Source organism: Triticum urartu, chromosome 3 (assembly GCF_003073215.2).
Source record: "Triticum urartu cultivar G1812 chromosome 3, Tu2.1, whole genome shotgun sequence".
NCBI classification, from domain to species: domain Eukaryota; kingdom Viridiplantae; phylum Streptophyta; class Magnoliopsida; order Poales; family Poaceae; genus Triticum; species Triticum urartu.
Genome location: NC_053024.1, coordinates 201,375,682 through 201,447,770, shown reverse-complemented (window position 1 = coordinate 201,447,770; position 72,089 = coordinate 201,375,682). Strand labels below are relative to the sequence as shown.

The 72,089-nt window shown below is 46.5% G+C and overlaps 4 protein-coding genes across 7 annotated transcripts in view; 3 read left to right on the top strand and 1 right to left on the bottom strand.

The window, feature by feature from the left end:
- Positions 1-30,021: 30,021 nt before the first annotated feature.
- On the top strand, positions 30,022-31,351 carry LOC125543596 (heavy metal-associated isoprenylated plant protein 39-like). The gene is made up of 3 exons (XM_048706983.1): positions 30,022-30,467; positions 30,567-30,642; positions 30,711-31,351. The coding sequence occupies exons 1-3, from the start codon at positions 30,459-30,461 to the stop codon at positions 31,163-31,165; spliced, it is 540 nt and encodes a 179-aa protein (XP_048562940.1). The 5' UTR covers positions 30,022-30,458; the 3' UTR covers positions 31,166-31,351.
- A 207-nt stretch (positions 31,352-31,558) lies between these two features.
- LOC125543595 (probable transcription factor At3g04930) lies at positions 31,559-33,276 on the bottom strand. The gene has a single exon (XM_048706982.1). It carries the CDS (start codon positions 33,274-33,276, stop codon positions 31,957-31,959), a length of 1,320 nt encoding a protein of 439 aa, XP_048562939.1. The 3' UTR covers positions 31,559-31,956.
- Positions 33,277-33,653: 377 nt separating this feature from the next.
- Positions 33,654-39,324, top strand: LOC125543597. Of its 3 annotated transcripts, none has more exons than XM_048706985.1 (3): positions 33,654-33,822; positions 38,390-38,629; positions 38,865-39,324. In XM_048706985.1, the coding sequence occupies exons 2-3, from the start codon at positions 38,482-38,484 to the stop codon at positions 39,017-39,019; spliced, it is 303 nt and encodes a 100-aa protein (XP_048562942.1). In that variant the 5' UTR covers positions 33,654-33,822; positions 38,390-38,481; the 3' UTR covers positions 39,020-39,324. The 3 variants fall into 3 exon arrangements, with proteins under 3 accessions (XP_048562942.1, XP_048562941.1, XP_048562943.1); XM_048706984.1 differs by lacking the exon at positions 33,654-33,822 and adding an exon at positions 34,380-34,700; XM_048706986.1 differs by lacking the exon at positions 33,654-33,822 and adding an exon at positions 35,137-35,363.
- Positions 39,325-71,695: 32,371 nt separating this feature from the next.
- LOC125543593 (5'-nucleotidase domain-containing protein 4) overlaps positions 71,696-72,089 on the top strand; it is a 7,623-nt gene continuing 7,229 nt past the window's right edge. For both annotated transcript variants that reach the window (XM_048706977.1, XM_048706978.1), the window contains exon 1: positions 71,696-72,089. This exon is cut by the window's right edge and continues 35 nt beyond it. In XM_048706977.1, the coding sequence (XP_048562934.1) occupies positions 71,794-72,089 (296 nt within the window). In that variant the 5' untranslated portion in view covers positions 71,696-71,793.

The window sequence follows — 72,089 nt, the reverse complement described above, 5'->3', positions numbered from 1 at the left end:
CTACTATGGCTAATGGTTTAGCAATAAAGTAAAGTAATTACATGACGTTTATGTTGACATGCAGGTCATAAATAAATTAAGACAACTCATATGGCTCCTGTCGGTTGTCATACTCATCGACATGCAAGTCGTGATTCCTATTACAAGAACATGATCAATCTCATACATCACATATATCATTCATCACATCCTTTTGGCCATATCACATCACACGGCACATGCTGCAAAAACAAGTTAGACGTTCTCTAATTGTTGTTGCAAGTTTTTACGTGGCTGCTATAGGTTTCTTAGCAAGAACGCTTCTTACCCACGCCAAAACCACAACGTGATATGCCAATTTGTATTTACCCTTCATAAGGACCCTTTTCATCAAATCCGATCCGACTAAAGTGGGAGAGACAGACACCCGCTAGCCACCTTATGCAACTAGTGCATGTCAGTCGGTGGAACCAGTCTCACGTAAGCGTACGTGTAAGGTCGGTCCGGGCCGCTTCATCCCACGATGCCACCAAATCAAGATAAGACTAGTAACGGCAAGTAAATTGACAATATTGACGCCCACAACTGCTTTGTGTTCTACTCGTGCATAGAAACTACGCATAGACCTAGCTCATGATGCCACTGTTGGGGAACGTAGCAGAATTTAAAAAAAAATCTACGCATCACCAAGATCAATCTATGGAGTTATCTAGCAACGAGGGAAAGGGGAGTGCATCTACATACCCTTGTAGATCGCGTGCGGAAGCGTTCAAGAGAACGGGGTTGATGGAGTCATACTCGTCGTGATCCAAATCACCGATGACCGAGCGCCAAACGGACGGCACCTCCGCGTTCAACACACGTATGGTTGGGAAGACGTCTCCTCCTTCTTGATCCAGCAAGGGGGAAGGAGAGGTTGATGGAGATCCAGCAGCACGACGGCGTGGTGGTGGAAGCAACGGCGATCTCGGCAGGGCTTCGCCAAGCTCAGCGAGAGGGAGAGGTGTCACGGGAGGGAGAGGGAGGCGCCAGGGGCTAGGGTGCAGCTGCCCTCCCTTCCCCCCCCCACTATATATAGGGCCCCTAGGGGCACACCGGCCCTAGAGATTGAATCTCAAGGGGGGCGGCCAAGGGGGTGGCTGGCCCCCCAAGCCAAGTGGGGCGCCCCCCACCCCTAGGGTTTCCAACCCTAGGCGCAGGGGGAGGCCCAAGGGGGGGAGCACCAGCCCACCAGGGGCTGGTTCCCTTACCCACTTCAGCCCATGGGGCCCTCCGGGATAGGTGGCCCCACCCGGTGGACCCCCGGGACCCTTTCGGTGGTCCCGGTACAATACGGTGACCCCCGAAACTTTCCCGATGGCCGAAACTGGACTTCCTGTATATAATTCTTCACCTCCGGACCATTCCGGAACTCCTCCTGACATCCGGGATCTCATCCGGGACTCCGAAAAACTTTCGGGTTACCGCATACTAATATATCTACAACCCTAGCATCACCGAACCTTAAGTGTGTAGACCCTACGGGTTCGGGAGACACGCAAACATGACCGAGACGACTCTCCGGTCAATAACCAACAGCGGGATCTGGATACCCATGTTGGCTCCCACATGCTCCTCGATGATCTCATCGGATGAACCACGATGTCGAGAATTCAGTCAATCCCTTATACAATTCCCTTTGTCAATTGGTACGTTACTCGCCCGAGACTCGATCGTCGGTATCCCAATACCTCGTTCAATCTCGTTACCGGCAAGTCACTTTACTCATACCGTAATGCATGATCCCGTGATCAACCACTTGGTCACATTGAGCTCATTATGATGATGCATTACCGAGTGGGCCCAGAGATACCTCTCCGTCATACGGAGTGACAAATCCCGGTCTCGATTCGTGCCAACCCAACAGGCACTTTCGGAGATACCCGTAGTGCACCTTTATAGTCACCCAGTTATGTTGTGATGTTTGGCACACCCAAAGCACTCCTACGGTATCTAGGAGTTGCACAATCTCATGGTCTAAGGAAATGATACTTCACATTCGGAAAAGCTCTAGCAAACGAACTACACGATCTTTGAGCTATGCTTAGGATTGGGTCTTGTCCATCACATCATTCTCCTAATGATGTGATCTCATTATCAATTACATCTAATGTCCATAGTCAAGAAACCATGACTATCTTTTGATCAACGATCTAGTTAACTAGAGGCTCACTAGGGACGTGTTGTGGTCTATGTATTCACACATGTATTACGATTTCCGGATAACACAATTATAGCATGAAGAATAGACAATTATCATGAACAAGGAAATATAATAATAACCATTTTATTATTGCCTCTAGGGCATATTTCCAACAATACTTGCACCCTTGCATGCTACCTAACCCTTGTAGGTACTTGAATGAATCTAAATCCATGAGATTGCAACTCACTCATATCTTGAGCAATTTCTACATCACCAAGTCTCTACACAATGGTGGTTGAAGTCAAGGAATCACGAAACCCTTCAAACATATCCTTTGACAAATTCTACATTAAGTTTTATGATTGTCATCTTGGATATACAAGTGCTCTTCCTTGCAAAGCTAACCCATGTAGGAAGATGAACTCGAATTCCAAATGGTGCTCCCAACTCTTGATGAGCTACATCAACCTTGAGCAACCCACACAAGTTCAACTACATGATCAAGATCAACACCGCCACCCAAGGTATGTTATTCCATCTTAGAAAAGCTTTACTCCAAGACATGGATCAAAGCAACTCAACAAGATGTGAATACATCAAGATGCTTAAACGAAAAATGGTAACCCCATTTTGAGCTTAAACGATGAGTATGACCTATGATCAAGTGTCCTCACTTGACCCCTAAGTCAATATACTCTAACATACGTGACTTTGTCGCCGACCAATTCTAGATGAAGTTCTCTTGTGTTTCTCTGTGCTCTTGCATTTGTCTCGTGCATATTTACTTCCCGTTTCAAAAAAACTTCATCTAGATTTCCTTTCTGTTTATTTGTGTTATGCATTCCTTGCATCCAATTCATTGCAAATCTTTCAGCAAATTCCTTGCAAATCCTTGTGAGATTTTACCTGCCTAGTGAGCTGAGGTGACAAGTGTTTTCACTGTGATGAACTCGGTCACACCGATTTGTTTCCTTCGGTCCAACCAAATTCTTTCAGCGCCACCGAAGTATACAACTCGGTGCCACCGATTCCACTACAGGAAAGACAGCTTACCACTTGATTCTTGCATTCTTTTTGCTCCGGCTCCACTCAGTGATTCTTGTCCTCTACCAGCATCACATTCGACTTGCTGCTTTGCTTTGTGACTCAAGGACCAAACCCATTTGTAACAGAAATCCAGAAGAAAGCTTCTTGGAAATTGATGTCAAAGGGGGAGAGAGAGATCACATCAAAGCTTAATCATTTCTATAGGGGGAGAGAATACTCAGGGGAGAGTGTAAGAAACCCCAGATGCTTGGTGTTCAAGAGGAGAGAAGTCACATGTCTTTAAGAGGGGAAAGACATGTTCATATTTGATTGTTTGCATTAGCTCTGTTTCTTTTCTTTGCTCTAATTTTCCGTTCCCTATCTTCTCCCAGTATCCCATGCAAGATTCAGGGGGAGCAAGACATCTAAGGGAAGGAAATCCTTGAATTCATTGCACATATTTACCTTTGGGGACATGTCTATAACCAATAGAGTACTCAGTACTCACTCTCTACATGTCATCCCAGTCTTGGTACTCTTGTGGTTTCTTTTGTTCGCTCTGGCTAGTAGGTGTATCCGTGTTATCTAACCTTGTTTACTCAGGTTCATTCCTTCCTAAGACAACTCAAGACCACAAGGTAAGTATATGCATCACAGTCATGTGTATGAGGATTTCTTGCTGTTTTACATATTGTTTGCAAGAAGGACTCATGACCATGAAGGTACATTTCCCATATTCACATCATTTGCTCTGATGCATATAGCCAAGATACATGTAACACATTGCTTACTCTGTCATGCTTATGCATTCACATGCTCCTATATTCCATATTTACATGTTTGCATACAAGTAGGGGGAGCCTATGCATGTTACATGTCTTTCCAAAGCTTTACTTGTTATTCTCTATATCTTTATCTAAAGCTTTGATGTATGCTGTCATCAATTACCAAAAAGGGGGAGATTGAAAGCACAAGTGTTCCCTGGGTGATTTTGGTAATTAATGTCAACATATCTCTTGTTGGACTAATGCTTCTACCTAGTATGTTTCAGATAAGTTCAACAATGGAGTGGCATGGACTAGAGGATGTGGAACCCCTTCAAGATGCTGAGGACAAAGGATTGGCTCAAGCTCAAAGCTCGGGACTCTACATTTTATTTTAGTGATCCAAGATCACATTGAGTCCATAGGAAAGCCAATACTATTAAGAGGGGATGAGGTGTTGCTCAATGGCTTGCTTGCTCAAAGTGCTTAGTGATATGCTCCAAAGCCCTCAACCACTTTATCATATCCACAAATGTCCCAAACCAATAGTCAAACTCGGCCCCACCGAAACTTTCTATCTGGCGCCACCGAGTTCTCTTGACATAACCACTGCCAGAAACCCTAATCAATTCGGTCTCACCGATGGGATCTCGGTCTCACCGAGATGGGCTTGCAAACTCTCTGTTGCCTATTGCAATAATTTCGGTCCCACCGAGACATGCAATCGGTCCCACCAAGTTTGCTTGGCCAACTCTCTGTTTTGCTTCTTACCCAAATCGGTCCCATCGAGTTTGTGTAATCGGTCAAACCAAGATGAGGCTTTACCCTAACCCTAGCACATCGGTCCCACCGAGTCGATTATATCGGTCCCGCCGAAATGCCTAACTGTCACATTTTGAACTAAATCGATCCGACCGAGTTTCATGATTCGGTCCCACTGAGTTTGGTAATTTTTGTGTAACGGTTAGATTTTGTGTGGAGGCTATTTATACCCCTCCACCCACTCTTCATTCGTGGAGAGAGCCATCAGAACATGCCTACACTTCCAACATACATTTTCTGAGAGAGAACCACCTACACTTATTTTGAGGTCAAGATGTTCCATTCCAACCACATAAATCTTGATCTCTAGCCTTCCCCAAGTTGCTTTCCACTCAAATCATCTTTCCACCAAATCCAAATCCTGTGAGAGAGAGTTGAGTGTTGGGGAGACTATCATTTGAAGCACAAGAGCAAGGAGTTCATCATCAACACACCATTTGTTACCTCTTGGAGAGTGGTATCTCCTAGATTGGTTAGGTGTCACTTGGGAGCCTCCGTCAAGATTGTTGAGTTGAACCAAGGAGTTTGTAAGGGCAAGGAGGTCGCCTACTTCCTGAAGATCAACCCGAGTGGGGCAAGTCCTTCGTGGGCGACGGCCATGGTGGGATAGACAAGGTTGCTTCTTCGTGGACCCTTCGTGGGTGGAGCCCTCCGTGGACTCGCGCAACCGTTACCCTTCGTGGATTGAAGTCTCCATCAACGTGGACGTACGATAGCACCACCTATCGGAACCACGCCAAAAAAATTCGTGTCTCCAATTGTTCTTGCACACTCCAATACCATCCCCTTACATACTTGCAACTTGCATGCTTTACTTTCTGTTGCTCATATACTCTTGTCATGCTTGCTTGGTATGTATTGTGAATGTTTAAACTTGTGCCAAAACTGTACTTAAACCTAAATAAATTAAAAACTGCAACTTTTCTTACTTAGAGTCTATTCACCCCCCTCTAGACTCCACTTCTCGATCATTTCAAGAGTGAATTTTTTTCTTTTTGGTGAAGCAAAACATAAAATGAACACCTATCAGGAAATATTTACTTACGAGACAGGGGAGTTGCCTATGAAATGCTCAGGGATGCCTATTTCTAATGTCGGGATTAGAAATAAACATTGGACTGGTGTACTAGAAAAAATTGAGAAAAGGTGTGCATGTTGGCAAGTTAAACTCCTGAGTTTGATTGCTCGGACAATTACTCTTGTCCAGGTTTGTTTAATTAATATGACTCTCTTCATGACGTCATTTTATCCCATTCCTGTGGGGATTCTAAAAAAGCAAATTTCATTACAGCCAGGATGGTGTGGCAAGCGGACAAGGACAATAAAAGTACCATTTAGTTAATTGGAAAACATGTTGTAAACCTAGGGATTTGTGGGTATGAGCATTCTTAATTTGGAGATTTGGAAACTTGAAACTGAGAATGGCCTTGGCAAACTATCTTACTGAATAAATATGTCACTGATGGGATGTATCTCTAGGGTAAAACCCAAGGTTCGTGATTCTCAATTTTGGACCAACATTTTGAAAGTCAAGGATCCATTTTGCAGTTATGCAGGTGGAAGCTGGGAGATGGACATAGCGTTAGGTTTTGGGAGGAGGTTTGGGTTGATGATCAAACCTTAAAAGATGTTTGTCCTAAACTTTACCTTCTTAGCTCTGATCATGATATTATTGTGGCTGAAGCTTTGCAAAAAGGATGGGTGGATTTACTTTTAGAAGGACTTTGTATGGGGAATCCCTAGAAATGTGGAGAAACCTTAAACTGAGGTGTGAGGAGATTGAGATGAGATCAGGGAAAGACTAGATTGAGTGGTCTCTAACTAGAGATAAATTAAATTATGTCAAATCACTTTATAGGAAATTATTGAGGTGGACTATCACTTTCTATAGAAATTCTTGTGGAAAGTGAAATTTACTGCCAAAATTAAGGTGCTCCTTTGGTTGGTGGCTAGAAAAAGTATTCCTACTAAGGACACTCTCTTGAAAAGGGGTTGGAGGGGGAGCACATTATGTGTTTTGTGGTAAAGAGCATACAAATGATCATTTATTTTTTAATTTTTCTGCTACTACTTTGGTTTGGTGTCTTTTAAAATGTGCCTTTGGTTTGAATTCAGTTCCTTCTTCCGTTGATAACTTCTTCGAGAGGTGGATTAAAGCATTTTCAAACAATGAGAAAAGGTTGGTTCTAGTTGGTGTTCCTGCATTGTTTTGGACACTGTGGAAATGCAGAAACAACATCATTTTTGAAAATAAGTTATAGAATGATCCAATTATTCTCATAAAGCTAATTTTTCTTTGTGTCGTTGGTTGGTCTATTCTACAGATAAAGGTGGAAAATAAAGAGGTGTTGATGCTGGGAGAAAACCTACTAAAATGAGTAGCAAATGAAGTTTACAGATCATCTTAAGGTTAGAGGCATGGGGTATTGCGAATTGGTGCCTAAGAAGATCTCTCCAGCAACAATGTTTTTTCTACTTCGACATGTTTGTTGTCTCTTTGGTAGCTTCAACTCTCAGCTCTACTGCCTCTCCTTTTGGAAAAGTTTCATCGTTATGTTGATGTTCCTAGACCTGTTATGTTTTATGTTGTGTAAGTTTTAAAATGCTATGTAGATACTGGCAGGTGTTTGTTGTGATGCTCGCCTGTCCAGACCCTGGGTCGTTGTCATTGGAACTATGATAGCCCTATGGCTTCGCTTTTTTCTCTTATTTTGTTCCAGTAGTGGTCTGCATCAAGCTTTAAACCAAATTATTTCTCTTAATATAAATCGGAGGGGGGCCTTCTTTAATTCAAAAAACTGGGTCATCAGCCTACCAAGGGAGCACTCGCTGCGCACTACTGTATGCCCGACGCGGGCGACATGCCATATTGCTCATAGCAAGTGTTAAATAGCAGGGTTTTTATCACTTTTGCCACTAGTTATGTCACACTACTCACTTTTGCCATTAAAATGTTTCACTACTCAAAAATGCCACTCTTCCGTTAGAGACACACTCAAAAATGCCATTTTCTCACGTTACCGTCAGTCAAAGGATCATTGACCACGTGGTATGACCGTAATACCCCTGATTCCATTACATGTGGGCTCACTTGTAAAGAGCGGGAAAAAGAAAAGCAATAGGGGAGAGTGGGGATTGAACCTCGAACATTCAATTAGGGCGGCTAATACACGCACGCGTAATAACCATCCAGGAAGACTCACTTATCTGTCAATTATTGAGATGTTTAACTTGTAGTCCATTCGTGTTGACCTGACTAAGCTATCGATTATACTAATCATATCCCCAATCTACTCGTACCTTTCCCTATCCATTAGCAGCCACAAACCACCACTGCTGCTCGCCAAACTCCTCCATTCCGGTACGGCTGGTCGCCGGCGTGGCCTGCGTCGCTCCGGCGTGCCTCCACTCGCTGCCGCGCCGATGCCTCCCGCCCCACAGCTCCGAAGCCTCCCGCCCCGCGCACCTCCACTCGCCGCAGCTCCGGATTCCCTCAGGAGAAGCATCACCACATGACTCCCATCTGACTCCTCTGTTCTTCCTCCGCCTGTGATTGCTTGAATAGAGGTTGTTCCACGGCAATGGCGACAGACAACAGGGTCGAATCAGAGGCTTGCCTCGGCCACGAGATGGCGCTAAGTGTACAGGTCGCAACCTCTGATATTCTAGCAGGGTGAGTATGCTAATTACTAGGATGATGCGTGTGTATTCATAATAGTATGTAGCGGTCGAACTTGTTGTGTATAATTCATAGTGACTAACTGCACACAATTTGGTTATGTGTTCATGATGATTTAGGATGGATGAGGAAACTGCTTGTATGTGTTGGGGAACACAGTAATTTCAAAAAAAATCCTACGCACACGCAAGATCATGGTGATGCATAGCAACGAGAGGGGAGAGTAGAGTCTACGTACCCTCGTAGACCGTAAGCGGAAGCGTTATGACAACGCGGTTGATGTAGTCGTACGTCTTCACGATCGACCGATCCCTAGTACCGAATGTACGACACCTCCACGATCTGCACACGTTCAGCTCGGTGACGTCCCGCGAACTCACAATCCAGTAGAGCTTCGAGGAAGAGTTTCGTCAGCACGACGGCGTGATGATGGTGATGATGATGCTACCGGAACAGGGCTTCGCCTAAGCACTGTTGCTATATAACCGAGGTGGATTATGGTGGAGGGGGGCACCACACACGGCTAAAAGATCAACTGATCAACTTGTGTTTCCATGGGGTGCCTCCATCCCCCGTATATAAAGGAGTGGAGGAGGGGAAGGGCCGGCCCTCTCTACGATGCGCCCTGGGGGAGTCCTACTCCCTCCGGGAGTAGGATTCCCCCCTTTCCTAGTAGAAATAGGAGCCCTTCCAAGTAGGAGTAGGAGAGGGAGAGAGGGAGGAAGGAAGGAAAGGGGGGTCGGTCCCCCTCCCAATTCGGATTGGGCTTGGGGGGCGCGCCTCCCTCTTTTCCCGTCACTCTCCTCTATTCCACTAAGGCCCAATAAGGCCCATATACTCCCCGGGGTTCCGATAACCTCCTGATACTCCGGAAAAATGCTCGAACCACTCGGAACCATTCCGATATCCAAATATAGGCTTCCAATATATCGATCTTTATGTCTCGACCATTTCGAGACTCCTCGTCATGTCTGTGATCAAATCTGGGACTCCGAACTACCTTCGGTACATCAAAACACATAAAATCGTAATACCGATCGTCACCGAACGTTAAGCGTGCGGACCCTACGGGTTCGAGAACTATGTAGACATGACCAAGACTCATCTCCGGTCAATAACCAATAGCGGAACATGCATGCTCATATTGGTTCCTACATATTCTACGAAGATCTTTATCGGTCAAACCGCATAACGGTATACGTTGTTCCCTTTGTCATCGGTATGTTACTTGCCCGAGATTCGATCGTCGGTATCTCAATACCTAGTTCAATCTAATTACCGGCAAGTCTCTTTACTCGTTATGTAATGCTACATCCCGTAACTAACTCATTAGTCACATTTCTTGCAAGGATTATAGTGATGTGCATTACCGAGAAGGCCCAGAGATACCTCACCGACAATCGGAGTGACAAATACTAATCTCGATCCATGCTAACTCACGAAACACCACTGGAGACACTTGTAGAGCACCTTTATAATCACCCAGTTATGTTGTAATGTTTGGTAGCACACAAAGTGTTCCTCCGGTATTCGGGAGTTGCATGGTCTCATAGTCATAGGAACATGTATAGTTATGGAGAAAGCAAAAGCAACAAACTAAACGATCATCGTACTAAGCTAATGGATGGGTCAAGTCAATCACTTCATTCTCTAATGATGTGATCCCGTTAATCAAATGACAACTCATGTCATGGTTAGGAAACATAACCATCATTGATTCAACGAGCTAGTCAAGTAGAGGCAAACTAGTGACACTCTGTTTGTCTATGTATTCACACATGTACTAAGTTTTCGGTTAATACAATTCTAACATGAATAATAAACATTTATCATGATATAAGGAAATATAAATAACAACTTTATTATTGCCTCTAGGGCATATTTCCTTCAGTCTCCCACTTGCACTAGAGTCAATAATCTAGGTTACATTGTAATGATTCTAACACCCATGGAGTCTTGGTGTTGATCATGTTTTGCTCGTGAGAGAGGCTTAGTCATTGGGTCTGCAACATTCAGATCCGTATGTATCTTGCAAATCTCTATGTCTCCCTCCTTGACTTGATCGCGGATGGAATTGAAGCGTCTCTTGATGTGCTTGGTTCTCTTGTGACATCTAGATTCCTTTGCCAGGGCAATTGCACCAGTATTATCACAAAAGATTTTCATTGGACCCGATGCACTAGGTATGACACCTAGATCGGATATGAACTCCTTCATCCAGACTCCTTCATTTGCTACTTCCGAAGCAGCTATGTATTCTGCTTCACACGTAGATCCCGCCACGACGCTCTGCTTGGAACTGCACCAACTGACAGCTCCACCATTTAATAAAAACATGTATCCGGTTTGTGACTTAGAGTCATCCGAATCAGTGTCAAAGCTTTGCATCGACGTAACCGTTTACGACGAGCTCTTTGTCACCTCCATATACGAGAAACATATCCTTAGTCCTTTTCAGGTATTTCAGGATGTTCTTGACCGCTGTGTAGTGATCCACTCTTGGATTACTTTGGTACCTCCCTGCTAAACTTATAGCAAGGCACACATCAGGTCTGGTACACAGCATTTCATACATGATAGAGCCTATGGCTGAAGCATAGGGAACACCTTCCATTTTCTCTCTATCTTCTGCAGTGGTCGGGCATTGAGTCTGACTCAACTTCACACCTTGTAATACAGGCAAGAACCCTTTCTTTGCCTGATCCATTTTGAACTTCTTCGAAACTTTATCAAGGTATGTGCTTTGTGAAAGTTCAATTAAGCGTCTTGATCTATCTCTATAGATCTTGATGCCTAATATATAAGCAGCTTCACCGAGGTCTTTCATTGAAAAATTCTTATTCAAGTATCCTTTTATGCTATTCAGAAATTCAGTATCATTTCCGATTAACAATATGTCATCTACATATAATATCAGAAATGCTACGGATCTCCCACTCACTTTCTTGTAAATACAGGCTTCTCCAAAAGTCTGTATAAAACCATATGCTTTGATCACACTATCAAAGCGTATATTCCAACTCCGAGAGGCTTGCACTAGTCCATAAATGGATCGCTGGAGCTTGCACACTTTGTTAGCACCTTTTGGGTCGACAAAACCTTCTGGTTGCATCATATACAACTCTTCTTTAAGATATCCGTTAAGGAATGCAGTTTTGACATCCATTTGCCAAATTTCATAATCATAAAATGCGGCAATTGCTAACATGCTTCGAACGGACTTAAGCATCGCCACGGGTGAGAAGGTCTCATCGTAGTCAACTCCTTGAACTTGTCAAAAACCTTTCGCAACAAGTCGAGCTTTGTAGACAGTAGCATTACCATCAACGTCAATCTTCTTCTTGAAGATCCATTTATTCTCTATGGCCTGCCGATCATCGGGCAAGTCAACCAAAGTCCAAACTTTGTTCTCATACATGGATCTCATCTAACATTTCATGGATTCAAGCCATTTTGCGGAATCCGGGCTCATCATCACTTACTCATAGTTTGTAGGTTCGTCATGGTCAAGTAACATGACTTCTAGAATAGGATTACCGTACCACTCTGGTGCGGATCTTACTCTCGTTGACCTATGAGGTTCGGTAGTAACTTGATCAAAAGTTTCATGATCATCATCATTAGCTTCCTCACTTACTGGTGTAGGAATCACTTGAACTGATTTCAGTGTGAACTACTTTCCAATAAGGGAGAAGGTACAACTACCTCATCAAGTTCTACTTTCCTCCCACTCACTTCTTTCGAGAGAAACTCCTTCTCTAGAAAGGATCCATTCTTAGCAACGAATATCTTGCCTTCGGATCTGTGATAGAAGGTGTACCCAATAGTTTCTTTTGGGTATCCTATGAAGACACATTTATCCGATTTGGGTTCGAGCTTATCAGGTTGAAGCTCTTTCACATAAGCATCGCAGCCCCAAACTTTAAGAAACAACAACTTGGGTTTCTTGCCAAACCACAGTTCATAAGGTGTCGTCTCAATGGATTTAGATGGTGCCCTATTTAACGTGAATGCAGCTGTCTCTAAAGCGTAACCCCAAAACGATAGCGGTAAATCAGTGGGAGACATCATAGATCGCACCATATCCAGTAAAGTACGATTACGACGTTCGGACACACCATTACACTATGGGGTTCCAGGTGGCGTGAGTTGTGAAACTATTCCGCATTGTTTCAAATGAAGTCCAAACTCATAACTCAAATATTCGCCTCCACGATCAGATCGTAGAAACTTGGTTTTCTTGTTACGATGATTTTCCACTTCACTCTGAAATTCTTTGAACTTTTCAAATGTCTCAGACTTATGTTTCATTAAGTAGATATACCCATATCTGCTCAAATCATCTATGAAGGTGAGAAAATAACTATAGCCGCCGTGAGCCTCAATATTCATCGGACCACATACATCAGTATGTATGATTTCCAACAAATTTGTTGCTCGCTCCATTGTTCCGGAGAACGGCGTTTTAGTCATCTTGCCCATGAGGCATGGTTCGCAAGTACCAAGTGATTCATAATCAAGTGATTCCAGAAGTCCATCGTAATGGAGTTTCTTCATGTGCTTTACACCAATATGACCTAAACGGCAGTGCCACAAATAAGTTGCACTATCATTATCAACTCTTCATCTTTTGGCTTCAATACTATGAACATGTATATCACTACTATCAATATTTAGTAAAAATAGACCACTCATTAGGGGTGCATGACCATAAAAGATATTACTCATATAAATAGAACAACCATTATTCTCTGATTTAAATGAATAACCGTCTCGCATCAAACAAGATCCAGATATAATGTTCATGCTCAACGCTGGCACCAAATAACAATTATTTAGGTCTAATACTAATCCCAAAGGTAGATGTAGAGGTAGCGTGCCGACGACGATCACATTGACTTTGGAACCATTTCCCACACGCATCGTCACCTCGTCCTTAGCCAATCTTCGCTTAATCCGTAGCCCCTATTTCGAGTTGCAAATGTTAGCAACTGAACCAGTATCAAATACCCAGGCACTACTGCGAGCATTAGTAAGGTACACATCAATAACATGTATATCAAATATACCTTTCACTTTGCCATCCTTCTTCTCCGCCAAATACTTGGGGCAGTTCCGCTTCCAGTGACCAGTTCCTTTGAGTAGAAGCATTCAGTCTTAGGCTTAGGTCCAGACTTGGGTTTCTTCACTTGAGCAGCATCTGGCTTGCTGTTCTTCTTGAAGTTCCCCTTCTTCCCTTTACCTTTTTTCTTGAAACTGGTGGTCTTGTTGACCATCAACACTTGATGCTCCTTCTTGATTTCTACCTCCGCGGCCTTTAGCATTGCGAAGAGCTCGGGAATCGTCTTATCCATCCCTTGCATATTATAGTTCATCACGAAGCTCTTGTAGCTTGGTGGCAGTGATTGAAGAACTCTGTCAATGACACTATCATTAGGAAGATTAACTCCCAGTTGAGTCAAGTGGTTGTCGTACCCAGACATTTTGAGTATATGTTCACTGACAGAACTATTCTCCTCCATCTTACAGCTGTAGAACTTATTAGAGACTTCATATCTCTCAATCCGGGCATTTTCTTGAAATATTAACTTCAACTCCTGGAACATCTCATATGCTCCATGAAGTTCAAAACATCGTTGAAGTCCCGGTTCTAAGCCGTAAAGCATGGCACACTGAACTATCGAGTAGTCATCAGCTTTGCTCTGCCAGGTGTTCATAACATCTGGCGTTGCTCCTGTAGCGGGTTTGTCACCTAGCGGTGCTTCTAGGACGTAATTCTTCTATGCAGAAATGAGGATAATCCTCAAGTTACGGACCCAGTCTGTGTAATTTCTACCATCATCTTTCAACTTAGCTTTCTCTAGGAACGCATTAAAATTCAACGGAACAACAGCACAGGCCATCTATCTACAACAACATAGACATGCAAAATACTATCAGGTACTAAGTTCATGATAAATTAAAGTTTAATTAATCAAATTACTTAAGAACTCCCACTTAGATAGACATCTCTCTAATCATCTAAGTGATTACGTGATCCATATCAACTAAACCATGTCCGGTCATCACATGAGATGGAGTAGTTTTCAATGGTGAACATCACTATGTTGATCATATCTACTATACGATTCACGCTCGACCTTTCGGTCTCCAGTGTTCCGAGGCCATATCTGCATATGCTAGGCTCATCAAGTTTAACCCGAGTATTCCGCGTGTGCAAAACTGGCTTGCACCCATTGTATGTGAACGTAGAGCTTATCACACCCGATCATCACGCGGTGTCTCGGCACGATGAACTGTAACAACGGTGCATACTCAAGGAGAACATTTATACCTTCAAATTAGTGAGAGATCATCTTATAATGCTACCGCTGAACTAAGAAAAATAACATGCATAAAGGATAAACATCACATGCAATCAATATAAGTGATATGATATGGCCATCATCATCTTGTGCCTTTGATCTCCATCTCCAAAGCACCGTCATGATCACCATCGTCACCGGCTTGACACCTTGATCTCCATCAAAGCATCGTTGATGTCTCGCCAACTATTGCCTCTATGACTATCACTACCGCTTAGTGATAAAGTAAAGCAATTACATGGCTATTGCATTTCATATAATAAAGCGACAACCATATGGCTCCTACCAGTTGCCGATAACTGTGTTACAAAACATGATCATCTCATACAATAAAATTTAGCATCATGTATTGACCATATCACATCACAACATGCCCTGCAAAAACAAGTTAGACGTCCTCTACTTTGTTGTTGCAAGTTTTATGTGGCTGCTACGGGCTGAGCAAGAACCGTTCTTACCTATGCATCAAAAACCACAACGCGGTATAGTGATTATTTTTTGATCTTCAAAAAGAACCCTGCTCATTGAATTCGATTCAACTAAAGCTGGAGAAACAGACACCCACTAGCCACCTGTGTGCGAAGCACATCGGTAGAACCAATCTCACATAAGCGTACGCGTAATGTCGGTCTGGGTCGCTTCATCCAACAATGCCGCTGAATCAAGAATCAACTAGTGACGGCAAGCAATATATATATACCCACGCCCACAACTCCTTTGTGTTCTACTCGTGCATATAACATCTACGCATAAACCTAGCTCGGATGCCACTATTGGGGAATGCAGTAATTTCAAAAAAAAATCATACGCACACACAAGATCATGGTGATGCATAGCAACGAGAGGGGGGAGTATCGTCTACGTACCCTCATAGACTGTAAGTGGAAGCGTTATGACAACGCGGTTGGTGTAGTCGTACGTCTTCACGATCGACCAATCCCTAGTACCGAACGTACGACACCTCCGCGATCTGCACACCTTCAGCTCGATGACGTCCCGCGAACTCATGATCCAGTAGAGCTTCAAGGGAGAGTTTCGTCAGCATGACGGCGTGATGATGGTGATGATGATGCTACCAGAACAGGGCTTCTCCTAAGCACCGCTACGATATAACCAAGGTGGATTATGGTGGAGGGGGGCACCGCACATGGCTAAAAGATAAACTGATCAACTTGTGTGTCCATGGGGTGCCCCCTCCCCGTATAAAAAGGAGCGGAGGAGGGGGAGGGCCGGCCCTCTCTATGGCGTGCCCTGGGGGAGTCCTACTCCCTTTGGGAGTAGGATTCCCCCCTTTCCTAGTACAAGTAGGAGCCCTTCCAAGTAGGAGTAGGAGAGGAAGGAAGGAGGAGAGAGGGAGGAAGGAAAGGGGGGCCGGCCCCCCTCCCAATTCGGATTGGGCTTGGGGGCGCGCCTCCCTCTTTTAACTTCCCTCTCCTCTATTCCACTAAGGCCCAATAAGGCCCATATACTCCCCGGGGGGTTCCGGTAACCTCCTGGTACTCCGGAAAAATGCCCGAACCACTCGGAACCAGTCTGATGTCCAAATATAGGCTTCCAATATATCGATCTTTATGTCTTGACCATTTCGAGACTCCTCATCATTTACGTGATCAAATCCGGGACTCCAAACTACCTTCGGTACATCAAAACACATAAACTCGTAATACCGATCGTCACCGAACGTTAAGCGTGCGGACCCTACAGGTTCGAGAACTATGTAGACATGACCGAGACTCATCTCGGTCAATAACCAATAGCGGAACCTGGATGCTCATATTGGTTCCTACATATTCTACGAAGATCTTTATCGGTCAAACCGCATAACGGTATACGTTGTTCCCTTTGTCATCGGTATGTTACTTGCCCGAGATTCGATCGTCGGTATCTCAATACCTAGTTCAATCTCATTACCGGCAAGTCTCTTTACTCGTTCTTTAATTCTACATCCCGTAACTAACTCATTAGTCACATTGCTCGCAAGGCTTATAGTGATGTGCATTACCGAGAGGGCCCAGAGATACCTCTCCGACAATCGGAGTGACAAATCCTAATCTCGATCCATGCTAACTCAAGAAACACCATTGGAGACACCTGTAGAGCACCTTTATAATCACCCAGTTATGTTGTGACGTTTGGTAGCACACAAAGTATTCCTCCGGTATTCGGGAGTTGCGTGATCTCATAGTCATAGGAACGTGTATAGTTATGGAGAAAGCAAAAGCAACAAACTAAACGATCATCGTGCTAAGCTAACGGATGGGTCAAGTCAATCACTTCAATATCTAATGATGTGATCCCGTTAATCAAATGACAACTCATGTCTATGGTTAGTAAACATAACCATCATTGATTCAACGAGCTAGTCAAGTAGACGCAAACTAGTGACACCATGTTTGTCTATGTATTCACACATGTACTAAGTTTCTGGATAATACCATTCTAGCATGAATAATAACTATTTATCATGATATAAGGAAATATAAATAACAACTTTATTATTGCCTCTAGGGCATATTTCCTTCAGTATGATGTCCGTTAGGATGGAAACAAGTCGTCTTAGTAGCGATGGCCGCAAGCGATATGTTGGCGGCTTTGATTATCCTCTATTTGTCGAATCCAGTATCACGTACAAAACATTGTTGTGCAAGTTGTGTGATACCTATCCATGGGGGTGTCGTGATTCTGTGGAGTTGAAGTACTACGATAGGGAACAGAATGTGACGCCCCGAGACCGATGTGCCAGGTGTCCTCCGGTTATTTCGCTGTCGTTGCCATGTCATTCGCTTGCGTGTTGCATCTTGTCATGTCATCATGTGCATTGCATCATCATGTTTTCAAAAGTTGCATCCATCCCGGTCTCCTCGTTCTTTCTGTTTCCCGTTCTGAGCCCAGACACACTTGTACGCGCCCGCGGCACCTCCGAAATATTATTTTATATGTGGCTGGAAAATGTTCTCGGATTGGGTTGAAAGTTGGCATGCGGTCTTATTATAGTGTAGATGGACCGCCTGTCAAGTTTCATCGCATTCGGAGTTTGTTTGATAGCCCAACCGTTAAACTATAGCGGCATTATAGCCGGTCTAACGTCGGATGTTTTCGGTCTCCGGAAACCGTGCCGGGCTGCATCTCTCCCCTCTTCTCTCAGACCAATCCGCTCTCCACTTTCCTCCTAAGCCCAGCCAACCCCTCTTTGCTCAGTGCATCGACCTCTCGCCTCGTTGTCCGAAACTGTCCCGGACCCGACCCGAGCAGTCATGACCGATGGGTCCGGAACATCCCCAAACATCTGCAAAACGTCATCGTTTTCTTATTTGGACTCCCTAGCTATTTTATTCGTGTTCGTCCAATTACGATCGGAGGGACGGATTAGCCCCTAACCTTACCTACTCGCTATATATATTAGTCTAACCTGAGACCAAATCCCTAGTTTCTAGGGATCCCCTAGCTGCCGCCGCCACTCTTCATGTCTCCTCCTCATCGGGATCTCACCCAGCTAATCTCCTCTTTTCACCAACTAGCCAATCCAGAGCATAGCCCCCTCCCTGCCTTGATCTGGACCGAGAGCCCGAGCCCCTGCAGCCGCCCGAGGCCTCCGCGGCTTGCCCCTCCTGCCTCCTCGCCGGAGCCGCACCCGCGTCACCGTCGGCGACCATCTCCATCAGGCCGGACCCGCATCCCTCGGTGCTTCTCCTTCCACCGTTCCATCTGGTTCCCTCTCTCACTTGCTCTCTGTATTCGCCATGGAGACCCACGGGAACGTCGCTACCATGGTCGACCTCGGTTTTGCCTCCCCGCCTCCTTCGATGCACCACCAGGGGCCCGACCACGCCGCCCACCTCCGCTCCCGACCTGCCCCGCTCGCCTGGTTCCCCTCGCTCCTCACTCCACCTGACCCCGCCTCCGAGCACGCTGCCCCACCGTCTGCGCTCGCCGGCGACAAGCGCCACCCTTCGCCGGAGATCTTCAGCAGGCCAGGATCCCGCCGCCGGAGGTTGCCTCGCTCGCCCTGTCGTCGGACGCCGCATCGACCCCCGTCGTGACTAGATCCGTCTGGAACCGCCTGTTTCGCCTCTCGTGGGACCCTCTCCGGCCTTCTGCGTTTCCTGTCGCCGCCCCGCCGTCTGCATCATCGCCGCCGGCGACCCTTTTCGCCAGGAGTCCGCGACGCCGCCCGTTCACGCGCGCGTTGACCGTTTCGGTCAACCGCGTGGGCCCCGCAACCTCAGCCCAACGCCTCGACCGGCCCAGACACCCGCCGGCCGGCCCCCTTCCAACCTGGGACATGGCCCATGGTGAGAACCCCAGCCCCTCCAGATTTGGCCCTATACTATTTTTTTCCTGATCTGCGAATTTTGCTATTTATCCGGGAACTGCTGTTTTACAGAAAAGTCCTTCATTTTCATGCATTTAATATCTCCACAACTGTGCATCGGATTAAAACAAACTTGATATGAAAGTTGCTTAGAATTTTGTGTAATTTCATAATATGTCTTTTTCATCCATGTTTAAAATGCTTAAAATGTTGTTTGTTTAAATTTGCTTAAATAACTTGCTAAAATGATTTAATTCATAACTATTTAACCGTAACTCAGTTTGTAACAAACTTTATATGTAAATGGGGTGGGAAAATGTCTAGTTTATCATGGAGTCATCACTTTGCATGTTTAACAACTCTAAAATAGGGTCTAGGGCAGAACAGTACCAAATCTATAATATGCTCATGAGGAGTTTCCGGAATTGTTGTCCGTTGTTTCCGGCCTCATTTAAACTTGCCTAGATAGGTAGTTTTGTTGTGTTTCACCCCTTGCCATGTTAAGAACATTTAATATTGTTGGGTACATAACGAGATCGAACTAAATAATGGAACATGGTGTTTCGTCAATATGCAACGGAGTTGCATATTTAGCTCCACTTAATTTGTAGGGTTGCTTGTGCACTTTGCCATGCCATGCCTCATTAAACCGGACATGCATCATACTTGTTTGCGCATCGTTCCATGCTTATGTGATGTTTGTTCACTAAGTTGTGTGTTCCTTTCCGGTGTTGCTTCTTCGGGTTGGTTCCGATAACGTCGCGTTTGTGAGGACCCGTTCGGCTACGTCCGTTTGTCTTCTTCATGGACTCGTTCTTCTTCCTTGCGGATCTCAGGCAAGATGACAATACCCTCGAAATCACTTCTATCTTTGCTTGCTAGTTGCTCGCTCTTTTGCTATGCCTATGATGCGATACCTACCACTTGCTTACCATGCCTCCCATATTGTTAAGCCAAGCCTCTAACCCACCTTATCCTAGCAAACCGTTGTTTGGCTATGTTACCGCTTTTCTCAGCCCCTCTTATAGCGTTGCTAGTTGCAGGTGAAGATTGGAGCTTGTTCCATGTTTGGAAGATGGATATTTTGTTGGGATATCACAATATCTCTTATTTAATTAATGCATCTATATACTTGGTAAAGGGTGGAAGGCTCGGCCTTATGCCTGGTGTTTTGTTCCACTCTTGCCGCCCTAGTTTCCGTCATATCGGTGTTATGTTCCCGGATTTTGCGTTCCTTACACGGTTGGGTTATAATGGGAACCGCTTGACAGTTCGCCTTGAATAAAACTCCTCCAGCATGGCCCAACATTGGTTTTACCATTCGCCACCTAGCCTTTTCTTTCCCTTGAGTAGGCCTGCCCAAGGGTCATCTTTATTTAAACCCTCGGGCCAGTGCTCCTCTGAGTGTTGGTCCAACTTGTCAGCCGCCGGTGGCCACCAGGGGCAACTCTGGGCTGGCCTACCGGAAGTTTGGACAATCCGGTGTGCCCTGAGAACGATATATGTGCAGCTCCTATCGGGATTTGTCGGCACATTCGGGTGGCTTTGCTGGTCTTGTTTTACCATTGTCGAAATGTCTTGTAACCGGGATGCTGAGTCTGATCGGATTGTCTCGGGAGAAGGAATATCCTTCGTTGACCGTGAGAGCTTGTGATGGGCTAAGTTGGGACACCCCTGCAGGGATTTGAACTTTCGAGAGCCGTGCCCACGGTTATGGGCAGATGGGAATTTGTTAATGTCCGGTTGTAGAAAACCTGAAGTTGATCTTAATTAAAATACATCAACCGCGTGTGTAACCGTGATGGTCTCTTCTCGGTGGAGTCCGGGAAGTGAACACGGTGTTGGAGTTATGCTTGACGTAGGTTGTTCTAGGATCACTTCTTGATCATAGTTGTTTGACCGTGCTTTTGCCTTCTCTTCTCGCTCTCATTTGCGCATGTTAGCCACCATATATGCTAGTCTCTTGCTGCAGCTCCACCTCATACCTTTTGCCCTTCCTATAAGCTTAAATAGTCTTGATCGCGAGGGTGTGAGATTGCTGAGTCCCCATGACTCATAGATACTTCCAAAACCAGTTTGCAGGTGCCGATGAAACCGTGCAGGTGACGCAACCAAGCTCAAGGAGGAGCTCGATGAAGATATTGTCCTTTGTGTTGTTTCGTTCTAGTTGATCAGTAGTGGAGCCCAGTTGGGACGATCGGGCATCTGTGTAGCTTTTGGGGTAGTCTTCTTTTATTTTGGTTCCGTAGTCGGACCTTGAGTGTATCTGGATGTATGTAATGCTTTATTCATGTATTGTGTGAAGTGGCGATTGTAAGCCAACTATGTATCTCTTTTCCCTTATGTATTACATGGGTGGTGTGAAGATTACCTCACTTGCGACATTGCTTTCAATGCGGTTATGCCTCTAAGTCGTGCTTCGACACGTGGGAGATATAGCCGCATCGAGGGTGTTACACATAATATATGGGTTGATGTTGCATGTGATGATGATGCAGCTTTGATGTTTGGAAAGCATCAAGATTCAAAGAACATATCTATGCTAATTGAGGTTCTTCAGAAATCTCCAATTCCCAGTACACCGAACCGCAATCCACCTACAAAGCCCTCTTATAGTGAGAGTCAACATACTGGGAGTCAGGCAATTGATGTTGATATAGTCAACATACAGGGAGTCAGGCAGTCTACTAGTATTGATGATCCTAACAGAGACATAACCGATGATGCTATTCCTGATGATGCTATACTCTCATATAATGATGATGAGAGGGAGTATCCTAACTTAGTCAAGAAGTCTATGAAAGAAGATGATTCAACAGATATAGAAGAGGAAGATGATCCTCCAGCATATGAATCCACTGACACTGAAGAGGAAGAAGAGAATAGAGACATGGGTTTAGTAGATGAGGAGGAAGAGGAGGAGGAGGACAGACCTATTGTAGTGTATAATAAGGAGGATCCATCATTTTTATAAGGATCGGCATTCCCCTCTTTGTTGGATTGCAAGAATGCACTTTCTACTTTTGCAATTAAAAGTGAATTTGACTATACAATCCAAAAGAGTGATCCTAATAGGCTGAGAGTTTGTTGTGCATATAAGAGGTGTAAGTGGAGGATACATGGCTCTTATATGAGGAATAGCACAATATTTCAGGTATAACTTGGTAATATCTAATTGATTTGATTGGTGTGCCCTTTCTTCTGTGCAATTGGTAGCAATACAATTTGATTTTGCTGTTTTTTCAATGCAGATCAAGGTGTGTCCTTTCTCTCATACATGCCCAAGCAAGCTGAGAAGTGAGAAGTTCAAGCCGGCTAAGAGTAGGTGGGTTGCTGATGTTATCCTAGATTGGGTCAGAAAGAACCCAGACATTGGCCCTACTGCTCTTCAAGAGAAGATCGAGGGGAAGTATCACTTCACGGTGCCATACATGCGTGTATCTCGTGGTAAGGAGAAAGCAATGGGTATGATTAGTGGAAATGGAAAGATAGCTTCCATCTTCTCTATAGTTTCAAGGCTGAGGTGGAGAAGTGCCTGGTAGTGTAGTGGAAATAGACAAAGAGACTGTGAAGTACTCAATCAAAGGAAAAGTCAAGGAGAAGGAATGCTTTAGGAGAGTGTCCGTTTCATTCAAGGCATGTTGACAAGGGTTTTTAGATGGGTGTCGACCATACTTGGTCGTGGATTCAAATGCACTAAACGGGAGATTCAAAGGGCAGCTAGCTTCTACTTGTGCCATCGATGGCCGTAATTGGCTTTACCCGGTTGCCTACTGTGACACCCCCGATTTGACCGTACACTAATCATGCACGCAAATGTGTACGATCAAGATCAAGGACTCACGGGAAGATATCACAACACAACTCTACAAATAAAATAAGTCATACAAGCATCATATTACAAGCCAGGGGCCTCGAGGGCTCGAATACAAGAACTCGATCATAGACGAGTCAGCGGAAGCAACAATATCTGAGTACAGACATAAGTTAAACAAGTTTGCCTTAAGAAGGCTAGCACAAACTGGGATACAGATCGAAAGAGGCGCAGGCCTCCTGCCTGGGATCCTCCTAACTACTCCTGGTCGTCGTCAGCGGGCATCACGTAGTAGTAGGCACCTCCGGTGTAGTAGGAGTCGTCGTCGACGGTGGCGTCTGGCTCCTGGGCTCCAACAACTGGTTGCGACAACTAGGTAGAAGGGATAGGGGGGAAAGAGGGAGAAAGCAACCGTGAGTACTCATCCAAAGTACTCGCAAGCAAGGAGCTACACTACATATGTATGCATTGGTATCAACTGGAATAAGGCTATCATATGTGGACTGAACTGCAGAATGCCGGAATAAGAGGGGGATAGCTAGTCCTTTCGAAGACTACGCTTCTGGCAGCCTCCGTCTTGCAGCATGTAGAAGAGAGTAGACTGAAGACCTCCAAGTAGCATCGCATAGCATAATCCTAACCGATGATCCTCCCCTCGTCGCCCTGTGAGAGAGCGATCACCGGTTGTATCTGGCACTTGGAAGGGTGTGTTTTATTAAGTATCCGGTTCTAGTTGTCATAAGGTCAAGGTACAACTCCAAATCGTCCTGTTACCGAAGATCACGGCTATTCGAATAGATTAACTTCCCTGCAGGGGTGCACCACATTCCCCAACACGCTCGATCCCATTTGGCCGGACACACTTTCCTGGGTCATGCCCGGCCTCGGAAGATCAACACGTCGCAGCCCCACCTAGGCACAACAGAGAGGTCAGCACGCCGGTCTAAACCTATGCGCACAGGGGTCTGGGCCCATCGCCCTTAGCACACCTGCACGTTGCGTACGCGGCCAAAAGCAGACCTTGCCTAGTGGCGTTCCAGTCCAATCCGGCGCGCGCCACTCAGTCGCTGACGTCACGAAGGCTTCGGCTGATACCATGACGCCGGGATACCCATAACTACTCCCGCGTAGATGGTTAGTGCGTATAGACCAAATGGCCAGACTCAGATTAAATATCCAGATCTCGTTAAGCGTGTTAAGTATCCGCGAACGTCGACCAAGGCCAGGCCCACCTCTCTCCTAGGTGGTCGGAACCTGCCCTATCGCTCCGCCTCAAAGATCCACTCGCGGGTGCTCCTCAAGCCGACCCGTCTTTAGCCACCACATGTATCATGTATAAAGTATATAGTATATACCCGTGATCAACTCCCGAGTGATCACGGCCCGATAGTATAGCATGGCAGACGGACAAGGATGTAGGGCCACTGATGATAAACTAGCATTCTATACTAAGCATTAGGATTGCCGGTAAGGGTAACAACAGTATTAGCAAGGACAGGCTATGCATCAGTATAGGATTAACGGGAAGCAGTAACATGCTACACTACTCTAATGCAAGCAGTATAGAGAAGAGTAGGCGATATCTGGTGATCAAAGGGGGGGCTTGCCTGGTTGCTCTGGCAAGAGAGAGGGGTCGTCAACACCGTAGTCGTACTGGGTAGCAGCGGCGTCGGTCTCGGTGTCTAGCGAGAGAAGAGGGGGAAGAAATAATAAATATAATGCAAACAGATGCATAATGATGCATGACATGACAAAACGTGATGCTAGGTGTGCCCTAACGCGGTACGAGGGGGTACCGGTGAAGGGGGAAACATCCGGGAAAGTATTCCCGGTGTTTCGCGTTTTCGGACAGATGAACCGGAAGGGGGAAGTTCCGTGTTTGCTATGCTAGGGATGCGTGGCGGACGAACGGGCTGCGTATCCGAATTCGTCTCGTCGTTTTGAGAAACTTTCATGTACAAAGTTTTTCCATCCGGGCTACGGTTTATTTTATATTGATTTTCTAAAGTTTAAATCATTTTTAGAATTTATTTAATTAATTTAATTCAACATTAATCCAAACAGTGTTTGCTGACATCATCATGACGTCAGCATGACATCAGCAGTCAACAGAGGTGTTGACTGGGTCGCTGACGTGTGGGTCCCACTGGTCATTGACTGATTAGGCTAATCAGGGGTTAATTAAGTTAACTAGTAATTAGATTAATCTAATCAGGATTAATTAATTTAATTAATTCTTTAATTAATTAATTAATTAATTATCATTTTAATCAATTTTATTATTATTTATTAATTCCTTTTTTTAAATTAATTTAATTAGTATTATTATTATTATTTTGTTTTCGTTCACAGGGGGTGGGCCCCGTTTGTCTGTGGCACAGAGGCCATACAGGGCGCGGGCGACGGTTAACGGGCGCGCCCCGTTCGGGCGCATGCCCAGGGGCATGCGGGCGTGGGCGGCGGACCTGGCAGGTCGCCAGGCCGGCGTGGGCGAGGCCAGCACGGGCCGGCCGGTGAGCGAGCGGCGGCGAGCACGGCCCGTGTGGGCGGGCGCGCATGAGCGCGCGGCAGGGCTGCAGCAGGGGGGGCACGAGGCGCGGTGCAGGCGGCAGGCGCGGCGCCAAGGGCGGGCGAGCGGCGCGGAACAGCGTGCAGCGAGCGGAGTAGAGGCCGTGGGCGAGAGGCGGGGCTCACGGCGACGGGCGCGGCAGACGCGAGCCCGTCCGGAGCTCGGGCGCGGGGCGTACGGGGAAAGGGGGGGCGCGCGGCGCGAGCGCCGGCGGGGTGCGGCCAAGGAGGCGGGGCCAAGCACCGGCGAGAGGGGACGGGGTGCAGGAGGACCGGGGTCCTCACCGGGGTGCATAGGGAACGGGCAGCGTGCTCGATGGAGGTCGGGGAGGACCGTGGTGGAGGGGGACGGGGACGGCATCGACGGGGAGGAGACGAGGCCGAGGCGGCGGCGTGCGTCGACGGCGTTGGCGACGAGGAGACGAGGACGACGGGGCGGCACCGTGGCGCTGGGGAGGCGGTTAGGCGACGGAGAGGAGGGGCGAGGAGTACAGGGCGGTGACGGGAGATTGCCGGCGCCGGGGCCGAGCTGCGGGGATCGATCCCGATCCAGATCGGATCAGGAGAGGGGGAGTGGGAGCGAGTGGGGGGGGCGAGTGGGGCGTTAGGGTTTTGGTCGGGGTGGGGTGGGGTGGCCTATAGGCCACGGGGTGAAGGGGCCGCGTGGGCCGGCCTGGTCGGCCAGCTGGGCCGTTTGGCCCGGGAGGGGAGGCTCTTTCTTTTTATTAGCTTTCTGTTTTTTTTATTTATATCTTTTCTGTTTTATCTTGTTCCTCATTTTATTTTAGTTAGTTAAAATACAAGAATGATCCCTAACTTAGTACTACCACTAAACCCACTGCAATAAAAAGTCTAACACCTAAATAGAATAGTTTAACATTTTATTAATTATAAAAGGCATTTCAATAATTGTTTTGACTACTGTTTTATTCATTTTAGAGTATTTAAAGATTTTATATAAGTGTGGTTTCTCCATCATAATTATTCATGATTTATTTGAATCCACCCAAGCATTTGGTTTTAATATTTGAAAACTTTTATTGTTTGCCTTTATTTTAAATTTGAATTTTGAACTGGGTTTCGAACTACGCGGGTTTATCAACAGTAACCGAGGTGACGTGGCATCATTAGCGGAGTTTCACTGTAGCTTAATTATCCGGGCGTCACACCTACGGGGTGATAGAGATAGAATCATCAGATAGTTCGGCTTGGTTTCTTCAAAATCTATGTAATCTTATTGGGCATCCTGAAGGACTAGTCATACACACCGACGCTTGTAAAGGTTTAGAGACAGCAATAGAACAAGTGTGGCCTGGAATGGAACATAGGGAGTGTATGAGGCATCTTGTTGCAAATTTTGGAAAAAAAATTCAAGCGCAAGGTCTTTGATGATAACCTTTGGCCAGCAAGCTTCACTTACAGTTCTAGGAAGCACAATTGGCATATGAAGCAGATCCTTGCTAAGAAGAGTGTTCAAAAATATATGGCTGAACACCACACAAAAATATGGTATAGAAGCAAGTTCAATGAAATCTTCAAGGTTGACTATGTCAATAACAACCTCGCAGAGTTATTTAATAGCAAAGTCAGGAAAATTAAAGGCTCTTCTTATTGTTGACATGTTGGACAAGATTAGGCAAATGATAATGGAGAAGTTTGATTTGTGGATGAGGATAGCATTAGAAAAATGGCTTGGCCATCTCATAATACCAAGTGTGATAAAGGCACTACATGCCAAATCCAAAGGTAAACAAACATCTTCTGCTCTTTCAACCGACTAATGTCATAACGAACTAAATTAAATGTTTAATATTTGGTGTTCTTTCCAGGACTGAAGATGAAGGTAGTTAGACGCAGTGATGTCGAGGCAGAAATTACTGCAGTCGACAAAGAAAATAGGGAATGGAGGTACCCTGTTGACATAGCCAAGGAAACATGTAGCTGCAGGCAATGGCAAGTCAAGGGTTTGCCATGTATCCATGCTCTATATTTCATTACTTCACTAAGAGGTCCGGTATCAGAAATTGAACCTTATGTACATGAGTTCTACTCCGTTGCAAAATACAAGGTTGCGTATGCAGACAACATACCTGCAATGGTAGGCAAGCAACAATGGGGCATTGTTGACCCTGGCTTCAAACTACAAGCTCCAGTGTTGAGGAGGCCAAAAGGACGACTGTGGAATACTAGAATCAAATCTAGTGCTGAAGGTGCTGGCCTTGGCCCTAGGAAGGAAGTGCAAGCGTTGCGGAGGCTTCGGCCACATAGCGAGAATTTGCAAAAATCCAGTTGACCCGGCATTTGGAGAAAATAAGGCTGACCTACATGCTGGAGATGCCCCTTTTGTGGCTGGAGAAGGCGACCTTCAGCCATCCGTGGTTCCAAGTTCTGCGGGGTAACTCCAAAACCCGTGCTTTCTATATTTCAACATCCATGGCTACATTGCTACATTCATGCATTTTCAACATTCTGTCTTATAATCTGAGTCGTCAAAGACTAATTTTACTTTTCACTTCCTAAATAATTTGAATACATGTAAGCTATGACTATGTTCTGTACAAAATTGATGCTTTATATTTCCATTTTTTTGCAACATGACCAACTTCTATACAGCTCAAGGAAAAGTGTGAAGAAGAAAACAGAGAAGAACACCAATAAAAGGAAGAACAAGGAAGATGAACATTCAACCAGAACTGAAGGTTCCACAAGTGGATCTGTTGCATCTCCCATGCATACCCGAGTTGCACACAAATCGCCAGACAACCCTGCCCAAAACACAAGAAGCAAAAAGAGGCTGCACATGTGAACATTTGTGTGATTGTGACCTTATAAGATTGTGAACCTGGACCTGTTTATTTTGAACCTTATGTTGAATTTGGACCTTTTACTTCAAACTAGCAAGTGGATGTTATTCGGCCTTAATGTATGTTTGTGAACCTGAGACACTTTGTGTGCTGAAAATCCAGGAAATGAACATTATGTTTGCTTGTGTGTTGGATGTTTTCAACCTTATGTACATGTGTCATGGTAAATTTATTTTTCAGAGAAATTTGGAGAACCATTTGTTGCTGCTGTTGCATGTACAACTCGAGTTTACTTGGTTTTTTAATAGCTATGCCAAGATGTCACGTAAGGATATGTACCATATCTCCATTCATAAATTAACTGATGACCTTGGGTGTAGTGGCTAGCCCGTGCGAGCGCCTCCTAGAGGCCTGGGGTTCGAACCCCTCTACTGCCTATTTTTTACATCCGGGGTTCGAAATGGAGCCAGGGGCATTTCGGTCATCTAGCGCGGTTAACGAGCCATTGACTAACGGTAACGTGAGAAAATGACATTTTTGAGTGTGGCTCTAACGAAACAATGGCATTTTTTAGCAGTGAAACATTTTAATGGCAAAAGTGAATAGTATGGCATAACTAGTGACAAAAGTGATAAAAACCCTTAGGGGTCATTCGGTTTGGAGGATTTCATAACATAGGAATTAGGACTAGTATAGGAATTTTATAGAATGGTACTTGCCACCCTAAGGAATTGGAGCCAGGGGCATTTTTTAGCAGTGAAACATTTTAATGGCAAAAGTGAATAGTATGGCATAACTAGTGACAAAAGTGATAAAAACCCTTAGGGGTCATTCGGTTTGAAGGATTTCATAACGTAGGAATTAGGACTAGTATAGGAATTTTATAGGATGGTACTTGCCACCCTAAGGAATTGGAGCCAGGGGCATTTTTTAGCAGTGAAACATTTTAATGGCAAAAGTGAATAGTATGGCATAACTAGTGACAAAAGTGATAAAAACCCTTAGGGGTCATTCGGTTTGGAGGATTTCATAACGTAGGAATTAGGACTAGTATAGGAATTTTATAGGATGGTACTTGCCACCCTAAGGAATTGGAGCCAGGGGCATTTTTTAGCAGTGAAACATTTTAATGGCAAAAGTGAATAGTGTGGCATAACTAGTGACAAAAGTGATAAAAACCCTTAGGGGTCATTCGGTTTGGAGGATTTCATAACGTAGGAATTAGGACTAGTATAGGAATTTTATAGGATGGTACTTGCCACCCTAAGGAATTGGCTCGCCTCGTTCCTACGCGTAAAATGAGCTTTGAGTGGATGTGTAATTTCCTCCAAAAACACAGGAAATGAATAATATTCCTACGAAATTCCTATACACATTTCCTACAAACCGAACGCATCTATAGGAAATTTTCCTTCGGGATCCTTGTTCCTATGTGTTTCCTATGAAAATCCTCCACACTCAATAGGCCCTTAAGTTTTTCTTGCTAGTTATGCACTTATGAACTTATCCAAGGTTTGGTGCAGAGTAACAAGGACCAAAACTAGAACCGGGAACTATGGTGCAACAACCATATTAAGAAAACAATCTTTCAACCAGTAGAAGCACAACTATTCGCATGACCAAGTCCTGGCCAATGGTGCACTGGCATATGAGTTGATTTGATTGATTCTCATCGTTGCCACTGCACACAAGTTGCAGCATCGTCCCCTGATTTCTCCGGCTACATACACGGAATGCCTGCCCATCTTTGTGATGATTGAAACGCAAACGTGTTGGGACTTGTTAAACCAGTGACTTTGACACTTTCCAGTGTACGGATGAAGCACAAAGAAACAAAAGGCAGTGCGTTCTAGGAACCGCGGTTTAACTCCAAATTGCAACATCTTGCAATAAGAAAGGAGTTCGTTATACTTGTATTATTAGCTTAAACGCAAGTAGTAGTAGGACTGTGCTCCTACGTAGGAGTATGACCAAGCCCCGGTCCAGCCAACATGTTTGTTGCAGAGTTGACTGCCACCTTATATAAACGGCCTGGAAGCAGACAGGCTCTGCATCACAACTTCAACTCCAGGAAGCGTCTTTCTCTGCACACAGACGAGACTGCGCCCACCCCAAGTTCACGGCTAGCTCACAAATCACAATGTCCAAGGTAATTAGTGACCATGTTCTTCCGTTTTGCTTACATGTCTAAAGGTGTACACTTTGTACTAAATGCTTGTGTTTTCACTTGTGAATGAATGACCTGCAGAAGATCGTGATCAGAGCTGATCTCATCGGCGAGAAGTGCAAGAGCAAGATCATGTCAATTGTTGCCAAGCTCGAGGGTACCTATCTTCCTTCCAAGTTCCAACCCACACTATCTTCTTCTTTACCAAATGTATGAAATTTCCAGGGATCAAGTCCATGGACATTGACCAGGACAAGTGCACGCTGACGGTGGTCGGCACCGTCGACCCGGTGCGCGTCGTGCAGAAGCTCAGGAAGTCGTGCTTCGCCGCGACCGTCGTCAGCGTGGACGACGACAAGCCGAAGGAGAAGAAGACCCCCTGCCAGGAGGCCTGCGAGAAGGCCTGGAAGGAGAAGTACGAGAAGGCCTGCGAAGAGAAGTGCGAGAAGGCTTGCAAGGAGCCGTGCTGCGACGACTGCAACAAGGGGACGCCGTCGTACGGCTATGGGTACCGCTGCACGCCGGGCTGCCACTCCAGCCCCTGCGGCCTGCCCAGCTGCCACTACTACAGCAATGGCTACCACGGCTACGGCGTGCGCGCGCCGCCGGCGCCGCCACTGGGATACGCCTGCTATGAGGAGCAGTCACGCGGAGGCGGAGGAGAATGCGGCATCCAGTAAGCCGTGGATTCGTCATCGTCGTCCTGCAGGAGTGTGTATGGCCGTGTCGTTGGAGTTCTCTTTTCGTACAGTGATGATTCCTTTTCCTCTGTGACACGACGGCTTACTTCCGGTTTGATGCTTCAGTCTGCCTATATACTACTAGTGTATAAGTATAATAAAAGCTCATGTCGGCCAGCATTTCTATTTGTAGATACTGATGGTTACCTTATGAATTTATATTGGTGGTTCAAAGTTCACTCCGCCTATGCGAAAGGGCAAATCAAAAGGAACTTATTTAAAATAAAATGAGCTGAAATAAGGCAGTGTGCAGTGTGCAGACGGCTTAATCCAGACAGAATTGACCCAAACTGGATGACAGGAGAACTACCACAGAAGATGGATGCACTGGTAAAACGAAATCACATGAGTTTGAAGGATCATACTGTTTTCAATTTCATCTCTCTTCTCATTCTTTGGTCATTACAAATCTCCAGATTCAAAACCCTACACTGCATTTATCGAATTATACGACTGACCGCATCAGAGAATAAAGTGAGCTACAAGGGATGACAAACTTTGATCATCATCCCATCTACAGATCAAAGTTCATCTCTAACCTTATGATGATGACTACTACATGCAACTAAGCGACCCCAAGTGGCCGAGCCTATAAATGAGAAGCACACCACGAACTCTGTATGTATGCCTTTTCCAATGCCGCATTGACAGTAAACAAGGAGTACTCACTACTCTTTAGAGAAAAATGTTACCTCCGAATCGGAGAGTTTTACAGCACACATATGAGGTAATCAGCTTCCTAATGACCTGAGTTCTTGTAGCGCCGTCATGACCTGCTCCCGGACAAGCTCGAGCCTCTTGAGGTAGACCTCCAGCTCAAGGATCTGCTGCTGCCTCCACTTCTCATCACCGGGCGCCCGAGGGCTCAGTCCAGCCACCCCAAGACCAGCGCCAAGAATATCAGCACCCCCGAATTCCATGCCCAAGCCCAATCCTAGTCCGGTCTGCCCAGGAACAGCAACCGAGCTGATGAGCTCCTTGAGCAGCGGTGACAGGATGCTCCGGACATCAGCTTCAGTGGGGCCATTGGCTGTCACTGGATAAGGAGGCAATGGCGCTGCCGGCACCGGAGGTGGCTGTGCAATCACCGGCACGGAACTCTCGAACGCCGTGATAGCCGGCTCATGAGCCGCATCGGTCAACATCGGAGCAGGCGTTGCAGGGAAGATGGGCGCCTCAATCTCTTGCGCCGCCCTCTTCCTTCCACCACGCCGCGGGCCCCTGCCCCGAGGGGTGTGCGCAGACGCGCCTCCGCCGCCACCCTCCTCGACCGCAGCAGGCGGCTCCGTGACGGCGGCAGCCGCTGCGGCGGCTGCTGCTGCAGCGGGGTTGATGTCGTCCTCGTCCGAGGCGTCGCCCCCGGCGCCGTCGCGCTTGAAGGCCGGGCGCCAGATGTGGCGCGCGACGTCGTAGATGGCGCCCTCGTGCGCGCTCTTGAAGGCGAAGGCGGCGCCCTGCGCGGCGACGCGGGTGGCGCAGACGCGGTACTTCTTCTTGAGGCGGCGCAGCTTCTCGATGAGCTGGTTCTTGGAGAAGTCGAAGGAGAGCTTGCGGCGGATCTCCTCGTAGAAGGGCCCCGTGTCGTACTGGTGCGACGCGAAGGCGGTGCCCCGGCGCGACGTGAACTCGAGGAACCCGCGCAGGATGAGCAGCTCCTCCTCGTCCGTCCACAGCCGCTGGAACAGCCGCCGCGAGTCCTCCGCCGCACTCGCCCCCTGCGGCGGAGGCGGCGGAGCTGCACCGGCGCCGGCTGGGTCGGTGAAGGCGGGGGCTGGAGGAGGCGGGGCCGGGCTGTCGGGGAACGGTGGGGGCGGGGCCTGCTGGGCAGCGGGGGGGGGGGAGTCGTTGGAGGCGTCGCTGTCGGTGCCCTCCTCGTCTTGGTCGGCGGAGGAGGAGGAGCGGGAGCGGGAGGGCGCGGCGGAGGCCATGGTGGTGGTGGGAGGGGGATTAGGGGTTCGGGTGGAGTCGAATCGGGTGCCGGATACGGCGGATAGGACTCGGCCAGACTGCGTGCGTGGCGTAGCGCTAGCGGGCAGGAGGAGTGGCTGCATTGCTTTTGTTTTCTTTTCTCGAGCGGAGAGGCTGCCTTTTGGGGTCCGTTGCCCCGCTGACGCATGGGTCCGGGTGGAAAGACACTGGACCCAGCTGGGAGCGTGTCGCGTCCGACCCAGGATTAGCCAGAACCAGGTGACTGCTGAGGTACCTACGAAAAGGAATGAGGCAATCCTCAAAAGAAAAAGAAAAACGGAAGGGAAGCGTGACGTCGTTGGGAAGGAATAATGGAGTGCATCGGCCCGTGGGTCCGCGGTGAAATGGTCCCTCCCATGTGTTGTGAGTGGAACTCGGCCCAATAGCCCACATCAACGCGTAGAGAGCAGCAGGGCCCAGGTTCGAGCCAGTCCAGCCAGCGAGGACCGACGGGCTGAACACAAACGGAACAGAAGAAAAACTAGGTCGCTCCTCTGCTCCGCCGCGCCTCCCACCGCCTCCTCTACTCCGCCGCGTCGGGCGCCAGGCGCCGTATCCTCTACGGCCGGTAGGGGCGTCGAGCACGTCGACGCGTTCCCCGCCGTCTCGCCACTTGGCTTCGATCAACGGTAGTTTCCCCAAGAACCCCCAATCCCCATCGCGTCTTGATGGCTCACTCATTTTCCTTATCGATTTCATGCTATGGAGATCAAAGATGAGGAGATTAATATACTGTGCTGCCCTTGTACTGATGAGGAGTACTTTGCTGGTCATTAGGCATTGTATTTCAGATTATTATAGTAACAATTGTGCAGTCCAGCCATGTTTACTTTTGGGAATAGCACAAGCGCTTACTTCTTGACCCTGGTTTTTATTCCCAATTTTATTTAGCCCTTGGTTTGAGAGGCAAATTGAACCCTGCCACAGACTTGGAATCTGCGATTCTTTTTTGTTTCCAAAATCCACTCCAATGTACGAGTGTACTGCTGAAAGCTATGCTACAGTTAATTGCCCTTGTGGTCTTACTGCTTTTGTTATTTGCATATAGTCTCATTCAGTGGCGGAGCTACAGGGTGGCCAGGGTGGGCCGCGGCCCACCCTGGGATTTTGACCCGGCCTATACCTATATACATGGGCTAGAGAAGGAAAAAAACGGCCCAACAACACTTTGACCCAAAACAACCAACGCTCTCGCTCTCAGCCAAACCCCAGGCACCACGCACATACAGGCATACAGCGCGCTGGCCCTCTACCCGACACCCAGCCGCCGGCCGCCCCCGTCCCGGCCTCTGCCTGCCTCGCGGGACGCCGGTCGCCGGCCGCCCAGGAGTCTCCTCTGCTCCTGGCCTCCTGCCTCCCCATTGCGCCCTCGCCCTGCCCGGCGCTCGGCGCCAGCCTTGCCACCGCCCCCGGCCGCGACCCTGCCCTGTCCCGGCCGCCTGGCGCCCCTGCAAGCCGGCGGCGCCGCCCAGTCCGCACTACGGCACTCGGCTCGGCCTGATTTGAGGTACCGTTCATCCATTCCCAAATTCCCCAATTTTTGATTTAGGGTTTGCTTGCTGTTTGTTGTGTTGTGCATTGCCTGTGTGGTAATATAATTTTTGATCCGAGTAATTACTAGTTACAAGGTACAGGACAACATCCTAAACTGAGAAGAAAAGGCTAATTCAGACATCTTACACTGGTTCATGGTTGCATCAGAAATCTGAGACTGTTAATTTTGTTTTGTACTTTTGAGGTATTGAACTGAATGTTGAACTTACTGTCCAGGTCCAGCCATGCTTAATTAAACAGAATTCATGTTGTATTATGGGTCTTAATTGGATTGAGGGGCTGTAATAAGGTTGTGTATTTAGTTTCATGCTCACAGCATCTTCACTCAAATGGCCAGTAGCTTAAGCTACTGTTGGAAAGGCGTGTAATTTACGCATGCTTTCAAACAGAGTTGGAAAGGAGTACCAAACTACCCATCTGTTCCTTCCCTTTTCTGCCATGAGTTTAGTCAAGAGCAAGTTGAGAAATAAGATGGGCGATAGTCTTTTGGATGATTGTCTAGTCACATACATTGAGAGGGATGCTTTCTCCGAGGTGAATGAAGATGATATAATTGACACCTTCATGGCAATGCAAAAGCGTGAGCCAGAAACATAGTCTTTTTGAACTTCTCAAGGTATGTACTATGGTCCATGTAGTATGTACTATGTAGGCTTTTTAATGCAAAACAGAGATTTAATTGAGGATTTTAGTGTTTTTGCAAGTCCATATTGTGATATTGATCTATTTCTTTGTGATATTGGTAATTAGTTAGAACTTTCACATGTCATATTGCTTATCAAAAAAATAATTGGGGCGGACCACCCTGGTGTCAAATGCTAGCTCCGCCACTGGTCTCATTGCACAATTATATTAAGTTATCCATGATCCATCTCCTGTTTCGTTTGCTGTCAGCTGTCCTATAGACCAGGATCATTGCAATACGTGTTAATTGTTGATTTGTCTTTGCACTAAGAATCTCTGTACCGTTCATCACTCTTCACTAGTGCGATAAATATGGTATTTGCTGTCAGCATAACAAACATTGACATAGTTTTTGTTTGTAAGTTTGGTGCCTCACTTTAGTTACTGTATTATTTATCATATGCACACGCCTACTCATAATGCAAGAGGAGATACATCCAGGCTGTTTTCGTCTGCTATTACTGAAGCCCTAGGTAGCTTGCTTCTAGTGTTCTAAGTGTGTTTTGTTCTGTAAAGTGAACCATTGAATCCAAAATTATCCTTTTCTCTGAGATATCCTGATCGATCCATAAGTTTGCTGCAGATTGATTTGATTGCTTTTCTGATAGCAGCCTGTTCTCCTATGGCACTGGGGGGGACAACTGAAACCTCACGTCCCGCTTTAAGTCCACCCTGCTTGCCACAGGCTGTCGGCTTGTTGTGTTAGTGCATGAATGTCTCACACGGCCAATAGGATGAATATATCTGGTGGCTGTGTGGTCTTGGCATGTCGATGACATGGGGTTTGTAGGGTTGACATCTCCGTTCTTTGAGTGATCTTGGTTCACCCGCATTAGATTATGATGATAAAGGTATAAATCTCTGTTGTTTGTCTGATCGTGTTATGCAACTTCCAACATACATTGCCCAAAGGAATTCGACATCGTGAAGTACCACTAATCCTAGCCTACATGGTGTCTATCAATAGAATGGAGAATTGTGGGTTGAACATAATGACCAAAACAGTGTATGTATTACTTAGTAGTGAATATGGTAAAATAGCATGTCCAAACCCAGCAGTTGGTCCTGATGAATTCAACCCCCTAAGGTCCAACTTAGACAATAATAAGGCAGAATGTCTTTCATTATGCCAAAAAGGCAAAATGTCTTTGATTTGCATATTATTGTATTAAATATGCGTTTTGACCAGGACAAATTATGCATCATACATCTCATTTGTCAAATCTACAGTTCTACAATTTGACATTTGTTCTACTAATGCCAATCTTCCCTATCACGGTATTCATCTTTTTTCTGCTTTAACCTGTTTGCCACGCTGTGTTCTCGAATCTCTACTGGTCCTCCCTGATAACTAATGTAGTGATAGGATGTTGCTTCATATGTCCCCGTTCCTCTTCAAAATCACTTAATCACATGTAGTCATATGGATGATCACATACTTGGCAGTTTATTCTGTAGAATAGACTTCATGAACAAGTAGAACTTCCACTTCCTTTGAAGGCCAAAATGTACAACAGTGGTAACACACAATTCTAGCTCACCCTTCATTCTTCTGGAGCATGGATGTTGGATATTACTTTGTAGTGTGTTACTGTAAATCTAAATTGATTAGCTGCTGTGAAATTCTCTTAGTTTTATGTGCTAAGCAAATACTCCCTCCGTCCCATAATATAAGAACGTTTTTGACACTAGTCTAGTGTCAAAAACGTTCTTATATTATGGGACGGAGGGAGTAGATGTGTACTCATTATAATCCATGAGAAATCAAATCAGAGCATAAATCTATTTGCATTCATTATCCTATCAGGCAGCTGATTTTACATTTTAAAAAGAGAAAAGTATACCTTTTGTCCCTCAACTCTTGGTGAAGTCTAGATTTGGTCCCTCAACTTCAAAACCGGACAACTTGCACCTCTAACTACCGAAACCGGACAAGGTTCGTCCCCGGACTCGGTTTTGACCGGTTTTGGTGTTGACTCACCCCGGTTTTGACCCGTGCTCACTCATATTCCTGTAATTTTTTTATATCCGTGAACTTTTTGAAATCCACATACACTTTTCAACTCCGCATAGTTTTTTCAAGGTCACATATTTTTTTCAAAAATAAACATACTTTTTTCAAATCAGCAAACTATTCTAAAATTCACATACTTTTTTCAACATTTACGTACCTTTTCTAAATCCCCGTATTTTTCCCAAGTTTGTGTAATTTTATCAAATCCAAGTATTTTTCAAAGCCATGAACTTTTTTTGAAATTCGCATACTTATTTCAAATCCACATGCTTTTCAAAGTCCGCATTTTTTTCAAATCCGTGTTCCATTTATAATCCATGAACTTTGTTTGAAATTCACATACTTGTTTCAAGATGAAACAATTTCTGAAATCCACATATTTTTGCATAAAAGAAGTCCATATCCGCGTACTTTTTTCAAGTTCGCATAAAATTTTCAAATTCATGAACTCTTTCAATAAAATGTACTCAAATTTGAAAGTGTACATCAATTTTAAAAAATTAAATGAACTTAAAAAACTAAATGAACTTTAAAAAAATACGCATATTTGAAAAAGTACATGAACTTGTAAAAAGTACAAAAATTTTAAAAAGGTTCACGTATTGAAAAAATAACCGAATTTGAAAACATCACGTGGACTTGGAAAAGGTATCCAAATTTGAGTCGGAACGGTCAAAACCGGGGTGGGACAGTACCAAAACCGGTCAAAACCGTTACCAGGGATGAATCTTGTCCGGTTTTAGAAATTAAGGGTGCAAGTTGTCCGGTTTTGGAGTTGAGGGACCAAATCTAGACTCCGTCAAGAATTGAGGGACGAAAAATATACTTTTCTCTTTTAAAAATGATATCACATCCTCCAATATTATTTGTTACTTTTTGCTTTTTGCATTTCATTCTTGAAATTGCTTGGGAAGGAAAAGGTATTTAACTACAAATAATTTCAGGAAGCAAGTGTGCTCTGAAGTCCGAACTGCTGAACCTCTTGTCAACTCCAGCAAACTAGCAGAGCCTTCTATCACCAAATAAAAGGGCTGTGATGTCGCTACGGCAGCTACTGGGATGGTCAGATGGAGAGGTGATGCGGCCGGAGTCAAAGCCGTGTTCCCGACTGATGCGCCACACTGCTGGTATCTTCTCAGTTGGTGGTGGCCTTGCTTTCTGGGTGCTTTGCCGCCTTCACTATGGTAATCCTTCCTGGCCATCCACATATTTTCCGTTTCAATATCTGGTCTATTCATCTTGAAACATATATTTGTTAATACTACCATCAAGGATGTAAATCTCATTGCTCCCGTATCCATATAGTACTGTGATTGTAGTTTTGGCCTTGTCATTAGCAGTAGTTTTGACCTTTTGGTGTTGGTCCCTCGAAGCAATTCAAAACTGAAAGTATTTTGCTGACCCTGTTTCATTATCTAGGTCCAAGGATAACGGTTCCAAGGAGTCTCAGGTGGGCATCCTGTGGAGCGATGGGCACGAGCGCGACGGCAGCCATGCTTGTGCGGCTCTTCAGCCCGGAGTGTGAACCACAGAACATAGCAGCTTTCGACAGACCTGAATACAAGCCTGCATAGTGTCATGGAAATCCAGGGCCTGGTCTGCCAAGCCCTATGCGAGTTTGCTGATTCGGCCCTTGGTGATGCCTTACAAGATGTTTATGCATAAATGTACCTCCCCTGAAATTGGACACCTCTGTTTCCCACACTCTGGCCGCCGTCATTTTCTTCTGAAACTAGGAGCTTTTTGCATCAAATCTGGAGCTGGTACCTTTTGCATCAAATTTGGTTTCCAAAGTGGGGTAGTGATGTATTGCTGGACACATTTTGAGTGATGATAAGTTGCACTCAGTTAACCTAATGACTTTCGTGAGATACATAAACATACTCCGATTTGACCCGATGATGTGCGGTAATAATAGGCGCTGGCCTTCAGTGTTTAAGCCTTGGTTACTACTGTACAGTATCTTATTTTCCAACTGCTGAAGGCAAGCCCGTTAATAAGATCTGTTTGTTCAAAAAGAAAAAAAAGGCAAGCCCGTTTACAACTGTACGTCTAGGACAAGGATCCGAGTTGATGCTGATCTTTTGGCTGTTATTTTTGGCCTGTTTCTTTACAGTTAAATCCTGCTAATTTTTATCGACAGTTACTTGCTTCTAATTAATCCTGGATATTTTAAGAACTAGAAGTAGACTCGGTGTTGGTATCGGACTTTGTACAAGTCTACATATAGCATATTCCGTCGTCGGAACGTCGTAGTTGTTCAGAAGCTCATCAAATCTTTCCTTCGTTTCGCGTCGCAGCAACGAGAGACGCTCTCGACGTCGCAATGCAGCTGGTGCTGTGTGACTGCTGCCCGCCGTGCGCGCCGGACCCGCGGGCGCGGACGGCGGCCACTACGAGGAGCTGCCCGTGTCGGTGCCGCCGCACGTGCCGCGGGGGCTGAGCAGGGACGAGGCGCCCGGGCCCGGGCTGGACCAATGGGAGGAGGGAGCGTACGCGGAGGCCGTGGAGCAGCTGGCCGCGCCGCCGCCTGAGATCACAGAGACGGGCGCCGGAGACGCGTGGCCGTGGCTACGGGCGGCTTTCGCGTCGGTCTACGAGATGGTGGTGGCGCCCGTGTCGTCCTGCGGCCGCTCGTGACGAAAGTGAAGCCGGTCGTGCCTCGTGCGTGCGCGCGTTGGGTGCAGAGATCGCGAACTCTCGATGGGCGGCACGGGCCAGAAGCTGCTGTTTCTCCGTGAGATATTTCCGGCGGACACGATAACGATACGCCTGGCCCCGCGCTTTGCGTCGGCGTGCAGGCGTCTCGCTTACACCGCACGTGTTGCAATCGCATGTTTCAATCCGTGTCGTCTCGGAGCCGAGAAAGAAGAATCTATGCTCCAAGTCGACGAAGCATGGGCATCTCGAGCTCTCCGGGTCGAAAGGATGCTCATCTTCATACGACCTCCTGCGACGATCGTACGGGGAACAACTCCAAAGGGAGAGCGCGCTGGCCGGACTGGACTCCCGAGCACCTTGTTCGATCCAGGAGGACTTCACATCGGGAATCTGATAGCTAGGTACTCCCTCCGTTTTTTTAAGTCTGCATATAAGGTTTCGTCAAAGTTAAGCTTTGTAGAGTTTAACTAACTTTATATTAAAACATATAAACAATCACAATATGAAATCAATATTATCAGATGCACCATGAAACGTATGTTCATACTATATAGTTTTAGTATTGTAGATGTTCATATTTTTTTATATAAATTTGGTCAAACTTTGTGCAGTTTGAGTTTGATCAAATCTTATATACGGAGTAAAAAAAAGGAGGGAGTACATGTCGTTCTAATTTGCCCCTTTCTTTCTATTGTCCCTTTCGTTCAGAAATTCACGGAGGCTTAAGATACTACTCCCACCAGTGTAAAACACTATTATATTATGGGATAGAGAGAGTAGCTAACTGTATTATATGGTTTCAGACTTCGGTGAAATGGTTGCAGTGTTGTAGTATTTTTAGCGTTAGTCTAAGTCCCTCTCATCCTTGTAAAAGCTCTCCTTTTGGACAGAGATGAAGTACCTTTTTGTTACGGGCCGTGAAATTTTAACTACTACTCCCTCCTTCCCATAATATAAAAGCATTCTTTATACTAACTTTCACCGTGTACTTTTAAATTTTTATAGTAAATACAATGAAATTAAAATCTCAGAGAAGAGGACAACATTTCATAAAGTAAGGAAGGCAAGGTGTTTTGCGTAAACTAATATTGCAATTTTTTTTTGCTAAAAGCATTATGCAACACACCTAATCAGTGGCGAGCCAGGTAGAAACTGCTAAGGGGCCAAGGCTAAAACATGAGTGTTTTGACGGTGCAAAATGCCAGGTAGATCAATTAACACCCTTATATTTCTTTACAGAGGGTGTATCTCATCTAAGCCCTCCCTCAAAAAATTCCTTCACGTTCAAAGTTGAGGCAACTATTGTGGCAAATTAGGCTGGCATGGAGAGATTTCGGCCACAAGTGAACAGCTGCCAAGGTCGGTGATCCGCTTTTCATGATTTGCCAATTGTTGTACATATATAGCTACCAGGTTTAAAGGACCGACGATTCAATTTATTCACAACGACAAGTATGACATTTTCTAATGCATTTCACATACCAAAAGAAAATAAAGTTCCATCCATTTGGTGAGGTTTTGACCAGAGTAGTTGCTAGGGGGGGGGAGGGGGGTTGGTGTGCTGCTATTTCGCCTTAGTTGCGGCTCAAGGGATTTACAATGTGGAGTTTTCGTTCTTGACGAGGTGTGGAGGGGGGGCTTTATTGGAAAATCATTAAAAATTTACAAACAAACACTAGTAGAAAAAGGGGCTTTCGTTCAGGCCTGGCCAGCCCATTAGTCCCGGTTCTGTCACGAACCGGAACAAATGGATGCATTTGTCCCGGTTCGTGAGCCCAGTGGGCCGGCCGGGGCTCGTGGGCATTGGTCCCGGTTCGTATGGACCCATTTGTCCCGGTTCTAGGCACGAACCGGGACCAATGGGCCTCGCTTCTGGCCCACAAACATTGGTCATGATTCTTGGCTCGAACCGGGACAGAAGGCTGGGCTTTAGTCCCAGTTCCAGCCACGAACTGGGACAAATGAGTTGCCTATACATACTCCGTCGCCGTAGCAGAGCACTCCACGGTGCTCTGTTTTTTCTGGCCGGCGAGGAGAGGGCATTTGGGTGCTCTAGCTCACCTCCTATGCACATGAGGTGTTCGATGAAATGCCCGAGCCACGCTAGTTAAGCTTTCTTCTCTCGAAGCTCGACCTCCAAGCTCCATTTTTCCCGAGATTTGTCTAGATTTAGCGATCCGTCGCGTCCCGTCCCCGTCTTCACCACCGTCGATCGCCCGCGCCGATCTCGTCGCCTGCACCACCATGGTGAGCCTCTTGTTCTTATCTTCTTCTGAAAGAAAAAATTCTTACTTTAGATAGATACTTGTCTAATTTTCTTAATTTTATTATTGCTTGTTATTATATAGTGCGATGATTTTGGTATCCGCCCCCGTCGGCCCTCGTCCTGACTATGATTCAGATGTGGTATATATTATCTTTTATAACTATTTGGTTCATTTATTGTTTATGACAATTATGCCCATCAAGTTGACATAGATTTTATTTATGTAGGAGGTAGTTGAACCGGAAATTTCAACCAACCCTATTGTCGAGAGGTTAAATTTAGTTGAAGAAGAAAACAATTACTTGAAGGAAAAAATAAAAAATTGAGGAGGAGAAGATGATATTGGAGTTGCATGTTGCGGATGTCGTCGATGATCACAAGATCAAGATGGATGCAATGCGGTTGAAGATTGAAAGATTAGAAAATATGTCATTCATACCGAGGCTTGGTATCATTATGTCATTGAATCAATTTTTACCTTGGTTGTGATTATGATCGCATTTGTTGTTGCATTGAAAGGTTTTACATAGTTTCAATTATGGTTTAACTAGATGCTCTCAAGAGCTATATGTTGTTCAATGAGAACTATGTATGTACTTTGTTTTTAATGTGATGATGAACTTCTATTAATTTGGTCACTTATCTATTCATGAGAGCTATATGTACTAAATTTATGATGTGGCTTTGAATGGTGTATTTTTGAACACAGAAAAACTATGGAGTTCAAACAAGTTAAAAAATTAAATCCCTTTGTAACAGACGAGTTTCCATATGAAACCCTCATACTTCGAAAGAGATTGTCCGTTTTGTACACGAAGTGCATCCAGTTTTTGCCGTAACCCTCTCTATTTTCTTGCACATGCTATATGGGTGAAATGATGATACCATGCCAACTTTCAACCTTTTCAGAGTTCATTTGTAGTGTTTTTCAATTTCAGGGTCTTATAGTTGAAAAAAAATCAATAAATGCATGAAAAATAACAAATGAAGTCAAAAAGGATTGAAAATTGATGATGTGGCTTTGAATGGTGCATTTTGAACACAGAAAAACTATGGAGTTCAAATAAGTTCAAAAAATGAAATCCTTTTGTAACACACGAGTTTCCGTATGAAACCCTCATACTTCGAAAGAGATTATCCGTTTTGTACACGAAGTGCATCCAGTTTTTGCCGTAAGTCTCTCTACTTTCTTACACATGCTATGTGGGTGAAATGATGATACCATGCCAACTTTCAACCTTTTTAGAGTTCATTTGTAGTGCTTTTCAATTTCAGGCTCTTATAGCTCAAAATAATCAGTAAATGCATGAAAAATGACAAATGAAGTTAGAAAGGGTTGAAAATTGATGATGTGGCTTTGAATGGTGCATTTTGAACACAGAAAAACCATGGAGTTTAAATAAGTTCTAAAAAATGAAATCCCTTTGTAACAGACGAGTTTCCGTATGAAACCCTGATACTTCGAAAGAGATTATCCGTTTTGTACACGAAGTGCATCCAGTTTTTGCCGTAAGCCTCTCTACTTTCTTGCACATGCTATGTGGGTGAAATGATGATACCATGCTAACTTTCAACCTTTTCAGAGTTCATTTGTAGTGCTTTTCAATTTCAGGGTCTTATAGCTAACAAAAATCAGTAAATGCATGAAAAATAACAAATGAAGTCAGAAAGGGTTGAAAATTGATGATGTGGCTTTGAATGATGCATTTTGAACACATAAAAACTATGGAGTTCAAATAAGTTTGGAAAAATGAAATCCCTTTGTAACATACGAGTTTCCGTATGAAACCCTGATACTTCGAAAGAGATTGTCCGTTTTGTACACGAAGTGCATCCAGTTTTTGCCGTAAGCCTCTCTACTTTCTTGCACATGCTATGTGGGTGAAATAATGATACCATGCCAACTTTTAAACTTTTCAGAGTTCATTTGAAATGCTTTTCAATTTTAGGGTCTTATAGCTCAAAATAATCAGTAAATGCATGAAAATTAATAGCAAAAAGAATTATCATAAAATAAAATAAATAAGTAATTTAAAACAAAATAATATAAACTTTAATAAAATATATAAGTAGAAACAAAATAAAATAAACTTTAATAACATAAATAAAATTTACGAAACTAAAATTATCAAAGTATTTTCTCTTCAAAACATTATAAGCAAACTCTAAAATTTATGAAACTAAAATTATATAAAACTGATGCAACTAAAATTATCAAAGTATTTTCTGTTCAAAATCATTAAAAGCAAAAAGAATTTTCATAAAGAACTTTTTTATTAAAAACGTTAATAGCAAAAAAATTATCATAAAATAAAATAAATAAGTAATTAGAAAAAAAATAAAATAAAATAAATAAGTATTTTTTTGTAAGTAGAAACAAAACAAAAAAATAAAGCAAAAAAAACAAAAAACTAGGAAAAAATAAAAAAAATGACTAGAAACTCATCCATGGGTCAGGATTCAGGCCCGCAGAAGGCCCATCAGGCATAGCAGTCACAATTAGGCCCGTAAGCCTGCAATGAAGAGGAGCTCGAGAGGGGTGCAGCAGTGGGGCTTATAAATCACTGCGCGCCCCTCTCAACTAGCAAGGTGGGACTAAACTCCCACCATCACCCCGCTGTCTTTGGTCCCGGTTGGTGTCACGAACCGATACCAATGCACCCCCTTTAGTCCCGGTTGGTGCCACCAACCGGGACCAAAGGCCGCCGCTTCCCGCCCTTTGGGCTGCTGGGGCATTGGTCTCGGTTGGTGCCACGAACCGTGACCAATGCCCTGGGTATATAAGAAAAACACTTAGCAGTTTCGACCAAATCCATCACTTCTTCCCCCGACGCCCCTGCTCCTCCTCGCCGTCGCCGCCCGACGCCTGCTCCATCTTGCCGTCGCCGTCGCCCGCGCCCCTGCCCGCCCCCGCTGTCGCCGTCACCCGCGCCCCTGCCCCTGCCTGCCCCCGCCGTCGCCGTTGCTCGCGCCCCTGCCCCGGCCCGCCCCTGCCGTCGCCGTCGGCCGCGCCCCTGTCCCGACCCGCCCCTGCCGTTGCCGTATGTGTATGTATGTATGGATGGATGTGTAGTTATATTATTTTAGTTTATATTTAGTTTAGTTTTAAGATTAGGAAAATTTGTTATGTGTGGTTATATTTATTTAGATATATAGTTAATTTAGATGTTGTAATTTGTTCATAAAAATTGTGCACTTTTGTATAGAAACTTTATTTTTTTTCATATGTACAAAAATGTAGAATGAAAACGAAAACAAACATATAAGAAAAAACAAAGGAAAAAATGAAGAAGGAAAAGAAAACCGCCTGGCCCGCCCACCACCGCATTTTCATAAAGTGTTTCCACCGAGTCCACGTCGCATCCATCGAGCACCCGCGGCGAAGCAAGTCTTTTTTTAAGGTAGTTCTTTGTTAAAGTGAGGGGGGACGCCGGGAGCACCTCCTGGCCCTCTCGCTCGACCAAAACTCTCAAGGACACCCAAACCCTAGAAAAAACGATGTCGGTCTCCTACCTCCTCCCGCCGCGCCCCTACCCAATCGACAAACTCTCTTGAGGTCACCCAAATTTACCAAGTTAAAAGAGCGTTGTCGTCGAGGCCACCCCGAACCCTTGAAGCGTTGTTGAGGCCACCCCAAACCCTTGAAGCATTGCCGAGGCCACCCCAAACCCTAGAGAAGCGTCGAGGCCAGGGCACTAATATGATTTCTTATTGTGCTTAGCTAGCTAGTTCTACGTTTGCCACTAATATATCCATCTGTCATGTTTGAATAATAATTGCCATGTTGTAAATATTTGCAGAAACTATGGATCCGCACCCCCGAGACGAAGCAACAGAAGCGGTGTTGGGGGAGATAATCGCACACGGAAGTGATGCCGTCTTGTCGCTTCTCAACGACACATGCACCGATGGTCTGGAAAGACAGGATGAAGAAGCAGGCTACGGTGATGATCAAACAATGGAGGGGGAAGGACACCGTGATGACGGCTCCGGTGACCGAACGGAGTCCGGCCAGGTATATATATTAATTAATTAAGCATGTGCTGACTATAGCTAATTGATGCATTAATTGTTTTTGGTATGCACACATATTAACTCTCTTCTTTTTCTTCTTTTCTAGCCCTCCGGATCGAGCAACACTTCGGTAACGAGACGAGGCCCGAAGAGAAAGTTGTGCATGGATGAAAGGTACATGATCATCGAAATTGATCGCGCTGGCCAACCGATTGAACCCCTCCGGACCAAGGAAAAATTTAATGCTCAGTGCGGGGTTCTAGTTAGGGACATGATCCCGATCAGCATTGAGCAATGGTTGAAGCCTAAGAACAAAGACTCTCAGGTGTATTATGTCAGCGATAGGCAGAAACCTGGTTTTTGGACCGCGCTGCAGGAAAATTTCACCTTCCCGCCAGAGGAGGATCCAGAGAATCCAGTTAAAAAGCCAATGATCAAGGCTTATACTCTTAAGAAGATGGCTGAGCTATTCAGGAGGTGGAAGAATGAGCTGAAATCATCGTTTGTCGACCAAGACAAGACTCCAGAATTCATCGCCCGATTTGAGAAGATCAAAGATCAGTGGCCCGCATTTGTCACCAAAAAGAAATCCGAGAGAGCAGCGAAGATGTCAGCGACAAACAAGAAAAATGCTGCAAAGAAGAAGCATCACCATCGCACGGGGTCATGTGGCTACCTGAAAGCCCGACCGTTGTGGGACAAGGCTGAGAATGACCTCATTGATAAAGGGATCGAACCAGAGATGTGACGCTGGCCAGACCGTTGCAGGACTTGGTTCTTCGGGGTTGGGGGAAAATTGGACCCTGTAACAGGGAAGTGCGTTTGGACCAACGAGCAACTGAACACACCCATCGAGAAGCTTCAGGAGTATATCGGAAAGGCGTAGCAAGGGACGTTCATTCCGGACAGAGAGAACGACGAGCTCACTGAGGCCCTCGGGAATCCTGAGCACCCCGGACGGACCCGAGGCACGCTAGGCTCCCTTTCATGGAAGGCTGGATTTCCCGACACAGGCGGTTACAAACGCCGGGAGAGGAAGAATAAAAAGGAGTTGACCCAATTACAGGCGCTGCACGCAAGGGTACAAGCGCTAGAGGAACGAGACGAGGCCCGCAGCACGCGACCTGCCGAAGCTACACCCGAAGCTACCCCGCCATCTCATCGGAGAAGCAGCGTAGCTTCCACGGAGCTGCTTCAGGAGCCTATCTTCATGGCTCCTGCTAGCTACCCCGTGGATGCCATCACGGAGTCTCAGAATTGCCACCTTATGACGCAGTGGATGGAATTTAAAGTCAAGGCGGCTGTTGGCTCTGTTGCACCTCCTGAACCTGGCGCAACTTTTCACTGCCGGGCGATTCCATAAGGATATGCTAGGGTGATGGTGGATGAAATCACAAAAGGATTTGAGGACCTCCGGCTTGACCACCCTACGGGTGACGGAGAGACTCGGCTGGGTTCTTGTCTGAAGACTCCATGCCTATGGCAGAAGGAGCTCATCAACCTTCCGAATTGGACGCCTCCGCCTCCTCCGGCGAGTCAGGGCACTCCGCCTCCTCCACCGCCTCCTCCTCTGGCGAGTGATCAGGGCACTCAGCCTTGTTCTCCGGCGCATGGCGGCACTCCGCCTCCTTCTCCGCCTGCGCCGGCACGCCCGAGCAGCCACCATCCTCCTCCTTCTCTGCCTCGCCAGCAAGGGCGGAAGAGACCCACCACCGCCCCGGCTGCTCCGGCGCGTCGTAGTCCTTCTCCTCTGCCTCATAAGCAAGCACAAAAGAAGACAGCCGCAGCCGCTCTGTCTGCTCCGGCGTCTAGCAGTACAGCCAGAGGCGGGAGGCAATACAGATTCGGTCCACCTCTCAAGCCTCTAGAGAAGTTACCATACGAGAGGACCGTGGAAGAAAATGCGAAGATCGTGGAAAAAGAAGTGAAGAACTTCTTTGAAGGGGTGAAAGCAAAGAGACATCCACCTCCGGAGGAGAAGGTAGACCTGGTGAAATCAAAGCGCACTATCGATGCCCTGAGGAAACCACCAAAGTCTCCGCTGAAAAACAACTATGAGCGCATTACTGCAAAGGTATATATCGAAGCGGAGCGGTCGGGAAATACTATCAGTGATCGAAGGTTAGCAGAACGACGAGTTGGGAAAAAATTTCCCAGCTCGACGAACAAGCGGACCAATCGTGCCCCCCGCTCAAGGTGTCTAGCGATATCGTCACTAATGATCCGAGGATGGTACCCGGTTATAGCAATCTTGAAGATTACCTGCCTGACGATGTACATTATGATTTCTTGGAGGTGGGAAAACACCAATACCATTACGGGAAGCCTCTTGTCAAAGATGAAAAATCTCTAACAACGATGATGCGAAGATTCCATGATTGGTACATGAAAACCTGCAGAGAGTCTGGGGGGACGAATACTTTGTATCTGAGAGTTAAAGAGGAGCACGACCTCGTTGGAATTGATTTGTTGACTGTTCCATTTGAGGAGTTCTTCCAGTGGTTCAATCAAAAGGCCCTCGATAAATTAACGGTCACTTGCTACTGTCTGTAAGTACTACTTGTGTCATTAAGTCTCTATATATAGCTCAACTCTTTCATTGCATGTATATATGATTATCCTCACTATATTATGCCAATTGAAGATCGTCGAGTGCAGAAAAGCAGAAATGTATGATATTGGGTTCATTAACACAAATCTCATAGATGAATTTCAGGTTAAAAAGAACGCCGATGATGCTGAGGCCAACTTGCTCAAATCATTGATAATAAATCAAAACAAAAATAAAATACTCTTTCCTTACAACTTCAAGTGAGTGTTACTGTCTTGTTCATATTCGGTTTCCCTTATTACTCGAGCGAGGTTATAGTAATGTAATTGATGAGTTATGCATGCGTGCGCAGCTTCCACTATATTCTTCTGGAGATTAAGCTTGAGCAGGGACTGGTAACCGTCTTAGACTCGAGACGAAAAGATCCCGAGACCTATGCGGACATGACTAAAATTCTCAACAAGTAAGTTCAATCGATCATTATCGCACCATATCGGCAACTTTTTGTTGATTTCCTGATATCTCAAGTAATAATTATTTTCTTTGTCTTGCAGGGTTTGGAAAAAGTTCACCGAAGAAGCTCTGGGACTGTCGAAGTGCGATATACATATCCGAAAGTAAGTACTACTAGCTAGCTAGTTCTGCGCATCTCCCGTTGATTCTAGCTACTTTCATCAATGCCATTTATAATACTTCATTATCAGTTTGATTGACCTCTATTTCTCGTAAAGTGCTTTAATTGACCTCTATTTCTCGTAAAGTGCTTGTGGCAGGAATAAGGGAATGATTACTGTGGATACTACGTGTGCGAGTTCATCTACAACGCGACTTGCAAAGATAAGCGGGGCTACTCTAAAAGACAATTTGATATGCGTAAGCAATAATATTCACAATTTCATTTTATTACACCATCATTTCTGTTGAGTTTCATTCATATATATATGTATTAACCCCTTCTTCAAATTAGACGTGGGAGATGCGGAATGAACTCCTACCAGAAGATCGCATGGAAGCAATTCAAGAGGAATTAGCGGGATTCTTTCTTAACCACGTCATCAATAAAACCGGAGAATACCATGTGGACCCTGAGTTCATATATAATTAGGGGATTATATTGTAAGAGATCTTATATTGTATATATGTAGCCAGTAGCGTCGGATAGATATACAAAAACTTGTTGTTCGACCAATCTCTCGGAGAAGGAGAGGTCGATCACTTCTCTCGGTATGCATGACGAACTTCTGTACTTAATGGTTTCCTTCATTTTCTTACTAGCTAGCGTGTCGAGGGCCTCTCTATACGTATAGTACGTAGCGTCGACCAAGCACGGAGATAAGAGAGGACACTTCTCTCTATTAATTAATTAGCTACCTAACACAATATATGAAACACCTTAATTAACCATACAAAACCCCCAAATCCACCCCCTTTCAGAAAAAAACAAAAACCCTAGCCCCTGAACAGCTGACGTGTGGATGCCTATTGGTCCCGGTTGGTGCCATCAACCGGGACTAAAGTGCCTCCTGCCTGGGCTCGCAGCACCGGTCACGTGGAGGCCCATCTGTCCCGGTTAGTATAAGAACCGGGACTAAAGGCCTAGGGAATTAATAACGATCCTTTAGTCCCTGTTCCCCAACCGGGACAGATGGGCCTTATGAACCGGGACAAATGACCCTTTTTCTATTAGTGAAATATTCCTCTGCCGCATAATATAAAAACGTTTTTAACACTACAGTATCAAAACTGCTCTTATATTATAGGAGGGAGGGAGTAGTTTGCTAAAAACTAAGGGCATCCTCCATCCACACATCGGTGAGGCGTCCCAATCATGCTAATAAAGCTAGAACATCTGCAATTATATTATAACTTTCTGAAAGTTTTTGTAACGACAAGTTCCCTCCTTCCTCCGCATATGAGAGCCTTGATCCCCCGAATAATAGGGCCAAAGGTGTGGGAAAATGTATACATAATTGTCCAGTCACTACCGGAAAACGGGCATACGCCGACGGCCAAACCTATGCCTATGGCTGCCGTCGGCCTAGTTTGAGATATGCCGACAGCCCAGTCCTGGCCGTCGGCTTACACTGGCCGTCGGTTTACGTGGATCTATGCCGACGGCCGCCGTCGGCACAGAACGGTCGTCGACCTAGCCGCTGACATGCCGACAGCCGTTGTCGGCATAAATCAACCGTCGGTATAACTGTGGGCCCGGCGACCCCGCCCGTGACTAGCGGCTAACGCTGTCAAACCTATGCCGACGGTCGGGACGGGCGACCCTCGGCATATCTCCGCATGCCACATCACCGATCCGCGGCATAGGTATGCCGACGGCAGCCGTCGGCATATCTGCCACGTCATCGGCATAGCTATTTTTTTTACATACTTTTTTTGCATATGTTTTAATGCTTTTTTTACATACGTTTTTTTGCATATGTTTTTATGCTTTTTAAAAAATATGTGTTCATGCTTTTTTATGTATTATATGAATATATATGTAGTTTGTAATTTTTTCCATAGATTATGAACATATATATATATAGTTTGTATTTTTTCGAGCACATTAATAATATGCTGTCATGTTCTTTTGAATATAGGTCCTTAAATTTTATTAAAATCAAAAACAGCTATGCGATAGAAGTTGAGTGGCGGTTGCAAACGCCCGGCACCCGTCTCCGGAGTGTGACCCCCTCACGTCCGCGGTGTGCCCCCCTCACGGACGGCGCCGCCGCCAGCATCTGGAGGGCGGAAACAGCCGCATCGGGTCTATACGGAGGGGACGTTGCTCTCAAGTGTTTCTATGGGATGACCTACCACAACCGGGTGGTGTTGTGGCATGTTCGAAGAGGCGGCACGCATCTCCGGGGCATGGCCCCCCTAACGGACGGTGCCGCCGGCACCTGGAGGGGGAAAACGGACGCATTGGGTCTACACGGAGGGGATGTAGCTGTCGGCTTGGCCCGGATGTTGCTCCCAGGTGTCCCTCTCTGAGCTGACCTGACACAACTGGGTGGAGAGGTCCACTGTTCAAAGCCCGTCCATGAAAAGTCAAAGGGCTAGATCTCGTGGTCAACCGCTCCAGGGTTAGGCGGGACGGGGGCCCTGAGGGGGTAGCAATGCCACCGGAGCATCGCACTGGCCCCTCATACATGCGGGGTGGTGTGGTGGCATGTCCGAAGAGGTGACACACGTCTCCGGGGTTTGGGCCCCCTCACGGACGGTGCCACCGCCGGCACCTGGAGTGGGGAAACGGATGCGTCGGGTGTACACGGAGGGGATCTTGCTGTGGGTCTGGCCCGGATGTTGCTCCAAAATGTTCCTATGGGTTGACCTAACACAACCGGGTGGATAGGTCCACTGGTCAAAGCCTGTCCGTGCAAAGTCAAAGGGCTAGATCCCGTGGTCAAATGCTACAGGGTTAGGCGGGACGGGGGCCCTGGGGGGTAGCAATGCCACCGGAGTGTCGCACCGGGCCCACATACATGCGGGGTGGTCTGATGGCATGTCCGAAGAGGCGGCACGCGTCTCCGGGGTGTGGCCCCCCTCACAGACGGCGATGACACGGTAGTAGACGTTCTGCGGTAACGATGCGGCGTGAATATTATTAAATACTCGGAGCGCGATAAAATCATGAGTTATTTTGCACAATGTGGGCACATGTTCTATAGGAACGATGGTATTTTTTCATAATTTTTGGTGATGGAGAAGTATCCAAAAAATTCCCTCCACGCGGATTGCCCTTCGCGCGTCGACGGCTATGGCCGGCGGCCTCCGGGGGCTAGCATGCCGCCAAATCTTGCGTAGGTGGCCTCTCACAAGTCTGGAAGTGTTGTGGCGGTTGCAAACGCCCGGCACGCATGTCCGGGGTGTGCCCCCCCTCACGGACGGCGCCGCCGCCGGCACCTGGAGGGGGGAAACGGACGCGTCGGTTCTACACGGAGGGGATCTTGCTATGGGTCTGGCCCGGTTGTTGCTCCAAAGTGTTCCTATGGGCTGACCTAACACAACCGGGCGGGGAGGTTCGCTGGTCAAAGCCCGTCCGTGCAAAGTCAAAGGGCTAGATCCCATGGTCAAACACAACAGGGTTAGGCGGGACGGGGGCCCTAGGGGGGTAGCAATGCCACCGAAGCATCACACTGGGCCCTCATACATGCGGGGTGGTGTGGTGGCATGTCCGAAGAGGCGACACGCGTCTCCGGGGCATGGCCCCCCCTCACGGACGGTGATGACACGGTAGTAGACGTTCTGCGGTAACGATGCGGCATGAATATTATTAAATACTCGGAGCGCGATAAAATCATGAGTTTTTTTGCATGACGTGGGCACATGTGCTATAGGAACGATGGTATTTTTTCATAACTTTTGGTGATGGAGAAGTATCCAAAAAATTCCCTCTATGCGGATTGCCCTTCGCGCGTCTACGGCTGTGGCCGGCGGCCTCCGGGGGCTAGCATGCCGCCAAATCTTGCGTAGGCGGCCTCTCACAAGTCTGGAAGTGTTGTGGCGGTTGCAAACGCCCGGCATGCGCGTCCGGGGTGTGCCCCCCCTCACGGACGGCGCCGCCGCCGGCACCTGGAGGGGGGAAACGGACGCGTCGGGTCTAAACGGAGGGGATCTTGCTGTGGGTCTAGCCCGGTTGTTGCTCCAAAGTGTTCCTATGGGCTGACCTAACACAACTGGGCGGGGAGGTCCGCTGGTCAAAGCCCGTCCGTGCAAAGTCAAAGGGCCAGATCCCGTGGTCAAACGCTACAGGGTTAGGCGGGACGGGGGCCCTAGGGGGGTGGCAATGCCACCGGAGTGTCGCACCGGGCCCTCATACATGCGGGGTGGTGTGGTGGCATGTCCGAAGAGGCGGCACGCGTCTCCGGGGCGTGGCCCCCCCTCACGGACGGCGATGACACGGTAGTAGACGTTCTGCGGTAACGATGCGGCGTGAATATTATTAAATACTCGGAGCACGATAAAATCATGAGTTTTTTTGCACAACGTGGGCACATGTGCTATAGGAACGATGGTATTTTTTCGTAATTTTTGGTGATGGAGAAGTATCCGAAAAATTCCCTCCACGCGGATTGCCCTTCGCGCGTCTACGGTTGTGGCCGGCGGCCTCCGGGGGCTAGCATGCCGCCAAATCTTGCGTAGGCGGCCTCTCACAAGTCTGGAAGTGTTGTGGCGGTTGCAAACTCCCGGCACGCGTGTCCGGGGTGTGCCCCCCCCCTCACGGACGGCGCCGCCGCCGGCACCTGGAGGGGGGAAACTGAAGGAAATATGCCCTAGAGGCAATAATAAAGTTATTATTTATTTCCTTATACCATGATAAATGTTTATTATTCATGCTAGAATTGTATTAACCGGAAACATAATACATGTGTGAATACATAGACAAACAGAGTGTCACTAGTATGCCTCTACTTGACTAGCTCGTTAATCAAAGATGGTTATGTTTCCTAACCATGGACAAAGAGTTGTTATTTGATTAACGGGATCACATCCTTAGGTGAATGATCTGATTGACATGACCCATTCCATTAGCTTAGCACCCGATCGTTTAGTATGTTGCTATTGCTTTCTTCATGACTTATACATGTTCCTATGACTATGAGATTATGCAACTCCCGTTTGCCGGAGGAACACTTTGTGTGCTACCAAACGTCACAACGTAACTTGGGTGATTATAAAGGTGCTCTACAGGTGTCTCCAAAGGTACATGTTGGGTTGGCGTATTTCGAGATTAGGATTTGTCACTCTGATTGTCGGAGAGGTATCTCTGGGCCCTCTCGGTAATGCACATCACATACTGAAGGAAATATGCCCTAGAGGCAATAATAAAGTTATTATTTATTTCCTTATAATCATGATAAATGTTTATTATTCATGCTAGAATTGTATTAACCGGAAACATAATACATGTGTGAATACATAGACAAACAGAGTGTCACTAGTATGCCTCTACTTGACTAGCTCATTAATCAAAGATGGTTATGTTTCCTAACCATAGACAAATTAGTTGTTATTTGATTAATGGGATCACATCATTAGTTGAATGATCTGATTGACATGACCCATTCCATTAGCTTAGCACCCGATCGTTTAGTATGTTGCTATTGCTTTCTCCATGACTTATACATGTTCCTATGACTATGAGATTATGCAACTCCCATTTACCGGAGGAACACTTTGGGTACTACCAAACGTCACAACGTAACTGGGTGATTATAAAGGAGTACTATAGGTGTCTCCAAAGGTAGATGTTGGGTTGGCGTATTTCGAGATTAGGATTTGTCACTCCGATTGTCGGAGAGGTATCTCTGGGCCCTCTCGGTAATGCACATCACATAAGCCTTGCAAGCATTACAACTAATATGTTAGTTGTGAGATGATGTATTACGGAACGAGTAAAGAGACTTGCCGGCAACGAGATTGAACTAGGTATTGGAATACCGACGATCGAATCTCGGGCAAGTAACATACCGATGACAAAGGGAACGACGTATGTTGTTATGCGGTCTGACCGATAAAGATCTTCATAGAATATGTAGGAGCCAATATGGGCATCCAGGTCCCGCTATTGGTTATTGACCGGAGACGTGTCTCGGTCATGTCTACATTGTTCTCGAACCCGTAGGGTCCGCACGCTTAAGGTTACGATGACAGTTACATTATGAGTTTATGCATTTTGATGTACCGAAGATAGTTCGGAGTCCCGGATGTGATCACGGACATGACGAGGAGTCTCGAAATGGTCGAGACATAAAGATTGATATATTGGAAGCCTATGTTTGGATATCGGAAGTGTTCCGGGTGAAATCGGGATTTTACCGGAGTACCGGGAGGTTACCGGCACCCCCCCGGGAGCTATATGGGCCTTAGTGGGCCTTAGTGGAAAAGAGAAGGGGCAGCCCAAGATGGGCTGCGCGCCTCCCCCCTCCCCTAGTCCTATTAGGACAAGGAGAGGTGGCCGGCCCCCCTCTCTCTTTCCCCCCTCCGCGAATCCTATTCCAACTAGGATTGGGGGGGGGGGGAATCCTACTCCCAGAGGGAGTAGGACTCTCCTGGCGCGCCCTCCTTGGCCGGCCAGCCTCCCCCCTTTAGTCCTTTATATACAGAGGCAGGGACACCCCAGAAACACACAAGTTGATCCACGTGATCTATTCCTTAGCCGTGTGCGGCGCCCCCAGCCACGATAGTCCTCGATAATATTGTAGCGGAGTTTAGGCGAAGCCCTGCTGTTGTAGTACATCAAGATCGTCACCACGCCGTCGTGCTGACGGAACTCTTCCCCGACACTTTGCTGGATCGGAGTCCGGGGGTCGTCATCGAGCTGAACGTGTGCTCGAACTCGGAGGTGCCGTAGTTTCGGTGCTTGATTGGTCGGATCGTGAAGACGTATGACTACATCAACCAAACGCTTCCGTTGTCGATCTACTAGGTATGTAGATCACACTCCCCCCTCGTTGCTATGCATCACATGATCTTGCGTGTGCGTAGGAATTTTTTTTGAAATTACTACGAAACCCAACAACATAAGCCTTGCAAGCATTGCGACTAATGAGTTAGTTGCGGGATGATGGATTACGGAATGAGTAAAGAGACTTGCCGGTAACGAGATTGAACTAGGTATAGGATACCGACGATCGAATCCCGGGCAAGTAACATACCGATGACAAAGGGAACAACGTATGTTGTTATGCGGTCTGACCGATAAAAGATCTTCGTAGAATATGTAGGAGCCGATATGAGCATCCAGGTTCCGCTATTGGTTATTGACCGGAGACGTGTCTCGGTCATGTCTACATTGTTCTCAAACCCGTAGGGTCCGCACGCTTAAGGTTTCGATGACAGTTATATTATGAGTTTATGCATTTTGATGTACCGAAGTTTGTTCGGAGTCTCGGATGTGATCACGGACATGACGAGGAGTCTCAAAATGGTCGAGACATAAAGATTGATACATTGGAAGCCTATATTTGGATATCGGAAGTGTTCCGGGTGAAATCGGGATTTTACCGGATTACCGGGAGGTTACCGGAACCCCCCGGGAGGTATATGGGCCTTAGTGGGCCTTAGTGGAAGAGAGGAGAGGTGGCCAGAGATGGGCCGCGCGCCCCTCCCCCCCTTGGTCCGAATAGGACAAGGAGAGGGGGTCGGCCCCCCTTCCTCCTCTCTCTCCTCTTTCCCCCCCTCCGCGAATCCTATTCCAACTAGGAAAGGGGGGGGGATTCCTACTCCCGGAGGGAGTAGGACTCCTCCTAGCGCGCCTCCTCTTGGCCGGCCACCCCCCTTTGAGCGAACACACACAAGTTGATCCACGTGATCTATTCCTTAGCCGTGTGCGGCGCCCCCAGCCACCATAGTCCTCGATAATACTGTAGCGGAGTTTAGGCGAAGCCCTGCTGCTGTAGTACATCAAGATCGTCACCACGCCGTCGTGCTGACGGAACTCTTCCCCGACACTTTGCTGGATCGGAGTCCGGGGATCGTCATCGAGCTGAACGTGTGCTCGAACTCGGAGGTGCCGTAGTTTCGGTGCTTGATCGGTCGGATCGTGAAGACGTACGACTACATCAACCAAACGCTTCCGTTGTCGATCTACTAGGTATGTAGATCACACTCTCCCCTCATTGCTATGCATCACATGATCTTGCGTGTGCGTAGGAATTTTTTTGAAATTACTACGAAACCCAACAGTGGCATCCGAGCCTAGGTTTTATATGTTGATGTTATATGCACGAGTAGAACACAAGTGAGTTGTGGGCGATATAAGTCATACTGCCTACCAGCATGTCATACTTTGGTTCGGCGGTATTGTTGGATGAAGCGGCCCAGACCGACATTACGCGTACGCTTACGCGAGACCGGTTCTCCCGACGTGCTTTGCACAGAGGTGGCTTGTGGGTGACAGTTTCTCCAACTTTAGTTGAACCAAGTATGGCTACGCCCGGTCCTTGCGAAGGTTAAAACGGAGTCTAAATTGACAAACTATCGTTGTGGTTTTGATGCGTAGGTGAGATTGGTTCTTACTTAAGCCCGTAGCAGCCACGTAAAACTTGCAACAACAAAGTAGAGGACGTCTAACTTGTTTTTGCAGGGCATGTTGTGATGTGATATGGTCAAGACAATGATGCTGAATTTTATTGTATGAGATGATCATGTTTTGTAACGAGTTATCGGCAACTGGCAGGAGCCATATGGTTGTCGCTTTATTGTATGCAATGCAATCCCATGTAATGCTTTACTTTATCACTAAGCGGTAGCGATAGTCGTAGAAGCAATAGTTGGCGAGACGACAACGATGCTACGATGGAGATCAAGGTGTCACGCTGACGATGGTGATCATGACGGTGCTTCGGAGATGGAGATCACAAGCACAAGATGATGATGGCCATATCATATCACTTATATTGATTGCATGTGATGTTTATCTTTTATGCATCTTATCTTGCTTTGATTGACGGTAGCATTATAAGATGATCTCTCACTAAATTATCAAGAAGTGTTCTCCCTGAGTATGCACCGTTGCGAAAGTTCTTCGTGCTGAGACACCACGTGATGATCGGTGTGATAGGCTCTACGTTCAAATACAACGGGTGCAAAACAGTTGCACACGCGGAATACTCAGGTTATACTTGACGAGCCAAGCATATACAGATATGGCCTCGGAACACGGAGACCGAAAGGTCGAGCGTGAATCATATAGTAGATATGATCAACATAGTGATGTTCACCAATGAAACTACTCCATCTCACGTGATGATCGGACATGGTTTAGTTGATTTGGATCACGTAATCACTTAGAGGATTAGAGGGATGTCTATCTAAGTGGGAGTTCTTTAATTAATTTGATTAACTGAACTTAAATTTATCATGAAACTTAGTACCTGATTAGTATCTTGCTTGTTTATGTTTGATTGTAGATAGATGGCTCGTGCTGTTGTTCCGTTGAATTTTAATGCGTTCCTTGAGAAAGCAAAGTTGAAAGATGATGGTAGCAATTACACGGACTGGGTCCGTAACTTGAGGATTATCCTCATTGCTGCACAGAGAATTACGTCCTGGAAGCACCGCTGGGTGCAGGCCTGCTGCAGGAGCAACGCCGGATGTTATGAACGTCTGGCAGAGCAAAGCTGATGACTACTCGATAGTTCAGTGTGCCATGCTTTACGGCTTAGAATCGGGACTTCAACGACGTTTTGAACGTCATGGAGCATATGAGATGTTCCAGGAGTTGAAGTTAATATTTCAAGCAAATGCCCGGATTGAGAGATATGAAGTCTCCAATAAGTTCTATAGCTGCAAGATGGAAGAAGAATAGTTCTGTCAGTGAGCATATACTCAAAATGTCTGGGTATAATAATCACTTGATTCAATTGGGAGTTAATCTTCCAGATGATTGCGTCATTGACAGAATTCTCCAATCACTGCCACCTAGCTACAAGAGCTTCGTGATGAACTATAATATGCAAGGGATGAATAAGACTATTCCCGAGCTCTTCGCAATGCTGAAAGCTGCGGAGGTAGAAATCAAGAAGGAGCATCAAGTGTTGATGGTCAACAAGACCACTAGTTTCAAGAAAAAGGGCAAAGGGAAGAAGAAGGGGAACTTCAAAAAGAACGGCAAGCAAGTTGCTACTCAAGAGAAGAAACCCAAACCTGGACCTAAGCCTGAAACTGAGTGCTTCTACTGCAAGCAGACTGGTCACTGGAAGCGGAACTGCCCCAAGTATTTGGCGATATAAGAAGGATGGCAAGGTGAACAAAGGTATATGTGATATACATGTTATTGATGTGTACCTTACTAATGCTCGCAGTAGCACCTGGGTATTTGATACTGGTTCTGTTGCTAATATTTGCAACTCGAAACAGGGACTACGGATTAAGCGAAGATTGGCTAAGGACGAGGTGACGATGCGCGTGGGAAACGGTTCCAAAGTCGATGTGATCGCGGTCGGCACGCTACCTCTACATCTACCTTTCGGGATTAGTATTAGACCTAAATAATTGTTATTTGGTGCCAGCGTTGAGCATGAACATTATATCTGGATCTTGTTTGATGCGAGACGGTTATTCATTTAAATCAGAGAATAATGGTTGTTCTATTTATATGAGTAATATCTTTTATGGTCATGCACCCTTGAAGAGTGGTCTATTCTTATTGAATCTCGATAGTATGATACACATATTCATAATGTTGAAGCCAAAAGATGCAGAGTTGATAATGATAGTGCAACTTATTTGTGGCACTGCCGTTTAGGTCATATCGGTGTAAAGCGCATGAAGAAACTCCATACTGATGGACTTTTGGAACCACTTGATTATGAATCACTTGGTACTTGCGAACCGTGCCCCTTAGGCAAGATGACCAAAACGCCGTTCTCCGGTACTATGGAGAGAGCAACAGATTTGTTGGAAATCATACATACAGATGTATGTGGTCCGATGAATATTGAGGTGGCGGATATCGTTATTTTCTCACCTTCACAGATGATTTAAGCAGATATGGGTATATCTACTTAATGAAACATAAGTCTGAAACATTTGAAAAGTTCAAAGAATTTCAGAGTGAAGTTGAAAATCATCGTAACAAGAAAATAAAGTTTCTACGATCTGATCGTGGAGGAGAATATTTGAGTTACGAGTTTGGTGTACATTTGAAAATTGTGGAATAGTTTCGCAACTCACGCCACCCGGAACACCACAGCGTAATGGTGTGTCCGAACGTCGTAATCGTACTTTACTAGATATGGTGCGATCTATGATGTCTCTTACTGATTTACCGCTATCGTTTTGGGGATACGCTCTAGAGACGGCCGCATTCACGTTAAATAGGGCACCATCAAAATCCGTTGAGACGACGCCTTATGAACTGTGGTTTGGCAAGAAACCAAAGTTGTCGTTTCTGAAAGTTTGGGGCTGCGATGCTTATGTGAAAAAGCTTCAACCTGATAAGCTCGAACCCAAATCGGAGAAATGTGTCTTCATAGGATATCCAAAGGAAACTATTGGATACACCTTCTATCACAGATCCGAAGGCAAGACTTTTGTTGCTAAATTCGGAAACTTTGGAGAAGGAGTTTCTCTCGAAAGAAGTGAGTGGGAGGAAAGTAGAACTTGACGAGGTAACTGTACCTGCTCCCTTATTGGAAAGTAGTGCATCACAGAAAACTGTTTCAGTGACACCTACACCAATTAGTGAGGAAGCTAATGATGATGATCATGAAACTTCAGAAAAGATACTACTGAACCTCGTAGATCAACCAGAGTGAGATCCGCGCCAGAGTGGTACGGTAATCCTGTTCTGGAAGTCATGCTACTAGATCATGATGAACCTACGAACTATGAAGAAGCGATGGTGAGCCCAGATTCCGCAAAATGGCTTGAAGCCATGAAATCTGAGATGGGATCCATGTATGAGAACAAAGTATGGACTTTGGTTGACTTGCCCAATGATCAGCAAGCAATTGAGAATAAATGGATCTACAAGAAGAAGACTGACGCTGACGGTAATTTACTGTCTACAAAGCTCGACTTGTCGCAAAAGGTTTTCGGCAAGTTCAAGGGAGTGACTATGATGAGACCTTCTCACCCGTAGCGATGCTTAAGTTTGTTCGAATCATGTTAGCAATTGCCGCATTTTATGATTATGAAATTTGGCAAATGGATGTCAAAACTGCATTCCTGAATGGATTTCTGCAAGAAGAGTTGTATATGATGCAGCCGGAAGGTTTTGTCGATCCAATGGGAGCTAACAAAGTGTGCAAGCTTCAGTGATCCATTTATGGACTGGTGCAAGCCTCTCAGAGTTGGAATAAACGCTTTGATAGTGTGATCAAAGCATTTGGTTTTATACAGACTTTTGGAGAAGCCTGTATTTACAAGAAAGTGAGTGGGAGCTCTGTAGCATTTCTGATATTATATGTGGATGACATATTACTAATTGGAAATGATATAGAATTTCTGGATAGCATAAAGGGATACTTGAATAAGAGTTTTTCAATGAAAGACCTCGGTGAAGCTGCTTACATATTAGGCATTAAGATCTATAGAGATAGATCAAAGACGCTTAATTGGACTTTCACAAACACATACCTTGACAAAATTTTGAAGAAGTTCAAAATGGATCAAGCAAAGAAAGGGTTCTTGCCTGTGTTACAAGGTGTGAAGTTGAGTAAGACTCAATGCCCGACCACTGCAGAAGATAGAGAGAATATGAAATGTTCCCTATGCCTTCAGCCATAGGCTCTATCATGTATGCAATGCTGTGTACCAGACCTGATGTGTGCCTTGCTATAAGTCTAGCAGGGAGGTACCAAAGTAATCCAGGAGTGGATCACTGGACAGCGGTCAAGAACATCCTGAAATACCTGAAAAGGACTAAGGATATGTTTCTCATATATGGAGGTGACAAAAGGTGACAAAGAGCTCATCGTAAAGTTACGTTGATGCAAGCTTTTGACACTGATCCGGACGATTCTAAATCGCAACCGGATTACGTGTTTTACATTGTAAACGGTTGGAGCTGTCAGTTGGTGCAGTTCTAAACAAAGCGTGTAGCGGATCTACATGTGAAGCGGTACATAGCTGCTTCGAAACAGCAACGAAGGGTCTGGGATTGAAGGAGTTTCATATTCCGATCTAGGTGTTCATACCTTAAGTGCATCGGTCCAATGAAAATCTTTTGTGACAATACTGGTGCCAATTGCCTGGCAAAGGAATCCAGATTTCACAAGAGAACCAAGCACATCAAGGAGACGCTTCAACATTCCAATCCGGGGATCTAGTTCCAGGTGGAGACATAGAAATTTGCAAGATACATACGGATCTGAATGTTGCAGACCCGTGACTAAGCCTCTTCCACGAGCAAAACATGATCAGCACCAAGGCTCCAATGGGTGTTAGAATCATTACAGTGTAATCTAGATTATTGGACTCTAGTGCAAATGGGAGACTGAAGAAATATGCCCTAGAGGCAATAATAAGTTATTATTTATTTCCTTATAATCATGATAAATGTTTATTATTCATTGCTAGAATTGTATTAACCGGAAACATAAATACATTGTACATAGGACAAACAAAGAGTTGTCACTAGTTATGCCTCTACTGACTAGCTCGTTAATCAAGATGGTTATGTTTCCTACCATGAAAAATTAGTTGTTATTTGATTAACGGGATCACATCATTAGTTGAATGATCTGATTGACATGACCCATTCCATTCGTAGCACCCGATCGTTTAGTGTATGTTGCTATTGCTTTCTTCATGACTTATACATGTTCCTATGACTATGAGATTATGCAACTCCCGTTTGCCGGAGGAACACTTTGGGTGCTACCAAACGTCACAACGTAACTGGGTGATTATAAAGGAGCATTACAGGTGTCTCCAAAGGTAGATGTTGGGTTGGCGTATTTCGAGATTAGGATTTGTCACTCCGATTGTCGGAGAGGTATCTCTGGGCCCTCTCGGTAATGCACATCAATTAAAGCCTTGCAAGCATTGCAACTAAATGAGTTAGTTGCGGGATGATGTATTACAGAACGAGTAAAGAGACTTGCCGGCAACGAGATTGAACTAGGTATTGGAATACCGACGATCGAATCTCGGGCAAGTAACATACCGATGACAAAGGGAACAACGTATGTTGTTATGCGGTCTGACCGATAAAGATCTTCGTAGAATATGTAGGAGCCAATATGGGCATCCAGGTCCCGCTATTGGTTATTGACCGGAGACGTGTCTCGGTCATGTCTACATTGTTCTCGAACCCGTAGGGTCCGCACGCTTAAGGTTACGATGACAGTTACATTATGAGTTTATGCATTTTGATGTACCGAAGGTTGTTCGGAGTCCCGGATGTGATCACGGACATGACGAGGAGTCTCGAAATGGTCGAGACATAAAGATTGATATATTGGAAGCCTATGTTTGGATATCGGAAGTGTTCCGGGTGAAATCGGGATTTTACCGGAGTACCGGGAGGTTACCGGAACCCCCCGGGAGCTATATGGGCCTTAGTGGGCCTTAGTGGAAAAGAGAAGGGGCTGCCCTAGATGGGCTGCGCGCCTCCCCCTTCCCCTAGTCCTATTAGGACTAGGAGAGGTGGCCGGCCCCCTCCTCTCTCTTTTCCCCCTCCGCGAATCCTATTCCAACTAGGATTGGGGGGGGGGGAATCCTACTCCCAGAGGGAGTAGGACTCTCCTGGCGCGCCCTTGGCCGGCCAGCCTCCCCCCTTAGTCCTTTATATACTGAGGCACACCCAGAAACACACAAGTTGATCCACGTGATCTATTCCTTAGCCGTGTGCGGCGCCCCCAGCCACGATAGTCCTCGATAATATTGTAGCGGAGTTTAGGCGAAGCCCTGCTGTTGTAGTACATCAAGATCGTCACCACGCCGTCGTGCTGACGGAACTCTTCCCCGACACTTTGCTGGATCGGAGTCCGGGGGTCGTCATCGAGCTGAACGTGTGCTCGAACTCGGAGGTGCCGTAGTTTCGGTGCTTGATTGGTCGGATCGTGAAGACGTATGACTACATCAACCAAACGCTTCCGTTGTCGATCTACTAGGTATGTAGATCACACTCCCCCCTCGTTGCTATGCATCACATGATCTTGCGTGTGCGTAGGAATTTTTTTTGAAATTACTACGAAACCCAACAAAAAGGAGTACTACAGGTGTCTCCAAAGGTACATGTTGGGTTGGCGTATTTTGAGATTAGGATTTGTCACTCCGATTGTCGGAGAGGTATCTCTGGGCCCTCTCGGTAATGCACATCACATAAGCCTTGCAAGCATTGCGACTAATGAGTTAGTTGCGGGATGATGGATTACGGAATGAGTAAAGAGACTTGCCGGTAACGAGATTGAACTAGGTATAGGATACCGACGATCGAATCCCGGGCAAGTAACATACCGATGACAAAGGGAACAACGTATGTTGTTATGCGGTCTGACCGATAAAAGATCTTCGTAGAATATGTAGGAGCCGATATGAGCATCCAGGTTCCGCTATTGGTTATTGACCGGAGACGTGTCTCGGTCATGTCTACATTGTTCTCAAACCCGTAGGGTCCGCACGCTTAAGGTTTCGATGACAGTTATATTATGAGTTTATGCATTTTGATGTACCGAAGTTTGTTCGGAGTCTCGGATGTGATCACGGACATGACGAGGAGTCTCAAAATGGTCGAGACATAAAGATTGATACATTGGAAGCCTATATTTGGATATCGGAAGTGTTCCGGGTGAAATCGGGATTTTACCGGATTACCGGGAGGTTACCGGAACCCCCCGGGAGGTATATGGGCCTTAGTGGGCCTTAGTGGAAGAGAGGAGAGGTGGCCAGAGATGGGCCGTGCGCCCCTCCCCCCCTTGGTCCAAATAGGACAAGGAGAGGGGTCCGGCCCCCTTCCTCCTCTCTCTCCTCTTTCCCCCCCTCCGCGAATCCTATTCCAACTAGGAAAGGGGGGGAGTCCTACTCCCGGAGGGAGTAGGACTCCTCCTGGCGCGCCTCCTCTTGGCCGGCCGCCCCCCCTTTGAGCCTTTATATACGGAGGCAAGGGGCACCCCTAAGGACACAAGTTGATCCACGTGATCATATTCTTAGCCGTGTGCGGTGCCCCCTTCCACCATAGTCCTCGATAATATTGTAGCGGTGCTTAGGAGAAGCCCTACGACATTAGTACATCAAGATCGTCACCACGCCATCGTGCTGATGGAACTCTTCCCCGACACTTTGCTGGATCGGAGTCCGGGGATCGTCATCGAGCTGAACGTGTGCTAGAACTCGGAGGTGCCGTAGTTTCGGTGGTTGATCGGTCGGGCCGTGAAGACGTACGACTACATCAACCTAACGCTTCCGTTGTCGATCTACAAGGGTACGTAGATCACACTCTCCCCTCTCGTTGCTATGCATCACCATGATCTTGCGTGTGCGTAGGATTTTTTTTGAAATTACTACGTTCCCCAACAGAAACGGACGCGTCGGGTCTACACGGAGGGGATCTTGCTGTGGGTCTGGCCCGGTTGTTGCTCCAAAGTGTTCCTATGGGCTGACCTAACACAACCGGGCGGGGAGGTCCGCTGGTCAAAGCCCGTCCGTGCAAAGTCAAAGGGCTAGATCCCGTGGTCAAACGCTACAGGGTTAGGCGGGACGGGGGCCCTAGGGGGGTAGCAATGCCACCGGAGCATCGCACCGGGCCCTCATACATGCGGGGTGGTGTGGTGGCATGTCTGAAGAGGCGGCACGCGTCTCCGGGGCGTGGCCCCCCCTCACGGACGGCGATGACACGGTAGTAGACGTTCTGCGGTAACGATGCGACGTGAATATTATTAAATACTCGGAGTGCGATAAAATCATGAGTTTTTTTGCACGACGTGGGCACATGTGCTATAGGAACGATGGTATTTTTTCATAATTTTTGGTGATGGAGAAGTATCCGAAAAATTCCCTCTACGCGGATTGCCCTTCGCGCGTCTACGGCTGTGGCCGGCGGCCTCCGGGGGCTAGCATGCCGCCAAATCTTGCGTAGGCGGCCTCTCACAAGTCTGGAAGTGTTGTGGCGGTTGAAAACGCCCGGCACGCGTGTCCGGGGTTTGGCCCCCCTCACGGACGGCGCCGCCGCCGGCATCCGGAGGGGGGAAACGGACGTGTCGGGTCTACATGGAGGGGATGTTGCTGTGGGTTTGGCCCGGTTGTTGCTCCCAGGTGTCTGGGAGTGCCAACCATCTCCCTCCGACGGCCTTGGATCCGCCGCCGCCCCCACCCCCACCGTCGACGACCCCCTCCCCCTTCACTCACCTGACCAACTAAGCTCCAAATCGAGCACGCAAGGCGGTGGCCATGGCGCTCCCGGACCCGCGACCAGGCCACGGCCTCGGCGGACGAAGCTACTCGAGTTCGGCGCCTCCCCCCTCCCCTCTGTGTGGTTCCGGGAGAGGAGAGGGCCGAGCGGTTAAAAGAATTAAAAAATCAAAATGGAAAAATATTACTATAAAAAAATTAAAAAATTTATATAAAATACAAAAGGAAAAATATAACTATAAGAAAATATTAAAAAATATAAAAAATATATATGCCTACGGCTAAGCCGTCGGCATAGGTGCCACGTGGCATCGTCAGCTATGCCGACGGCAGCCGTCGGCATACTTCGCCTTATCCACTCACGGGCTCGCCCCCTCCACCCATTCCCCATCGCCACGCTGCGCCCCCGACTCCCCACCACGCTGCGCCGCCGCTCCACCCTGACCCACGCCGCCGCCGCCACGCTCTCCGCCCACCTCCTTGCGCCGCCACCGTCAGCCTCGCCACCCGGACCCGCGTCGCCGCCGCGACCCTCTCCGCCCCCTCCTTGCGCCGCGCCCCTCTCCTCCCTACTCGCGCCGCGCCGCCACCCCGACCCAGCTGCTTCGCTGCCGCCTCCATCCCGCCCCCTCACCCCACCGCCCCCTGCTCGCGCCGCGCCCCTCTCCGCACCCTCCTCGCGTCGCGCCACCCTAGCCAGGCCGCCCCGAGTCCGCCTCCCTCCTGCTCGGGCCTCATCCCTCGCCGTGCTGGCCGGGGCTCGGAGCCCTCCTCCGGCGACCCTTGCAGCGGTGGCCCCGCCGCCCGTCCCGGCCCCTGCCCCAGCGACCCCTACAGCGGTGAGATGGATGCATGGATGAATTTTTTTTGCATTATGTTACTAGTTGTTATGTGCATGGATGCATGGATGAAATTTGTGATAGTTGTTATGTTACTAGTTGTTAAATGAATTAATGAATATTGGTAGATGGATGGATTGATGAATGTTGTTATGTTTTGTTAGATGAATTTGTGATAGATGGATGAATTAATGAATTTGTTAGATGGATTTGTGATAGATGGATGGATGAAATTTTGTTAGATGGATGGATTGATGAATATTTGTAAGTTTTGTGTTTGGTCATGTTGTTTCATATGATACGTTATTTGTCATGTTTAGTGTTAGGTCATGTTGTTCCATAGGACACTTAAATAAAGCTTTTTTTGCAATTTGAGATGTTGTTTCATGTTGGTTCATAATATAGTGTCAATGCTTTATGTGATATGTGATGACCTAATTTTTTTCACTCGGTGTAATTAACAGGATTTGTGGTGTTCCATCTTCGTGGAGTGATCGTCGACGTTGGAGGTGTTGGTCCACGATCGTCCCTCTCCTTTGATCGACTACATCGGAGGGTGAGCAAACAATTCCATGACCTCGTCCACTTTTTTTCCATGTCACTAGATTAAATTTTCACATCAAGTCGCGTAACCTAGGTCTCCCGTCCGAAAGGGTTGCATCGATAAATATGCATTCAATTGCATATTTATCACCGCAGCTCTTTCGGATTGTCCAGCGCTTTCCACAGACAGCCCGAGGATGTGTAGATTGGGTACGTTGTTCATGCTCTACCCCGTTCCGAGACAGGATTTCGGCGGCGCCTCCCTATTGTTCTCCGGATGCACATTCTCTCGGCATTTTGCCGAGACGTGTATTTGGAGAACAGCGGGGAGGTGCTGCCGAAATTTTGTCTCGGAATGGGGTAGAGCATGGACAACGTACTCAATCTACACATTCTCGGGTGGGATTAGGACCCATCTTTACCTATTAGAGATGTAGGTGGATTAAATGTCGTTTCATGTCAACCTTGTAAAAAAATAAAATATTGATGTGAGTAATTTAAATGAATCCTTAATTTTGTTGTGTGGCTTCCAATAAAGCAGAGATGGCAGATAATCAGTGGATGTATAGTGGGTTTTTCCGTCGGAATCAAGTAACAACAGAGTGGGTCGAGAAAACTGATGTGTTTTTGAAAGAGATATTCCGTAGTCCAATGAGGATGGTGCCAGAATGCCCGTGTGCCAGATGTAAGAGACGTATCCGCAGAGATAAGAGTGAGATGACTAAGCACCTTCGCACGCATGGATTTATGCCCAACTTTAATATGCCGATAAACTTTGCCCAGCGGGACCGTGGTAGAGAGGATGTGATACGACAACGCGTCGCTGGTTATGAGGACGATGGGGTTAGAGACATGCTAGATGATGTCTTTGCTGCACAGCCGACACCTCCGTCACATTCAGCGAATGAACCGGAGGAGCCGGAGGAAACCGCAAAGGCCTTCCTGGAAATCTTGGCCTCGTCAAAGAAACCTCTCTATGAGGGTGCCAAGCTGTCTGTGCTGGATGCCATCTCGCAACTGATGGCAGTCAAGGCTGAGTACGGCTGTAGCCGAGGTTGCTTCGAAGCATTTCTGGGAGTAATGGGCTAACAGCCTGCCTGAGGGCCATGAACTGCCGAAAACCATCAACCGTCTATGCCGGAGCTGATCTCTTTATCGCCGCTACCCAGGCCACACAAGTATATTATCTGCCTTACCCATGCCAGAAAGAGTACCTAAAGGGTTCGGAAGTTGTGTTCAAGGTGTCGCCGCATGGTAAGCTACCGGACCCGAACGATGATGATTACTACCAACATAAACCCCATGACATACGAGGGAGTGTTCTATCAAGAGGAACATGATGACGTGGTCCAAAACAACGAGGATGATGACTTGGGTTATGTTGACCTGGACCCAAACGACGACGACGCACGGATTGATGGTGAGGCAGTTGTGAATCAAAGAGACATAATTATGCTTGAAAAGTTAAATGAAGACGCTGACGATGAGGAAGAGCCTCCACCTCCGTCAGACAACGAAGAAGATATGCGTGATAGTGATGATGAGACCGGTCCACAAATAGATTACAATAGTGATGATTCATATGGGTTCTAGAAAATGTAAGTTCTTTTAATGATCATTACAATAGTATGCTTAATGTGCTCTTCTGGTATTAATGTTTTTCCTGTATGCTTGTTTAATTGATATCCTTACTAATTGTTTATTCTCTTCTCAATGCAGGTTTGCTAATCATGGGCAAGTCCAGCGGCGCCAGTTTCCTCAGTAAATTCAAAGGACTTACTCGGAGTGGACGAGCCCACAAGGTTCCCTCCCGACTACACGGAGGTGGTCTTGGTGATGGTTTTGGCGGAGGTGGTCTTGCTTGATGTCGATGATGATTCCGTGCATGTGGCCGTCGTGCCATGCCTTTCATGTTGCTACTTTTATGATGTTCCATGTCTTGCACTACTTTTATGTTCATGAACTTCCGCCGGTGATGATCTTTAGATGATGATGATGAACTTGACTATGTTTAGATGATGATGAACTTGAGTATGTTTAGATGATGAACTGTCATATTTCTGCATAATTCCATATTATTCTGGTTTGAAATGTTGTCAAATGAATTGGAAAAGAGAAAACAGGGAAAATAATAATAATAAAAACTATGCCTAAGGCAAAGCCGTCGGCATATATAAGCCCAGGAGTTACCAGGGCTTGCCACGTGGCAGATCTATGCCTACGGCAATGCCGTCGGCATAGATGAAAATCTATGCCGACGGCAAAATCTATGCCGACGGCATTGCCGTAGGCATAGCCCTGCCGCCAGGAGAAACCAGGGAGAGACACGTGGCAGGACTATGCCTACGGCTTTGCCGTAGGCATAGCACTGCCACCAGGAGCACCACGGGACGCCACGTGGCAGAGGTACGCCGACGGCTTGGCCGTCGGCATAGATTTCTACCTATGCCGACGGCCAAGCCGTCGGCGTACCTCTGCCACGTGGCGTCCCATGACTCGTCAGCGTTTTTGACGGCGCCGTCCGTTGCCGTCAGACGGAAAAACACTGCCGACGGCTAAACTATGCCGACGGCTGACACCGACCGTCGGCATAGGTCCCTATGCCGACGGCTATACTACGCCAACGGTCTGACAAGACTACGCTGACGATATCTACGCCGACGGGTCTATGCCGACGACAGCCGTAGGCATAGATCTATGCCGACGACAAAGGACCTATGCCGACGGCCCTTGGCCGTAGGCATAGACCGCGAGTCCGGTAGTGAGTTAACGCTAGAGACCAACTGATATTAATATGACATGCCAAGAGAAAGGGCTGTTAGAAGATTGTGCACAATTGCAACCTCATTGACAAAATGGAGAGGTTACCCAGAACTCGGTGAGAAGTTGACATCACCCATTGTAAGTATGTAACACCTGAGCTTTGGGTTTATGAGATGTGGGTGTTATTTTGGCATGTCAACATTTTTCTCATGTGTGATCTCCGCATGGCAATTTTTATGATTATCGATTCTAGAGTTTCTAATTTTATCTTGATTTAATAGAGTTGTTCTCGTCCTCAAAGAGATATAACACAACTGTATTTTTCTGGATTTTTTTTAGACTTTTCAGCGATGTTCGTTCAATGAAAGGAGGTGCTTCTGTCGACTATGAAGATGTTTGTGATGACTTCGTCAGCCTAAACATGATGTGCTGGTTTAATTTTTCAAAGGTGCTCCTAAGATTACAGTGTGCATGCATGCATTTATAAGGATGAGTGTGTGTATATCATCACTATATATAAAAACATTTGCGTTTGTACCGTGTTTAAAAATTACTTTTATTGACATTTTATAAGGTGACTCAAGCAGTAGACGTGGGAAGCATGAAAAATACCTTCAGCATTGAAGAGAGCAATTCAATAATTGTTGCGAGTAAGCATGAATCTGGCGTGTTAGAAGAGAGTTAAGAAATGGGCGTATTTCAGCCTTTTTGTTGGACCTGTATTTGAAATTTCTTAGGGAATTTAAAAGAGTTTTTCAAAAGTATCTCGAACTTTTTCCCAATTTACACCGTGCCGGCGTCCCCACTCCCCCACTAACCTCCCACCTCCCCCATCCACTCCCCGCATCCGCGGTCGCTCCCGGTCTCAACTAAAGGCAAACCAACCAGCACCCCAGCAGCGCGCGCGCGGCAATGGCGGACCCGGTCGAGCTCATGCGGCGCATCTGCCTCTGTTTCCCGCCGCGGCTGTCGCCTACGCAGCGCTCCAGAGTGCCGCCGCCACAGCCGCAATGCCTCGGGGTCTGGGCTCGCCTCCGCTTCCCAGGCTCTGCGCTGTCGCTCCGGTGCCACGCGCTCGACGCCAGCAAGCCGTCGGCGGTCAGGGGGGAGCCGAGCGAGGAGTACGACGACGATGAGGAGCCGTACTTTTCCGTGACATCGTCGAGGCTGTCAGAGGTGGACTACCTCGGGGAGAGCACCAAAGGGGA

Bases quoted from the DNA above. Each gene is read 5' to 3' on its own strand.
- LOC125543597 (XM_048706985.1), top strand. From the start codon at position 38,482: ATGTCGCTACGGCAGCTACTGGGATGGTCAGATGGAGAGGTGATGCGG. The intron at 38,630-38,864 runs GTAATCCTTCCT...TTCATTATCTAG, and splicing joins GCTTTGCCGCCTTCACTATG to GTCCAAGGATAACGGTTCCA.
- LOC125543595 (XM_048706982.1), bottom strand. From the start codon at position 33,276: ATGCAGCCACTCCTCCTGCCCGCTAGCGCTACGCCACGCACGCAGTCT.
- LOC125543596 (XM_048706983.1), top strand. The intron at 30,643-30,710 runs GTACCTATCTTC...TGAAATTTCCAG, and splicing joins AATTGTTGCCAAGCTCGAGG to GGATCAAGTCCATGGACATT.